Source organism: Mizuhopecten yessoensis, unplaced genomic scaffold, assembly GCF_002113885.1.
Source record: "Mizuhopecten yessoensis strain PY_sf001 unplaced genomic scaffold, ASM211388v2 scaffold716333, whole genome shotgun sequence".
NCBI classification, from domain to species: domain Eukaryota; kingdom Metazoa; phylum Mollusca; class Bivalvia; order Pectinida; family Pectinidae; genus Mizuhopecten; species Mizuhopecten yessoensis.
Genome location: NW_018480064.1, coordinates 568,018 through 633,240, shown reverse-complemented (window position 1 = coordinate 633,240; position 65,223 = coordinate 568,018). Strand labels below are relative to the sequence as shown.

General features: G+C 36.6%; 3 protein-coding genes across 6 annotated transcripts; 2 read left to right on the top strand and 1 right to left on the bottom strand.

The window, feature by feature from the left end:
- Positions 1-4,681: 4,681 nt before the first annotated feature.
- On the bottom strand, positions 4,682-33,940 carry LOC110443227 (protein Jumonji-like). 4 transcript variants are annotated; one of them, XM_021487308.1, is made up of 22 exons: positions 33,897-33,940; positions 30,888-31,055; positions 30,207-30,565; positions 29,394-29,575; positions 28,727-28,908; positions 26,962-27,438; positions 17,394-18,282; positions 16,786-16,997; positions 16,269-16,339; positions 15,589-15,667; positions 15,039-15,164; positions 13,597-13,755; positions 12,771-12,869; positions 12,223-12,344; positions 11,708-11,778; positions 11,236-11,350; positions 8,651-8,759; positions 7,761-7,943; positions 7,269-7,393; positions 6,368-6,536; positions 5,299-5,406; positions 4,682-4,848 (listed from the first exon to the last, which is right to left on the bottom strand). In XM_021487308.1, exons 2-22 carry the CDS (start codon positions 30,990-30,992, stop codon positions 4,714-4,716), a joined length of 4,077 nt encoding a protein of 1,358 aa, XP_021342983.1. In that variant the 5' UTR covers positions 30,993-31,055; positions 33,897-33,940; the 3' UTR covers positions 4,682-4,713. The 4 variants fall into 4 exon arrangements, with proteins under 4 accessions (XP_021342983.1, XP_021342984.1, XP_021342980.1 ...); XM_021487309.1 differs by having other exon boundaries at positions 27,040-27,438; XM_021487305.1 differs by lacking the exons at positions 4,682-4,848; positions 5,299-5,406; positions 6,368-6,536; ... (11 more) ...; positions 16,786-16,997; positions 17,394-18,282 and having other exon boundaries at positions 23,815-27,438.
- Positions 33,941-34,130: 190 nt separating this feature from the next.
- LOC110443238 (GPI transamidase component PIG-T-like) lies at positions 34,131-45,220 on the top strand. The gene is made up of 10 exons (XM_021487327.1): positions 34,131-34,336; positions 35,596-35,773; positions 36,008-36,260; positions 36,465-36,551; positions 38,911-38,998; positions 40,802-40,896; positions 41,774-41,981; positions 42,241-42,393; positions 42,695-42,941; positions 44,617-45,220. Exons 1-10 carry the CDS (start codon positions 34,132-34,134, stop codon positions 44,963-44,965), a joined length of 1,863 nt encoding a protein of 620 aa, XP_021343002.1. The 5' UTR covers position 34,131; the 3' UTR covers positions 44,966-45,220.
- Positions 45,221-60,379: 15,159 nt separating this feature from the next.
- On the top strand, positions 60,380-63,684 carry LOC110443243. The gene is made up of 3 exons (XM_021487331.1): positions 60,380-60,487; positions 61,643-61,933; positions 62,491-63,684. Exons 1-3 carry the CDS (start codon positions 60,415-60,417, stop codon positions 62,871-62,873), a joined length of 747 nt encoding a protein of 248 aa, XP_021343006.1. The 5' UTR covers positions 60,380-60,414; the 3' UTR covers positions 62,874-63,684.
- The last annotated feature ends 1,539 nt before the right edge of the window (positions 63,685-65,223 follow it).

Below are 65,223 nucleotides of genomic sequence, written 5' to 3'. Positions count from 1 at the left end.
GGGGGTAAGGGTGTAAGTGTGGATAATTTGTCCACATGTTAGGATTCATACTGTCATAATGTCTATATCATGTGTTACGTTGTAAAGCTGTCATTTAATGTACATCATATTTAAAGAAAAAAAACAAATTAAATAATTTCAATTCCTTTACTTGTTATGTTTTCATTTATTAATTCTCTTATCAGTGTCCCATCACTTCGGGTATCAACAAATGTCTTTTATCTCCCTTTGTGTTGACAGCCTCTTCCTCTCTCATTTACATTTATCAGTTATTTTTATCGCAATTTAATAAACTCTCATTTGTCTTTAGTTTGTATCAACTGTTGTTTCTATTTTGTTGGTCAACAACTGTTCCTCATTTGTATCCAACACCTTTCTGTATTGTTTATGTCAAAGGACGGTCATTGTATGTACACTTGTCATTTCTGCATTGTTTATGTCAAAGGACGGTCATTTCCCTCTCATTTGTATGTACACTTGTCATTTCTGTATTGTTTATGTCAAAGGACGGTCATTTCCCTCTCGTTTGTGTGAACACTTGTCATTTCTGCATTGTTTATGTCAAAGGACGGTCATTTCCCTCTCATTTGTGTGAACACTTGTCATTTCTGCATTGTTTATGTCAAAGGAAGGTCATTTCCCTCTCATTTGTGTGTACACTTGTCATTTCTGTATTGTTTATGTCAAAGGACGGTCATTTCCCCTCTCATTTGTGTGAACACTTGTCATTTCTGTATTGTTTATGTCAAAGGACGGTCATTTCCCTCTCATTTGTATGTACACTTGTCATTACTGTATTGTTTATGTCAAAGGACGGTCATTTCCCCTCTCATTTGTGTGAACACTTGTCATTTCTGTATTGTTTATGTCAAAGGACGGTCATTTCCCTCTCATTTGTATGTACACTTGTCCTTTTTTGTATTGTTTGTACACTTGTCATTTCTGTATTGTTTGTACACTTGTCATTTCTGTATTGTTTGTACACTTGTCATTTCTGTATTGTTTGTACACTTGTCATTTCTGTTTTGTTGCATCAATAACTGTCAATTCTCTCCTGTTTATGTAACCTCTCCATAGCCTCTCCCCGGTTTCCAGTCAAATGTTACCCCTTTTCATACTTTTGATGTTTGGTTGGCAATTTTTTTCAGACACGTGTCCATTGGTTTAACTTCTTGGCCATACTCTTTTTTAGGTCACCTAAGCTTTAGCTCAAGTGACCTATTGCTATCCGTCTTCGTCCGTCATCGTGCGTTAACATTTTTACATTTTCAACTTAAGCTGAAATACTGGCAAAGGGATTTCATTAATATTTCATGGGAAGGTTACTGACATCTCCCTGACCAAGTGTTGTTATTTTTCGGGTCGATCAGAAATCCAATATGGCCACCACAGCCGCCATTTTGAAAAACTATTTCAAACTTCAAGTCAAGTTTTGCTGGGCCAATTGAACTGAAACTTGGTAAGTGTTCGACTCATGGTCCAAACAAAGTGTTGTTATTTTTCGGGTCGATCAGATATCCAATATGGCCGCCACGGCCGCCATTTTGAAAAACTATTTCAAACTTAAAGTCAAGTTCTAATGGGACGATTAAACTGAAACTTTGTAGGAATGATCAGCTCATGGTCCTGACAAATGTTTTACTCAAATTGGTACATATTTCAACAACAAAATTAAATACTGTAGGACTCAGGTAACCGTTAAGGCCCATGGGCCTCTTGTTTTTTTGCTCCATGTTGTTGCTGATTTTCATTCAACTACAGCTGTACTAGCTTGTTGTCTTATCCAAGTGACAGAGTCAGCTTATGTTACAACAAACGTTTCCTTCCACCATGGGACACAATATCAACATTGTTCAAAAAAGGAAGAATGATCCATTTGTCTTATGATTAATTAGTTCCCCCACCAGTTTCCTGGGCAGAGTTCAGAGTGCAATAAGGTCACTCACTGTGACCTATGCTTCAACCTTTGACCTTAATTTTTGAAAGTTTGTCCAGAGCATACCTTATATACTATGTCACCTGGAGTAATCAGATTTGGTGTACAATGCCATCTTGGGATTGCGAAGTGCAAGAAGTAGGTCACTATGACCTCACTGTGACCTATATATGCTTCCTGATACATGTTTAAGTGTACTGTATGTTAAATATAGAAATCCTTATCATTGGGGGACTAAGGATTGCCTTGCAATACTCTGCCTTGTTATATCATCATTTCTGCTGAAGTCGGGGGTTCCGGTGTATAGTATTTGCATTGTCTGTGCATGCATAGGTCCTCCATTTATCTGTGCTGACTGTGGTTTCCAGAGCGTATCTCGGCCACTGATTCATGCATGGGCGTCAAAATTTGTGTATACCTAAATAGGTACATCATTGGGTTGGCAGTGTGTCGCATCCTAAAACAAAGTCACAGTGACCTCAATAATGGTTTCTAGAGCTTATCACAGCTGCTGGTTCATGAATGGGCATCAAACTTTCATAGGTAGGTACATCATGGGAAGGTGGTGTTTCACACCTAGTGAGGTCACAGTGACCTGGACTAGACCTTTGACCTTAATCTAAAGTGCTAATATAATGGTTTCCAGAGTGTATCTCATCAACTGGTTCATGAGTAGACATCAATCTTTATATAAAGGTACATTATGGAAAGCTGGTGTTTCACAATCTAAAGCTGAGGTTACTGTGACCTCAATTTTACATTTGACCTTGACCTCAACTATTAAAATAATGATTTCTGGAGCATACCTCAGCTGCTGTTTTATGAATAAGCATCACACTTTGTGTAAAGGTATATCATAGGAAGGTGGTGTCCTACATTCTAAAACGTGGTCACTGTGACCTCAATTTGACCTTTGCACTTAACCTGAAATACTAAAATATTTGTAGAGCATGTCTTGGCCACAGTTTCATGAATTGACATCAAAATTTGTATATAGGAAAATCATGCGAAAGTAGGGTCACACCATAAATAAGTTCACTGTGACCTCATTTGACCTCTGGTACTAAAATATAGTGTTATTCAGGGTTACTGTAGCATATCTCGACCATTGTTTCATGAATGGGTTTCAAACTTTGTAGATATGTGGGAACTGAGGGTATCCATGAAGACTACACTTGGGAGTTTAATCTACTTATTTGTTATGATGATTCTTAAACCATCGGTACCAGTGATTATGAGATAATGAATACAAATAACATTAACAGGTGAATGGCTCGTTTTTAAGGAACCTTGTACCACTGCCAGGAAATGTAAATCATCAATCAGAACAAGTATTTTCTGGCATTACTATAGTTTTGATAGGTTGATCTGGAAGAGAAACATTTTGTTTAATTCCAATCAGTGGGTCTTCAGAAGAGGTTCTTTAAAGAAATTGTTGATGGACGGACGGAAGATACATGCCACAAAAAAACCCACCATATTATTATTAAATATTTAATTCAACTAAACATTCATACAAATTTCTTTTCCATGCAAAAAATGTGTTAAAATACTGACAATCTGGTTCAAAATAATAATACATTTTTGTTATAAAAGAAAACTTTTTTACAATGAAAATAAAGATCATGAAAGTATGTAACGGCAGATTTGTTCATATGTAATTACATGTGAGAAGGGGGCAATCACATAAACCAACAATATCTCCATCGTAAAGACATAAACTGTCAAAATCTCTATCATAAAAATATGAACTGGTATCTCCATTATTAAGACATGAAAAATCGATTAGAAACTCCTGACTAACAATAATTCTATTTTTCAACCAATCTGTTCTCTTTTCAAATACCATCTTAAAGATATTGAAATTTATCTTTTGTGTTGAATTTTTAGTGGTACATATTGTATAATAAACTAATAACTGTAGTCTAAACTGATTTGTATTACACTCTCATTCCCCTACTTGCCCAACTGTTTTATTAATGTTTTAGAAAACACATAACAAGTGTCATCTTAAAAAGGACATTTTGATCACTGTAAGTGGAATAGAAACACTTTTTTTTAAATGTTTCGGTTCCTAAAGAAAGTGTTGAAGTATCTATGGTATTGATGGTAAGGATGGTCATATAATATATTCTTACTGATACATAACATATTGTATATGCTAGCTAATATGATACACACACATTCACAGATCTGTACAAAAAAATCATTTTTACAAAATATTAATCAATAAATTACACCACATTCAAACCCTGACCGTTTGTTCTAAACATGAAGTTAGTAGTGAAGAATTTCATTCCTTTGATAGGTGACAAATTGTATTAATTAATTGAATACAGTAAAATCTGTTCCAACAAACTCCTGAGATAAGTTGAAAATTTCTAGATACATAAACACATGTAATGGGACATTTCTAGATTATCTGCCATAATTTTTTTGACTAAATGAGGTGATAGAAGGGGTTGTTCTAGCCAAGCGGTTAAGGTATCCACCACCAAAACCTGGCATGTCCTTATATGGTCATAGCTGTCAATAGGACGTAAAAACAAAGGTGAGAGAGAACAGAAACCGTTATTATTGGTTATATATAACATGGCATAAGTTGAACTTTGTCTTTCTGTTATTCAAGAATGTAAGATTTTACCAATAATGGTTATCTGTTTTTGTAGACATTTTACAGAGTCCAGTGTCCAGACTAGATGTTCCACAGTATATAGTGATGATAATAACATTGCTGAACTGTTAATGATTAGTATCTTTCAGTCATTATCACGACATCAGCTTTTGGGTTCCCCCTTGCGTGGCTGTTTCCTGCGTGGTGAGCTTCCCTCGGATGATTCTGTCCCACCAGAGCTGTTGTATTGAGTACTGAGTCGTTCCTTCACATCTCGTAAAAGCTTCGTCAGTTCGTCCTACAAAACAAGCAGGAAAACATCTTATATCACTAACTTACAGGAAAACACCTTATATAACTAATTTACAGGAAAACACCTATAACTAATTTACAGGAAAACACCTTATATAACTAATTTACAGGAAAACACCTTATATAACTAATTTACACAGGTTATATTTTGTATAGATGTACTTCATTACAAAGCATTTTTATCAAACAGGCTGCAGCAACATGGCAAAATACATTTAATGTTGAAATGATCATCAAATGTTTCCACTGATATGCAATCCGTAGTATAGTGGTCATCTGATTTATCACTGACATACTGGCTAATACAGAAAACAAAATAGTATTTCTATTGAGCTATATGGGTGGCTTATTTCCAGGTAAGAGCTAACTGTCAAATAAATATGGTAAGCACCGAGGTAAAACGAGAAGCAAAACCACTGACAGTGACAAATCTCACCTCTGTATGACGGAACATGAGTTTACAAGATCGGATATTGCGTTTTTTCTGTATGTGAGCCAATCCATGTTCCAGTGAAAAGGCCAGGTCATCAACTTCATTTAACACCTTTCAAATAGAAAATATTGAAATATCAAACAAGTGTGAAAACCCTTCACTTGATAGAAGTAATAGCATAAGTAGATACAAGGTTCATAATAGATATTTAACTCATTCACCCCTTAAGTTTCATAATGAACTATTCCAACCTTTGAATTGGAAAGGTTCAAATGTGTCTTCAGGGATGAATGAGTTAAAATCTAATTTTAGGGTCTTTATAGGATCAGAAAGTTCAGTAATTTACTAATCATACAAATTGATATCTTTGCCAATTGGCACAAATTGTAAATCAATCTAATTAAAATTATATCTTCACATCGCTCCCGTTTACTGATATGTCGCGTTGAAGATCTAACAACATCCCATAGAGGGTCACGTCAGAGGTCAACATGAATGCATTATCGTATTTATAACAAGCCAATCAAAACGCGACATAACTCTTTCTTTCAACCAATCAGAAAGCAGGACCTGTAGCATTTAATGCAGACACCTCGTAGCCCAAAATCGACAACATCACCAGAAGAGGAAGTCTGTCTTATTTCAAAGCAAAATCCACAAATTGTACAAACGTTGTCTTGTAGATAGACACGGCGTGGTGTCATGGGCGCCACCATTTTCGATGCTCATTTGACACCTCTCGGTCTTTTAGTATAGCAAGTGTGTTCCGAAATCATTACATCATCACTTACAGAAATGCGAAAGCTCTCATCTGATTGGTTAATGCAAAGGTCGCCTGAACATGACCCTCTACGGGATGTTGTTAGATCTTCAACGCGACATATCAGTAAACAGGAGCGATTGAAAATTTAATTTTAATTAGATTGATTGTAAATATGAATATTTGCAACAACTGAGTGAAACATGCATAAAATTGTCACCATAATTAAATGAGCGAAAGCATTTCACACCGTACCATTACGTAAGTTACATTATTATATAATGCACACTACTGAAGGCTGCTGACACTTACCAATGACAGATAACAGATCTTCTTTGACACATCACACATGGTGATGATTTCCTCGACCTGACATGCCCCCCTCGAGGAGATGTGAGGCAGGTTACCACTGGTACACATGCGCTTTGATGACTTGAGTCCCGCCTCAAATAACACTTGTCGGCTCTCCAACTCCCGATCACTGTCAACATCAACAAGCAATGGTATTATGAAGTAGCTGGGTTTGGTTTGGTTTGTTTGTGTTTTACGTCCTATTAACAGCTATGATTATTTAAGGACGTGCCAGGTTTTGGTGGTGAAGGAAGGCCGAGTTCCCGAAAAACTACCAAACTACGGCCAGTACTTGGCGACTGCCCCACGTAGGTCTTGAACCTGTGACCAAGTGGTGGAGGGCTAGCGGTAGCAGAATGCTGGGTATATATGCAATATATCATACAAAAGAACTTCAGGTATTTGTTTTTTATTTATTGTAGAAGTACATATAACTAGGTAAGCAGTTATATTATTTTAATATTTTCGTATAAATCCTGAAAGCACTAACTAATGGACAGTGCTAAAATTCAGGCTTTCCACTGTATATTTGTGTATGCCTCCCCAAGGAGTCTTAACAAAGAAATACCTGCCAAATTTTAACAATACATTTCAAGATAAATGTAGGTGAGAATCAGATTTATGATAAACTATTTCATAAAATCTGCTAACATTAATAGCAGAACCTTGATCAGGTTACAGGTAATATTATAACAATATCCATCAGTTTTCTCACATTGACTCCAAGTCTCTGATGTGTTAATGCGCTAATTTATGACTGCATTGATAAGATATGCTTTTGAGTTAAACTTTGACAGTGACTTAGATTTTTGAAGCTGTATCGGTATATTAATTTCTGTATGTATAAGGAGTGCTTACTTACATGATTTTTTGTAGCCATGGTAACACTGCGGCCAGGACATCAATAGGAGTCGCTGGATCCTCTGCTATCCTCGTCAGCAACTCATCCATGGAAAACATTTCCGGTTCAAAGCTGTCATTCAAAGTCTGTAACATAGAAAACAATATTAATCCGCTTTCTGAAGGCATTGTTATACCATAGCACCATAGTTATACACAACGATATAAAATTGACAAATATTACTAACAGCCCAGTGTTGTTGTTAATGTAATATTATGTATTTTACAAGTTCTCTGTCAAATAGAGGCCTTCAGTTCAAACATAAAGTATTTAGCTCAGGAATGGTTGACCAAAGATCTATACAGTTCCTTTTTAGATTCTAATATAAGGATCAATATTTGTTGACCCGGACACCAAGAGATGAACCCATGACTACCACCAGCACATCAGGTTACAATGTTTAAAATCACTTCTGACATCTAAGTCAACTGAAGTCTTTTACAGATGTAGTACCTTTGTGGCGATCTGGCCAGCCTCCAGCCAACTGGGTGTTGCATAGTGGACAGACTCGGCCAGCGAATAACCGCAGCTGATTGTGGATGTGTAACAGCGTGGAAACACCACAACAAACTGACCAGGTCTCTGGACACACCTACTGACCGCTACACCATTAGCTGTAAGGTCATCTGGGGGTACCTGAATGAAATAAAGTCAGCAATCTGCTTTCAAACTATGCTTAAAAGGGGAAAAAAATCTTATCTTTGCACAGTATTTTTTTTTTTAGATCTGGGAAATGGAGTCAGTCGACACTAGTATACAGAGCACCAATATGGTATCAGGTTATATAAGGTTAGACTATGTACATTTCATATATGTTGTATATCTGATGAAGATTTCATATTCAGGCAAACAATGGGATTGCTCAATCACTCTTTTGTAATTCATTCACTCAACAAATGGTTATCAACAAATCTTTTCTCTGACCTTAATTATTAAGCACATTAAACCCCTAAACTGAACATCACTATAAACATAGGGTTTAATTTACATAAAAAATTCATACAATAGGACATATCTAAAGGCCTGGATCATTACAATCTTCACTAGATAATGATACATTATTGTCCATGACATGTTTATTTGTCAAATCTTCAAATATTTTTTTTTCAAATTCAAAAATGTGTATTTTGAGGACAGTTTTATAATATATCATCGATTCCAGTTTTACCTTCTCACATCGATCATTAAGCTTAATAATGCTTTTTATAACTCAATCTAGGTTTATAAAGATTTATATATTATAAAGGTTACAGTTTAAGTGGATAACACATAAAAACTTGTTATAAAAACAGTGAAAAATATTGTCTCATTTATTTGAAGAATTTTTTTTTGTGTATACTCACCATGACCGTGTCCTCTCGGAGCCAGTGCGGGCCATCACTCACTAACGTGGGTACGAGTGTGGTCATGGCCGACCTAAAATCCTCCTCCCTGTGTCCTGGCACAGAGTACCTGATCGAACAAGAAAGTACAAGTAAGCAAGGGCCATTTCCAACTACTGGGTAATTTTGTTCAATTGAAAATCTTATAGGCAATGTAAATATGTACAGGAATTTAAATACGTTTTCATGCAAAACAGACTAACGAGTGTACTTCAGGACAAGCTTCTTAAATCTCATAAGATTTGGAAACAATTTACAGACAATTTTTATCCAAGTACCAAGAATGTATGTAAATATTCAAGAAGAAAAAAAGAGTTTTCTCTGACAATCATCAGACTACCAAGTCACTATCCTGAGTTCATGCCTATTATAATGTTAAGTCAACTTAAGATCACAATGTAACTGTTTTAATCCTGATGTTACAATGGGTATACAGCATCGTAACAGGTTTACTGAGTATGGCATATCATGGAGCTATGTGACAATTCATACACTATTTCAAGCTTTGTTTCATTTTTTTCTTAACATTATTAGCATGTATCTCCCTCTACTGAGGTTTTAGTACGACTCACCAGACCGTGTCTGACTCTGAGTGATAGTACTGGTCGTATGGTGTTGGCAGAATAACAGGATTTTTGTACTACTCACCAGACCGTGTCTGACCCCGAGTAATAGTACTGGTCGTATGGTGTTGGCAGAATAACAAGTTTTATGTACGACTCACCAGACCGTGTCTGACCCCGAGTGATAAAACTGGTTGTATGGTGTTGACAGTATAACAAGTTTTTGTACGACTCACAAAACCATGCCCTACTCTGAGTGATAGTACTGGTTGTAAGGTAATGGCAGTATAACCAGGTTTTAGTATGACTCACCAAACCGTGTCTGACTCCGAGTGATAGTACTGGTTGTATGGTGTTGACAGTATAACAAGGTTTTTGTACGACTCACCAGACCGTGTCTGACTGTGAGTGATAGTACTGGTCGTATGGTGTTGACAGTATAACAAGGTCTTTGTACGACTCACCAGACCGTGTCTGACTGTGAGTGATAGTACTGGTCGTATGGTGTTGGCAGAATAACAGGTTTTTTGTACAACACACCAGACCGTGTCTGACCCCGAGTGATAGAACTGGTCGTATGGTGTTGACAGTATAACAAGGTTTTTGTACGACTCACCAGACCGTGTCTCGACTGTGAGTGATAGTACTGGTCGTATGGTGTTGGCAGAATAACAAGTTTTTGTACTACTCACCAGACCTTGTCCTACTCTGAGTGATAAAACTGGTTGTGTGGTGTTGACAGTATAACAAGGTTTTTGTACGACTCACCAGACCATGTCTGACTCTAAGTGATAGTACTGGTCGTAGGGTAATGGCAGTATAACAAGGTTTTTGTACGACTCCCCAGACCGTGTCTGACCCTGAGAGATAAAACTGGTTGTATGGTGTTGACAGTATAACCAGGTTATAGTACGACTCACCAGACCGTGTCTGACTCTAAGTGATAGTACTGATCGTATGGAGTTGGCAGTATAACCAGGTTATAGTATGACTCACCAGACCGTGTCTGACCCTGAGTGATAAAACTGGTTGTATGGTGTTGACAGTATAACAAGTTTTTGTACGACTCACAAAACCATGCCCTACTCTGAGTGATAGTACTGGTTGTAGGGTAATGGCAGTATAACCAGGTTTTAGTATGACTCACCAAACCGTGTCTGACTCCGAGTGATAGTACTGGTTGTATGGTGTTGACAGTATAACAAGGTTTTTGTACGACTCACCAGACCGTGTCTCGACTGTGAGTGATAGTACTGGTCGTATGGTGTTGGCAGAATAACAGGTTTTTTGTACAACACACCAGACCGTGTCTGACCCCGAGTGATAGTACTGGTCGTATGGTGATGACAGTATAACAAGGTTTTTGTAAGACTCACCAGACCGGGTCTGACTCTGAGTGATAGGACGGGTCGGATGGTGTTGGCAGTATAACCGGGTTATAGTATGACTCACCCGACCGTGTCTGACTCTGAGTGATAGGACGGGTCGGATGGTGTTGGCAGTATAACAAGGTTGTTGTATGACTCACCAGACCATGTCTGACCTGAGTGATAGTACTGGTGGTATGGTGTTGACGGTATAACAAGGTTTTTGTATGGCCCACCAGACCGTGTCTAACTCTGAGTGATAGTACTGGACGTATGGTGTTGGCAGTATAACCGGGTTATAGTATGACTCACCAGACCGTGGCTGACCCTGAGTGATAGTACTGGTCGTATGGTGTTGGCAGTATAACAAGGTTTTTGTACGACTCACCAGACCATGTCTGACCCTGAGTGATAGTACTGGTGGTATGGTGTTGACAGTATAACAAGGTTTTTGTATGACCCACCAGACCGTGTCTAACTCTGAGTGATAGTACTGGTCGTATGGTGTTGACAGTATAACCAGGTTATAGTATGACTCACCAGACCGTGTCTGACTCTGTGTGTAGGTACTGGTCGTATGGTGTTGGCAGTATAACCAGGTTATAGTATGACTCACCAGACCGTGTCGGACTCTGTGTGTAGGTACTGGACGTACGGAAGGCTGTGGATATCAGTTGACCAACAGGACGTGGTGAACGCCATCCCCATATGTAGTGTTGGTACGGTCACTCCTAGGGACAAACAAAGTTAGGTACAGTCTAAAATACAAATCATTTTTGACAATGTTTATGCTTTAATCTTCAGTTATATTATTCTACCAGGATTATTTAATGTACTGTACTCTACGGCACTTTGATTTCACAGGTAAAACATTCATTTCTTTGTTTCTGGAAGAAATTCACTGCATTTCAATTACGCAATTATTTTTTCACATAATGAATATGGCAAAAATAAATGTCTTTCAGAAATGTAAGATTTACAGAGGAAAGCAACTTATTACACATTCACATTCAAAGGTAAATATGACAAAACAGTTATAAGTACAGCCTACAGACTTAAATCACAATTGATACCTAGAGATTACATACCAGACACATGTCCGAGGTAGCGCAGCAGGGAGTCAGGACTATGGGGCAGATTGTTAAGATTCCATGGATGGCTGGGTTGAAAAAAAAAAGAATCATTCTACATTATTCTTGTTTGTAAATAATCCTCTTACCCCTCTACCTGTTTGTGACCCCATCCCTTCTACCTGAAGTAGTACACCCCCATTTCCAGGTCATGGTGACCTCACCTTTAGCAGTGACTCTACAGTCTCAAGCGGTAATTGTGCTAACACTTTACATGTAATGGTGACACACCTTCTTTACCTGTTACAATGCCCCCCACCCCCTACCATTAACCTGCAGTACTGACCCCTCCTTCTTTACCTGTTACAGTGCCTCCACCCCCTACCATTTACCTGTAGTACTGGCCCCTCCTTCTTTACCTGTTACAGTGCCTCCACCTCCTACCATTTACCTGTAGTACTCGCCGTGCCTTCTTCACCTGTTATAGTGGCCCAACCCCTTTACCTGTTTGTAAGTGATTCTACTGTCTTTACCTGTAGTAATGATTGTCCTTTTTAGAAGAAAATACAGTACAGTTGTGAGCTTGAGTATCAATATGGCCGCCATGTACAACCACATGGGATTTTCTCCCTTTCACTATGTTCCAGTACTCCTTCTGAAATAACATAACACAAAAGATTTTAATAAATGGAATAAAGCTTACAGTATTATTTCTACTAAACTGTGATGAAAAGATCAAATAACCGGTCCCCACACAAAGTTAGCATGAAACCACAGCAATAACAATGATTTCCCTTTAGATTTTAAATGAACATCATCATTACATTTTTTTTCAATTTTTCAATTTCCATGCAAGATAAAACATTCAATAATCTTTACATTCAGGCCATGTTGACCTCACTTTAGTTACTGAACTCAACCCAACTGTATAAAGCAATACTTGTAGGCTGTGAAGAACTCCCCCATAAAATAAAAGTCCTTCCTAAAAAGATTAAAACCAAACAAGGTTGGGAAAAAAATAATTAGTCATAATATTTGTAAATTGTGTTCCTAATCATGCTGATTGACCTTAAACACAAACCTCAGTATTTCCCGTTGTGTTGGATGAGGGGTCCCGGAGCCAGGCAGCGCCGATATTACGTGCAGCTCTATTGAACATGACCAAGGACATGTTCTTACCCTGTACCAATTGAGAATCAGATCATTTACTTCTCTTTTATCACTGACAAAGGAATATATCAAACAGATTTTGTATTTAACATACAAAAATGTCCGATAGATCCTTTCACTTTTAACTGTGAAACTGCAACAACGGTTGACAATATCAATACAATCAACATGATTTCATTTTGTGGTATCAATCATACTCACATTGTGGGTTTGCCACCCAATGTCACAGTCCTACAGTTTAACTCAAATGGTCCATTTAGACAAAGACAAGCAATAATAAGTTACAGAAAGATAAATAATGTCTTATCACTTATTTCAGAGCTCGTTATGAGACTCAACTGGGATTCAGACCTAAGCCTACCACCATATATGGCATGCATTGAACACACTAAAGGTGAATATCTATCTTAAAATTATTCATTTTAATTTACTCCAGGGAGATAACTCTAAACTGATATAGATGCAATGAAATATATAGGTATATACATAGTATACATTTACCTAGACATTGAACATAAAACTTTGACAAAAAGTCATGTGAGCAGAACAATGTTAAGTATAATTATTAGCATTTAATGAATTCTATTAAAGGCCATTATCAACTTCAAATTTACCTACAAAAGTACACATCCTATGAGAAGGTCCAAACAGTTACCTATGAGAAGGTCCAAACAGTTACCTATGAGAAGGTCCAAACAGGTCCAAACAGTTACCTATGAGAAGGTCCAAACAGTTACCTTTATGACACAGTCCTCTTCCTCGCCCTTTCCTTTCCTGTTTTTTCTCATCTCTGTTACCTCATCTTCAAGTTTGCGTTTCTTGTCTGCAGACAGCATATCGTAAGATACTAGGAATTTACAATAAGTATCGTACAGCTTGGTCCCCCGGTCCTGTGCCTACAACAACCACACATCTGTATATGTAACATCAGGAATTTATAGTAAGTATCATACAGCTTGATCCCCCCGTCCTGTGCCTACAACAACCACACATCTGTATATGTAACATCAGGAATTTATAGTAAGTATCATACAGCTTGATCCCCCCGTCCTGTGCCTACAACAACCACACATCTGTATATGTAACATCAGGAATTTATAGTAAGTATCATACAGCTTGATCCCCCCGTCCTGTGCCTACAACAACCACACATCTGTATATGTAACATCAGGAATTTATAGTAAGTATCATACAGCTTGATCCCCCCGTCCTGTGCCTACAACAACCACACATCTGTATATGTAACATCAGGAATTTATAGTAAGTATCATACAGCTTGATCCCCCCGTCCTGTGCCTACAACAACCACACATCTGTATATGTAACATCAGGAATTTATAGTAAGTATCATACAGCTTGATCCCCCCGTCCTGTGCCTACAACAACCACACATCTGTATATGTAACATCAGGAATTTATAGTAAGTATCATACAGCTTGATCCCCCCGTCCTGTGCCTACAACAACCACACATCTGTATATGTAACATCAGGAATTTATAGTAAGTATCATACAGCTTGATCCCCCCGTCCTGTGCCTACAACAACCACACATCTGTATATGTAACATCAGGAATTTACAGTACAAGGAAGCAAGATTAAGTTTATGCTAAGATTTTCTTAAACTCTGCAACTCCTGAAATTTGTTTCATCATTCACATTTCCTGCACTGTTTAAGGTTCAAGATGAAAAGTCTACATCCACCTACACGGAGGCTACAATACAACCCATAAACATACAGTATAAAGTATCGTACTGATTGGTTTTGATCGGTTTTCCTATCTAGGGCTTACTGTTTAACTATCACATAAGAATTGAATTTTATTGTTTAATTGCCATATTATTGGGAACACACAGGCTTAACAGTATATTCCTGGAAACAGGAAGTGATGTTCTATAGTTTTAAGCAAAAGAGTCAAGGTCACTACCAACTCAAATACACAGTAAATCTGTATTTATAGAATACACAGTAAATCTGTATTTATAGAACACACAGTAAATCTGTATTTATAGAACACAGTAAATCTGTTTTTATAGAACACACAGTAAATCTGTATTTATAGAACACACAGTAAATCTGTATTTATAGAACCATAGGTGGTATTTTGATCCAACAAACAGGCCATAAACAACAATTTGTGAATCAAAACAAATACACTGGGAAACATTTTAGTTCCTTACTGATTTAGGAATGCCTATGATGTCTGCAACTTTCAATAGTTTCTTCTTTTCAATGACGTTCTGCATTCCTCCAAGGTGTTCAATGACAGCTGAAAATTTACAGATGTCAACTTCAACACCTCCTATCTGAAAAGGGACAAATATGGTGGGTATATATATATGATTGTCTCCCTTTAAAGAAAATGAAAACACATTTTTCCTCCTAAAAGATAATCCATTCTAGAAAACATACCTAGAATGTTTATTTTCTCAAAGGAATTATCATCCTGTTAAAACAAAAAGTTCAATTCAAATTATGGTTATGAATCTTATGCATACATTATCTTATTACAATGTGCAATGTTGATCTAGCTGTAGCAAATATTGGTAACATTTATTTTTTTATATATGTATGGATTCTAGTTAGACACTCCATTTATTTCATCAAGTCATAAAAGCAATAATACACTGTTGTAAATTTTGATGAGGTTGTATTTGAGCTTGTAACTGTTTGAGACTGAATAATAGCACTAAGCTATGAGATGTTTGGATTTTGACGGAGAAGACTTACCACTGGGAATGGTTCAGACACTCCATGGGCGTCTAAGTGCTTCTGTAGACCTTTCAGCTGACAAACGTTGGGACCAAACCTGCAGATAGGCAACAAATTCATTCATTAAAACTAAGTCATTTGGCTGGACACATTTTATACTAAAATGTTGATATGTCGTGTGATTTTATGAATATTATGTGTTTGACAGGAAAATAAAAGACTTTGAACTTGAACTTGAACTCATATTTCAATTCTTTTTTCACAAAGCTGCTTACAATATTAAAACTTTAATTGATGTCACAAAGCCCTTGAAATCTGATATATCTTTAAATTGATACTGGAATGTAAAAAATATTACCACACACACAAGTTTTTCAGATAGGGGATACTTGTTTTAAATTTATATACATGTATATATATATATATTTTTTTATTTCAGATGTACAATGACAATGACGATCGACTTTACCCTTAATCTTTGGTTCCTGAAATATGAACTCATTTGAAGTATAATTGTACTTGACTTTTGTATAAAGTTTGATAAAAATCTGTAAGAAATAAAGTCACTACAGTAATGACAGTAAATCTGGCACGAGATGGGAAGAACATTCAAAAAATCGTGTGGAATGGGCATTGGTTTGAGATTATCTATGAATGATAAATATTTGTCTTTCTCAGTCTCTCTCTTTCATACATACCTATCATACAGCTTGTGGATGTACTGTTTCTGTGTGGTGAAACGCAATTCCTCACTTATTTTGTTATCGGGCTGAAATACACAGACACATTTATTATATAATGTAAAATAATTAAACATTTTATTAAAAGCTATATATTAGTGATAAAGTTGATATTTTTTGCAAGTTCTAAATAGTTGAACCATCAGATTATGATAAGTGTAAGCTGAAACGGTCAACGATACACAGAATAGGAGTGCCTCATGAAAACTATATACCAGGTAAGGAGGGTACCTGTCATCCTGTCACTGACACACAGAACATAACGGCACCAACACATTATATTAACAGTTCCAATTATCCAAACTCCAATTATTTGACCCCAATATCCAAACTCAAATTATCCTAACTTTCAATTATTCAAACATCACTTTATTACTGTATGACCAGTTATTTGTGAGTCACCCTTTGGGGTCAGATAATCAGTGTTCTACTGTGTACATTATTTACAGTAGAATCCGTTATGTAACACACAAACCTTCCAACTTGAAGGTGGAATTATCTTGCACATTCCATATGGCTCTGCTACCATGGTGACAGATTGTATGTATTTGATTGGATCAGAGAACTGCTCCTCGGATGGATAAAATGAGGGAGCATCCACAAGTCTGGCGGGCTCTCCTGGACCAGGGAAGGGTTCCTGCTTCACCTCCTTTTCTAAGGAAGGGACTTCCTTCAGCCTCTTCTTCACTGTTTTATTATGATTCATCAATTAATAACAATTATCAAAATCCTATCTGTAAATGCCATGGGGCCAGAAATGTTTTTACAATCAACAATTTATACAAGATATCTGATCTAATAAAAATTCAGTCAAAATTTTTGATAAAAACAATGTGAATACTGTAAGTTTACCGGTAGGTATGTAGGATTATAAGTATATTCACAGCAGACTACCTGTGATATTTTCATGATTTGGGCGTTGAGGTGAATCCATGTACTCAATAGTTATACAGTGAACATTTTTTTTTTAAGAGGGAGGACTTGACAATCTGGAAGCCACTGCTTATACTAATAAGCATGTTTCCTTATAAGCTAAAAAATAATAGAGTGCAATTCAAATCTGTTTACAACAAAAAGTCTTACCTGATGGTTTCCTCTTCTGCTTAACAGCATCAGATCCAGCATGTCTGGATCCTTGCTGGACTGACTCTGACATTGAAGTCTCTGTTTTAGTTCCTTTTTCTCTTTTCACCTTAATTTTTCTTTGTTTCTCAGTTGAAGATAATAATTTAAATCTATTTTTGTCCGATTTCTCTCTCAGTTCTTTTATATGTTTTTGTTTCATTGGGGATCGTTTCTTGCTGGACTCTAGAACTACTTTACTTGTGCCTGCAGTAGCTGTGTTAGTTTTACTTGTCCCAGTAGCAGCCATATTTGTTTTATTAGTCCCAGCAGGAGCCGTATTTGTATTGACATTTGATGGAAGGAGAGCAGGCTCTTCCCCACATCCCTCCACTCGTAACACAATGCCCGACCTTGTATGAACCCCAGATGAACTATCACATTCTACTGGGGTATTTTTCTGTCCTAAAACTTTCTCTGTCTTCACTTTTTTTTTCGTCTGACGTAATTTGATTTTTCCATGACTTTTTGCCTTTTCTGATTTTTTCACAATTTTTTTAAGTCTGGTTTTCTTTAAAGGTATATTAATGTCAGAACTAGAGGCTAAGTCTTCAGTGTCTAAATCTGCTTTATGTTTCCTACTGGTGTGTGGCTCAGGGGACTGTTTAAATACAAAGCTGACTTCATTGTCAAACTCATCATCCTCAAGGTAACAACTGTTCCAGCGAAGTTTAGCTTTCCTCTGGGGGAGTCTGTGGGCAATGAATTTAGTTGCTGGCTTGAACTTCTTTTTTTTCTTTACAACATTTGAGGAGTTAAGTCGTCTTCCCTGAGATGACTTTCGGCTCAGCTTTTCTGAATTTGCTTTTGATGTTCGTCTGTTCTTTTCTTTCTGTACTCTGGGCTTTATCTGCAGAAATCAAATATATATGAATCAATTATAAATGAAGTATACAAGTAATAAATTAATCATCCTAATCCTTCATTATTTTAAGAATGCACCTAAATGTGATAAATATGAGAAAAATATTATTTTCATCACATAATTAAAACAAAGAAAAATTTGTATAATGTTTAAGTTCCTAACACAGCAATTAAAAAGTTCAAGAATCTAAAATATATTTTGTTTGGAACTCAAATTATTTCACTTAATAATTAAAATATCTTCATATATTTTGCATTATATGCAATATATCTTAGTTATTAAAGGTCAATAGGTTACCTAGGTATATGCTATTAATCAACCATAATTAGTATGTTAGTTATAAATTATAATTAGTACATGCATGTTACTTTATCATTTATTAATGACATTAATTCTGTAAAACAAAAATGCACTGATTAGTATGGGGAAGTTAATAACATTAGAATTATAGGTAAAAAAAACCAAAAAACATTACAACATTCATTTTAACAATGTCATACATTCAATAGATTTTACTAAAACCATGCATGTATCAAATAACAGTTGGTTAGTTAAACACAAAAAATAACTTAAGATACCCATAATAAGCCTATATACATATTTATATATATGGTTTACATGGAACTCATTAACCCATTCACCCCTAAAGTCATATTTGAACCATACCAAATTAAAGACTGGGCAAGTCCAGTTTAAATATGAAGGGGTGAATACATTTTATATAATAAACAGACTGGGAAATGTTGCTCCCCTTGTTGAGTGACCATCCGTAACTTCAAAAATATCTAGAAGTTGAACATCTTGCAACAATAAAATTCACAAAAGTTTTAGTTTTCAACTTTATTTTATCAAAAAATAAAACTTGACAAAATATACCAGTATCAAATTCAAACAACATCTGGTGGAACTTTTTTCAGAGTTAATTAAGTGAGATTAACTGTTGCAGTAGAGCATATTCTTGTAGCTTCCTGAAATCACATATCAGCCCATGTTTGGTATTAAACCCAACTGTAGAATTGTAAATTGTACATAGGCCAATTAGGTAAATATTTTATTTCGAATATTTAAAACAACTCTGTCATAACATTTTTTTATTAGAAAACATTTAACCCAAATACCATGCTGAACTCAAAACAAAGATTAATGTAAATCACTTACATGTTGGGAGGTTTTCACAATATTTCATTAAGAGCTTCATTGGTGAATTCAAATAACTTATATGAGTGAATTCAATATAGGAACATCTATTTATAGACAATTAGTTATATGAAGCAATAATATTAGCAAACATTAAAGTCATTTGAATAGGGCTTATGACTCACGATAGTGAATTAAAATTATAAACAATTTACAACTGAGCTTCAAGTATCATCTATCCTCAATACAGGCAATGTTCCTGTAATATAGTGTTTTTTTCTATATCAGATATATGTGTAACGCGAAAGAGAGTACATGTGGTGGGCTTCCACCAGGAATCGACCAGCGACCCTAGACTACCTAGCGCGTGCTAGAAGGCAACCGTAATCCTAGGAACATTTAAAATCTGCCACATGTGTATGCTGTTCGACAAACAGCTTTCATCTACGGTAGATTGTTCGACTCCCACTGTACACTGTCGCTGAAGACAACATCTTTGTTGCATTCTTTGACAGGGAACTGTAACATAATTATTCCAGTCTATCTGGCTATACAAATTACAACATCAATTTGAGGGGAGGTAGCCTGTGAAATACTGCTGTCCTTTCAACCAGTCTGTAAATTCACTTCATGCTCTATAGTTTTGTCCGACTTTTTAAAATGAGTACAAAATGATCCACAGGTGTAACTTAACAAGGATTTTGTTATTTTTGTAACAGCATAAAGCAATACCTGATTTATTGATGAATGCACTTGCTTACTTTACATTTGACAGCACGACTGCATTAGCCATGTCATACTGTTTTTATCATTGTACATGTATGTAGTGTAATTATATTTTTACCATTGATATTCTCTTATTTACCTAGCTACCAACTGTACGATTATGTAGACATATCCAGGGTTTACAGATCTAGAGCAAGTAATTATTCATAGAAACTAGTTCAAAAGGTGAAAGGACAATAAAAGAATTAACAAGGGTAAAGATGTGAACAGTTTTTCTTTACATTTATATTGACTGTCTTTAAAAAGGACCTTCAATGAATTTTAAGATGCTGCTCTGGAACTTGTTTCTGTATTAAATTCTGGTCATGCATTTTGTGTTTTCTGTCAAATCAATTCCAAATGAAGCATTGTAAATCTACTGCAGTTTGTATAACTTGCAAGATATATTTTTTGTGAGATTTGTAACTTGTGAGATATATATTTTTATGTAAATTCATGATTCGAGGAAAATGCTTCTTCAAATTATTTTACCAGGATTTCAGATTATCAAATATCAACAACATATAAGTATATACGCAGAGTTCTAGCAAGATGTCTGAATTCATGTGGGAAATTCCTTGCGAATTAATATTGAAGTATATCTCTCACCCAGTAATAAATAGTTAAACCAACTAGAAGATTTTAATATTCCATTCTGTACAAGATTAGAAAGACAACTTTGTTTTGTAAGCATAACATTTATTACAATTGTGGGTTTCAAAAGTTCTCCAGAAAAAAATAATCAATATTGATTCATATTTTATTCTTATAATACCTGATTATAAGAAAATGGAATGTGACATGAAAAAAGAAGAAATAGCAAAAAGAATGTACAACATGAAAAAATAGAAAACTAGGCTACTGGCCATAGGTTCTATGTGTATAATATTGATAGCACATGTACAATTTAAAGGGATATTTATAATATGATAGCACTTATAGTTGGTATAATTACAATGTACATCTACTCCAATACTTTTACACTCAATAAGTACGTATACCCAGGGCACTTACAATTTAGGAAAATTAGAATAAATGCACAACTCTCCAAAAGTCTCAAAAAATACCGGTACCCATAAAGCACCTTTTTCCAAATAAGTTGGTAAATCATGCTTGAACCCAATAAATGATAAGGACACTGAAAACCAACTTCCTGGGGATTATTAGGTTTAATATGACACACTGATACATAAAGGTTCCCAAACGAGTGATGGTTGGCTACCATGTTTATCTAAATTGAGTTAGTTAATTTTCAAATTGTATAACGACACAAGGTTAATAGAGTGTCTTTTACAATTTGAAAACTAACAAATGAGAGTTAGATGAAGATGATAACCACAATCACAAGTTTGGGGACCTCTTCCTCCCTCAACGCTAAGATAATATATCTCGTAAAATGAAATGGTTTCCTTGAAAATGGAATATGTCTGTTTCTGATTGGGTAAACTATTGCCATAAATAATGACATCACAATTGAAGATGACGACGCAAAGCATTATTATGTGACGTCATAAGTTAAAGGTCGCCCAACAGAAGAATGTCCACAGAGTTACCTACAAGTAGGTAACCAAAACCAAAAAAAGTTTACCAACTCCTAGCAGGTTTATTTACTGAGTCAGGAGCAAGGAAACGTCTTGTGGTTGTGGGAGAAAGCTGGTTGTACAACCAGACTGGAGTCGTTACAACATGTTATATATACCACATTGTCAGCCTAGTGTATCATCCCAGATCTAGTTAACATATTACAACATGTTATATATACAACATTGTCAGCCTAGTGTATCATCACAGATCTAGTTAACCTATTACAACATGTTATATATACCACTTTATCAGTCTAGTGTATCATCACAGATCTAGTTAACCTATTACAACATGTTATATATACCACTTTATCAGTCTAGTGTATCATCACAGATCTAGTTAACCGATTACAACATGTTATATATACCACATTGTCAGTCTAGTGTATCATCGCAGATCTAGTTAACATATTACAACATGTTATATATACCACATTGTCGGTCTAGTGTATCATCACAGATCTAGTTAACATATTACAACATGTTATATATACCACATTGTCAGTCTAGTGTATCATCCCAGATCTAGTTAACATATTACAACATGTTATATATACACCACATTGTCAGTCTAGTGTATCATCACAGATCTAGTTAACATATTACAACAGTCAAGGAAAGAAACAGCCAAACAAAATCTTACAAACAAATATGTGAATTATGTAATCAAGTCCACACCAAAAGACCAAACAAAAAGGACAAATTAGCTACAGGACCATACAAATAAGTACAAGCCACCTATAAACATGTACAACGACAGATCCCAGACGGATCTTGGCACCCACCATCATAAGATCTTCTTTGGTGCTATGTAAGACTGATCTTTTGTCTTCTTTTCCCTTATTTTTTCTTATCTGTTTGATTGAGTAATGAAAACAGTAAATGCACTTTTCATGAAACCTTCATACTGATATGTATGGCATTATACTTCTAAAGTGAGATTGTTTACTAACAAAGTACTTATTGCGAAACAAGGGGAATCTACATGTGAAATTTGAGAAAGATCCCTCCTTTCCTTTTTCAGAAATACATGTAACACTAACAAATCTAACTCTTAAAATTCAAGATCAGTCCTATAATTTGATATTAACTAGGGACTGTAAGGAATCTTCATGTCAAGTTTGTGAAAGATCCTTCCTAAACTTTAGGAAAAATAGCATTTACAAACTTTAACTCTCAAATTCAAAATGGCTGACTGTCGGCCATCTTGACTTTCCTATCAGTATATATTTGAAGTTTGAGAAAGAGCAATAACAAACTTAACCTCAAATTTCAAGATAGCTGCCTGTTGGCCATGCTGGTTTTCCATCATTCCCGAAGTTTGATATGTACATCTATGAACAATGGCAAATTAAACCTACAGGTGAAGTTTGAGAAAGATACCTCCTGTACTTTTTTCTACTCTGAGATACAGAACTAACAATACTTGTTTAAGGACAGACATACCACGGACAAAAGGTGATTTGAACAGCCTTTCATCAGATGATGGTGGGCTAAAAAGAACAAGCAAGCTGTAAGACCGTACAAAGCACAACAAGTTAGCTACTGCATAAGACTGTACAAAGCATTACAAGCTAGCTATGCAACTGTGTGGTACAAGGTGTAAAAACAAAAGCACAAATCAGCTACAAGTCTGCATGAAATATTACACCTTAACTACAAGACTAAACCAAAAAGTACAATTATATATATAAATGAATATATCCCAAAAATGAAGCACTTTCAATTATATATTTCAAGATTATTCCAAATTAAACAACAAGGAAATTTCTTGTTCAATAACACATATCTAACCCCATGTCACTGACTTATATTAAATGTCTCCATTTAGAGAGCCAACCAACACTGAGCACTTGTCGGAGATTCATTAAATGTAAACAGATCAAATTCATCTCAACACTTGACATGTGTACCACTATAACATATCTTTTTTTCTTCTTCTGCAAATTGTTTTTAAAAGCTACCAGTTACTGGTAGTAATACCTGACAGCAAAGAGTGACAGAAGCAGGATACAATGCACATACNGGGGGGAGAGACTACACTGTGTACACACAAGCTGTATCCCCTATAGTTTTAAGCTTGGGTAAGGGAGGCTACTCTGTTTCTGTTCACAAATACTGTACCCCTGTAGCACAGGGTACACTATTCTGACACCAATTCTGTTTATTGAGGTATCCCTCTATAACAGAGGGTGGGGGGCGGAGGGAACAGTGTTCTGACAGAGGGTCGTAACCCATCACTTGGCTGTATCTCATTAGCACTAGACAGAATAGAAACCGCATCCAAGGACTTCATTGCCAGTTTCTGTTCACGAATTGAGGTTAGGACAGAGTAAGGTGGGGCAGGATGGGGCAAAATGGAGGCACTAGCTCTGATTGGACAATTATTGACCCTAGCATGAACCACAGACTTTCCACTGAACGAAGGTTCAGATACGGGTGAAGTTGTGAAGTTTGATGTGGGCGAGGCTATCATGTGGCAGGCAGGTGGAGCTATCACATTGGATGTGGGTGGGTCTATACGCATGATTTTTGATGTAGAAGAGGCTTTGACAGGAGATTTATGTAGAGTCTGAGCATGAGACTGAACCTTTGGTGAGGCTGACATTGGAGGGAGAAGAAACGAAACGAATGTTTCTTTTCTGGTTTTTGACTTTAAATACGGTGTTGAAGTTTTGTATTTATACTTGGCAAGGATTCCTTTATGTTTGGGAAGAGATTTAGGGAATGGTGATGTCAGCGTTGGGGAGTCTAAACAGCCGTCAATGAACCCACTGTCGTCAATATTGACAACACAACCTACAGACACTGGGGTGGTCATTTTTACGATCTGCTGGGGCAAAGTGACTACTTTCTTTATCTTATCTGCAGAAGGACTGTCATCTCCTAGACCTGCCAAGGCAGTGTCAGACATACTAGGCAAGGTGTCTGTCTCAGTTTGTGTTGATTTATCTGTATTTTCCAATGTCATTTCTGAATGGAATATGTTATCAGACGAAACTTTCAAACATGGTGAAAGATTGAAATGCATTTGGTTTTCGGATTCACTCTTCAAGAGTGTCTCACTAGCATGAATGTTAGGATTGCTGTCAAATACAGGTTGGGACTGGTAAGAATAAGGGATATCATGTTCGGAATTTTTCCTGACCTCTATATCTAAGTAGCGAGATTGGCACTCACTCTTCACAGACTCTGTATTGAATCTATCTTTAACAAAAGGGCCAAATGTTGAGAAAAGTGGCACATATGCTGGAAATGGCCTTGGGAGGGAGTCACTTGAATCAAGCAGTTTGGAAGAGCAGGGAATTATCTCCTCAGAAGATACAAGATGAGTTTGGGTAGAGTAGGGAATTACATCCTCAGTAGATATAGGATTGGTTTGGGTAGGGAAGGGAATGACATCCCAAGAAGATATAGGATTGGTTTGGGTAGAGTAGGGAATGACATCCTCAGGAGATATAGGATTGGTTTGGGTAGGGTAGGGAATGGCATCCGTGGCATATACAGGATGGGTTTGGGTAGGGTAGGGAATGACATCCCAAGTAGAAATAGGATTGGTTTGGGTAGGGCAGGGAACTACATCCTCAGTAGATACAGGATGGGTTTGGGTAGGGCAGGGAATGACATCCTCAGTAGATACAGGATGGGATTGGGTAGGGCCGGGAATGACATCCTCAGTATATATAGGATGGGTTTGGGTAGGGGAGGGAATGACATCCTCAGTAGATACAGGATGGGTTTGGGTAGGGTAGGGAATGACATCCTCAGTAGATACAGGATTGATTTGGGTAGGGTAGGGAACTACATCATCAATAGACAAAGGATTGGTTTGGGTAGGGCAGGGAACTACATCCTCAGTAGATACAGGATGGGTTTGGGTAGGGTAGGGAATGATATCCTCAGTAGATACAGGATTGGTTTGGGTAGGGCAGGGAATGACATCCTCAGTAGATACAGGATGGGTTTGGGTAGGGCAGGACACTACATCCTCAGTAGATACAGGATTGGTTTGGGTAGGGCAGGGAATGATATCCTCAGTAGATATAGGATTGGATTGGGTAGGGCAGGACACTACATCCTCAGTAGATACAGGATTGGTTTGGGTAGGGCAGGGAATGATATCCTCGATAGATAAAGGATTGGTTTGGGTAGGGTAGGGAATGATATCCTCAGTAGATACAGGATGGGTTTGGGTAGGGCAGGGAATGACATCCTCAGTAGATACAGGATTGGTTTGGGTAGGGCAGGGAACTATTTCCTCAGTAGATACAGGATGGGTTTGGGTAGGGCAGGGAATGACATCCTCAGTAGAAATAGGATTGGTTTGGGTAGGGCAGGGAATGATATCCTCAGTAGATACAGGATGGGTTTGGGTAGGGAAGGGAACTACATCCTCAGTAGATACAGGATGGGTTCGGGTAGGGTAGGGAATGACATCCTCAGTAGATACAGGATTGGTTTGGGTAGGGCAGGGAACGACATCCTCAGTATATATAGGATTGGTTTGGGTAGGGCAGGGAATGACATCCTCAGTAGAAATAGGATTGGTTTGGGTAGGGCAGGACACTACATCCTCAGTAGATATAGGATGGGTACGGGTAGGGTAGGGAATGTTATCCTCGATAGATAAAGGATGGGTTTGGGTAGAGTAGGAAACTACATCCTCAGTAGAACCAGGATGGGTTTGGGTCGGGTATGGAACTACGTCCTCAGAAGATACAGGATGGATTTTGGTAGGACAGAAAATCACGTCCTGGGTAGAATGGGTTTGTGTTGTAGGAGAGGGAACGGCACCTTCTGCAGATACAGAAAGGGTCTTTGTAGGATAGGGAATGGACTCCTCTACAGATATCGAAGGGGTTTCTGAAGGACAGGGAATAACCGCCTCTGTACAGGGAATAACCTCCTCTGAAGATAGAGAAGGGGTTTGGGTATGGCAGGAACAGAATTTATTTATGAGACTAGACTTCAATCCTGCAGGCAGTATCATACCCGATGAATATAGCTTTGATGTCTTACTGTCATCATCATCTGAACAAGTAGTAGGAGAGTTGGATGTACAACATGCTGTGGTAGACTTTGCTATGGGAGTGATAGAACATGCATACACTACATCAGCTATACTGGGACTAGACACTTCAGGCAGGTTAATGTCTACTACATTACAGGATCTACTAACCCCTTCACCGTTTCTGGCCTCTTGACCACAGCTGTTAGTAACGCTCACTACACTACTTGTGTCCGAATCACTGGTTACCTTGGTCTGGCGTTGTCTCCCTGGTTTTTCATCCATCTCTGACTGGTCAACAAAAAGAGACTTACGCCTGCTTTTTTTGTCAGGAGAAAGTTTTGAAGAGGTCAATGTCGCAATCGCCTTTCTCTTGATACACAGACGCTCTGCATCGGTCATCTTTCCAGGACTTGCTTTACCTCTAGTGCCTTTCATGGGGGAAGGCGTCCCATTCCTGTAGGACCGGGTCAACTTTGCAGGTGTTATAGCAGGTGATGTATAGCCTTGTCGTCTCTTGGAGGTGGCCTGTGACCTCTGACCTTGTCGGGAAGGAAAGCTTGCCAGCCCCCTTGCAGTCTCAGGAGTGCCAGCACATGCTCGGGCGGCCTTTCTGCTTGGTGTCACACGGCCGCTAGGTGGCATCACCTGTCCAGTTAAAAACATTAAAATTTAATTCTGTATTGTATACACTGTGTAACGTGAAATGGCTGTACTGTTCTTTACTGTATTTTAAATTATAAAACAAACTCTTTCGTTGGCACGAACTAACTATGCATGAATAAGTTTCAGTTAAGTTACATGTTATCACAATACATGTGCTATGACTTGTAGTTCGACTCTAGTTGTGAAAACCATGTACCTACCACACAGTTAAGTTCAAATTATACAGTAATCAGGATGGTTTGCAGTGCAGGGCATAACTGTTGTGTTCCTGCTTTTCATTCTCAAAAGGTGGGAATAGGTTGATAAAACTTCATCTTTTGAAAAATCTTTTAACAGCTCTTATATAAAGACAACATATCAAACTTAGCCTTGCTTATCTAAAATTAGTAAAAAATATCAGGGTGGGGACATTAAATCTAGGTAAGGAAAGTGAATCAGTTTTTGTTTTGGCCTAACAAAATTTTGTTATTATATTAAATAAATTCTGAAAAATGTGAAGAAACTACTGACAATTCCACTGCTGACATCAACCCAATGTTCAGAATTTTACAAACAATAACTCATTTTGCTTAGCTCATCAAACTTCACAATGAAAATGATGTTTGAATGAGACGGTTTTAGTACTTGAACTTTGTATTGGTTTTTCTTCCATGGCACTACACAGTAACTGGCTTTATCTTGCTAGCACCTGGCACCAGACAAAAGTTTTCAAATGTAAAACTTTAAGTCCATGAAGCTGGGGCCAGGTTATCTGAATTTGTTTGGGGCTAAATTTTTATCAAAGATCAGGTAGAATTGATAGCCTGAAATATTTTGCAAAAATATGTAGTGTGCACAAAGAAATATTCTCAGTTATAATTTGACCACCAGACTATCCTGAAATCCTCAGCAAATATGTAAATGCATAAAATATCTTTGTTCTGAAATTAGGAGTGTCTTAAATTTCAAGAAACACATGGTTGAGTTAAGTAAAATGGTAAATGATTTTTTTTCTTATGTTTAAAGCAGTAAGTCTTTCCAGGACAAAGGCTGAATAAACATCAACTGTGACTTCACAGAAATGATACAATAACTTCACAAAGGAGAAAAAAGTGAATCTTTCCTTTCAAATTAACAGTCACTTCCCTTCAGAGTTTGGGCATTCATTGAATTAGGAAAACTTGTGGCAATCTTTTAACAAGGTTTGAAAAAGTCACACTGGGAATGAGTAAAAATTTCGGCATCGTTTTTGCTATGTGGAAAATCTGTGGATACATATGCCATTACTTACCAAAGGTGCCGGTGAATCCGCCACCTCATCAGGTACGTTACTACAGCTAGTACTGCTGGAGGACGGGGAACTCTCGCGCACAAAAACACGACTTCGATTGGGAGGAGTTGGTGGCAGGCTAGTGTCGCCCTCATCTCGGGAGAAGTTAAAGAAGTCCAAATGTGGAGGAAGGACTGGTTTTCCTGTTAACAAGAAGAATTCATAAACTATAAAATCTGTGAATTAATGATAAATCAAAAGTTGAATTTCTGAATTTTAATGGTGAACCAATTGCAAGTGAACATTCATTATATACATATATATGTAGAATGTGACCACAAAAATTCTATGGCCTTCACATGTTATTAAGGCAGTGTCTTCCAAGAAATTTGAAAAAAATCATGACATCTTGACTTTTTATATCAAAGCAGCTTTCTAAGAGCAACATGTGGAATCCCATTTTATTAGCAACACGTGGAATCCCATTTTATTAGCAACATGTGGAATCCCATTTTATTATTGTTAAAGACTTTGGACAGGAATTATTCCATATCAAGATGGGAAGACAATGTAGGAGAATGGCACCACACTGGTAAAATCAGCCTGGACTGAACACAGGCCTGATTAACATAACCCAACACACAGACTCAACTAGGAATGGGTACAGAAATAATGAAATGTTGTGTACCAGGTTTACCTCTCAGACAGAGGAAAGTAAGGAAATCTTCTGTCTTGGCTCGTTTGGGAAAGACTTTGATGGGTGAAGAGGTCTTGCTGCTTTGTTTGACTGGCGTATGCTGTGAGGGCACCATTGTGTTACCATAGGCATGCATCTGAGCAAACTTCCTCTGAGCCCTAACCTTTGTCCTCCTGAAGGAACACACTCATGTTATTATAGAAAGACTGTTATCAAATTAGATAATCATATACAGATTTGAATCTCATTTGTGTTATTTTAAATAACAGTATGTAAATTTTTGTTGTTGACGATGCTGAACAGTTGAAATTAAAATTTTATAAGACAACATTAACTCATTCACCCCTGAAATTTCATAATGAACTATTCCAACCTTTGAATTGGAAGAGTTCAAATGTGTCTTCAGTGGTGAATGAGTTAAACTGATACGACATCAGTTTTATAATATCAAATTTACGCTGGATCTTAATGTGTATTTTTCTCTCACTCCAAAGTGGTTTTTGACATGGATACAAAATTAGAATTTTATAACCTTCCATATGCAGTATCTTTTTAACTCAATTTAGAAATGTTACAGATAATATTTTACTCCACAATTTTAATTAATACCTTCACCATAATTTATTAATCTTAAAAAATGTGTTTTAATATGACTATTTTTTTTTATAGAAAATAATTGTTTATTATGAACTTATTCATATATATATTCCACATTTGAACTGAAAAAAGATTTCATGAAAATTGATTTTTAGAAAACCTCTGTCGAAATTGATTTTGCCTGTAATAAATAAGTTAAGTTCATACCCTTTTAGGTCATCATTGGAACAGCTGGTGGTCGATGACCGCATCGAGTCCTGGCTACTCTCGTCTCCTCCGATGCTGTGCTGAGACTTAAGTCTTTTGTCTGAGGGTGGAGGCAGAGTGGGACTACGCATCGACATGTTGGACTTTACAGGTGCCACAGGCTTACTGGATCTGGGAGACTGACGCCTTGGCAAAACTCGGGCTAGAAGGTTCCGTCTTGGTATACTGTTTGAAGGTACCAATGGGGAGTCTAGATCTAGCTCTGATTTGAGGGTGAGTTTTTTAGTCTCTTGTAAAGAAGCATATAATGCCTTGTTTAATTCCCGCTCCTCGCGCCATGACAGACCTGCAGTCAAGTCCTGTAGAAAGACAAGGTTGGTAGTTGTTGTTCTTGGAATATACACAAATTCAAAGACAGTCAAAATATCATCTTTGATCAGCTTAGGATGAGATATTATCCAGATGCAGATTATACCTTTTGGAATGACTTGTATAATTGATTTTACCAACTTTGTATGACAGATATTTTGGTCCAATATTAATCAGAAGTAAGAAAGTAAAATGAAATAATGTTCTTATCAAATTACTTATAAGTGAGAAAGAATATAAAGTTCTACATACCGGTATACTGATCATAATAAAAAAAAAATAGTGATACATGTACACATATATTGTCCGTACCAAGTTTTTGGGTGAAATATTCCTTCGCAATCTCTGGGCCAGGGCAGGCTCTCCTGGAGTCTTCCTTGAGGAACAACCCGGTGTGGGTGGCTTTTTGCCAACCATGATGTTGGAACTCAAACCAAGTCACACTGAAGTCAGGATTAGCCAAATCCTAAGGAGTCCAATCTGTAAGAGAAGGGAAAACAGATAATCCTAGTTTGAAACTTTACTAAGGCCTATAAAACACATCTCTGTGTCCAGTAAATACTACCTACCTTAGATTTGGCCTTAACTCTGCAAATTTGAAGAAAGCAATGAGTCTATATATCATCGTGTTACAACAATGCTTAAAATTCTGAAACCGACCAGCTGGCTGAACTGACATACCGCATGTGATCAAACAGTCAGCTGATCTGAAAATTCGTCAAAAAACTACAGCAGACAGGAGCAACCATAGTTACTGGTAGGTGTATCACTATGGAACTTGAAAGGATGCACTCTAACTTTGAGAATCCCCCGAGCTCAGGCACATTTTGTGTACAGGTTAATAATATTTTAATACATAACTTGAGAAAATAGCCATCTCTCATTTATCAACATATATATAGGTCAGTCATAAACTACAATTCAAACATTGTCTCTGGTTTGTTCAAAATTTGATAAACTTCATACAACCTCTTTCTATCATGATCCCCATTCATTACAATGTAAAAGGAAAGATAAAGATGGGAATATTTTAAGGTAATAGGATTGTCGCCATTTCTCAGTAGAATTTATTCAAATTTTGTAGATATATTGCTTTGTAGTAAGGAAAGTTTTCTGCCACAAAAAAAATATAGGTTGTCAGAATTTTAAGGATTTTAAAAGGAAATTTATGTAAAAAGGAGTGAATTTTGAAAAAAAAATGAAACACAATTGTGTGCAAAATAATGTCAATAAAAATGATACTAACATAGATTAGTATTGCATTACTGTATATCAATTTCACAAATGCTGAAATTGTGTAAAATGAATTATCTATAAACAATTAAAGATTGACATTTTATAAAAAAACATATACACATAGTAATTGCATGCAAGAGTTATCGTTCTTGAAAAACTTCACAGTAGTGAAATAGGTAGCCGGTTTCTGAAGTACAGAAAAATGGACATATGTGACTCATTGATTAAAAAACAACTGAATTAATGCCTGGCTTGCTTTGCAATACTTTAATATTGAAAGAACACACTGTTCTGTCAATAATAAGCATACAATATACATCACTTTAATATTAAACATTAGATTATGCGGAAATTGTGATACTGTCTCCCTACATTGGATTTTCAACTAGGGATGTACTTCCTATTTCCGTTTAGCAATACACTCCTATGACCTAAGCTCAGATTCACTCACTAACATATGCATGATTTTAAATGGCTCAAACTGTAAACAGACTTCTGACAGCAGCAATCATGAATGTTGCATACCTCAGACAGTAAATGTGCCAATTTTATGTAGTTACTATTTGAGAATATATTTATGATTTATCTGTAGCTGTTCTACATGAATATGTGGGAGTAATTATGAAGCAGGACCCTCCAAGTGCTAGGTGGGGTTCATCCCAATATATCTTAACCTCCAAGCATCCGGTGATCTGTTCGTTTAGGTGTTAGGTTGTTTTGCCCTAAAAATATTTTTAAGATGATTTTTTTTAGTCCTATTCATTGTGTATATATAGTCTAATTTGAGGTTTCTAGGTCACCCTTAGCTTTCTGTGTTATAAGAATCCTTAGATTTGTATGTGGTCGACCAGACCTGCACATACAGAAATGTTTTCGACAAGACAATTGCTCGTGAAACCATCGACATAGATCTAATTCTGTGATGAAACATGATAATCTCTGCGGTTGGAGTCAGAATCTTTGTTGTGTGTCCCAAAATCTTGTACTGTGACCTACGGAAACAGATGCTTTGGGAGGGTTTCGGCTACGTTGTGGAATAGCTTACCATCTGCTATTAGGAAGTAAAATACCCTGGCCAAGTTCAAGAGGGACATAAAAACTCACCTCTTCTTGTCTGCATTTTAGAATCTTTGCAAAGATGTCATGTAAATACCACCCTTTTATTTGTTCAATTATGTGCACATTACTTGTTAAATGTATGAAAGTGATTGCAAGCCTTTGTTGTTTGTTTTCACAATTATAACCATTACTATTATCCATTAAAGCGCCTAAGAGTAATTTTACAAATTATATTGGGCGATATATAAATGTTGTATATTATTATTATAATAATAAGATTTTTTGAAATAATTAAAAACAACTTAACTGATATTCATAACTTTAAATTATATAATTATATTTTAGCGAAACAACCTTGTGCAAACTGGATTTAGGGCGAAACGACCCGTAGTGCGAACGGGATATAGGGCGAAAAGACCCGGACCCGTCCACTTATGACGATGACCAAGGCTACCGGGTTGTCTATGTTTTAAATGTAATATATTGGGGTGAAAATTAAAGGACCTACAATTGTTAATGTAAACATTGTAAGTCTTTCCCAAAGCTCTCCAGAAAGCAATACCAGATATCTAGGTTCGTCCCCATTTCATAAACGAACAACTCTTGTCCAACCGTTTGGAACGCAATAAACGAAAACGGCCATTTAACGTACTGATCTGATGTAGACCAAGTAATCAGATATCTCCCTCTATACCTAAGCTGTCTGCCTCTGCTGATTTTTTTCTATAGATTTTTAATGGGAGCCTTCCAACAAATTATTACAACTTTTTAAAATGATGCGATTATGTCCTTTAAGGAGCAAACACAATCTGAAAAGTTTTAGAAGCCATGCATGCTAAACGTCACGACACCCCCTGCCGGTATTCACTTTCTCAAAACTGCATCAAAACCCTAAGATAATTGGTGCACGTATGCACCCATTACATATCAGTATTTATGCATACTAACATTGTGATCCTGGTTGCCTATTTTGAGAGTTAATATGTAATGAAATGCAAAGACATACCAGTGAAATGTACAACTTACCATCAACACTCTTTGTTCCTGTTGTTTACAATTTGCATGTGTTTCCGGTTTAAGGAAGCGAATAACATTTTCATAAAAAAAACCAATACATTTCATGTTTCATTTTTAGTCCCTTTGACGATTCATTTTATATTTTTGTCCTTATGATACAAAGTGTGATACTATTTTTGTCAAGATATGGAATACAAGTTATTGTTTTTCGGTAGTTTGCGTCATTTCTGCAGCACTATCCAAGATGGTGGAGAGAAGTCGATCGATGCCGGCTTTGAGGAAGATGATGTGGATTTTGTGGTTGCCTTTGCTTGGATACATTGTCCAAGCGAAACAGAACGACGAGTTTAATGAAGAATTGTTCATCAAACCATTTGGGAGTGGTCATGTCATGTTTCATTTCCAATTCACAACAAAATGGAATGTCAGCATCGCTGATGAAACTGCATGTATGTTAGCTGGTTTTTTGTTGGTTATAAATCTACTTCTTTCTACATGATTCCGTCCATCAGCGATGATGATCGGAATGATTTGAATGCACAGATGCGTGGGATGAGTCTAAACAGCCAATAGATCGACACTTTGAAAGTAAAAGTTGTATTATAATGTTAGTGTTGAACAGGTCCAGAAGAGTTAGGTGACCAGTTTCTGTGCCCTAACGGCCTAAGGCGGAAATGCAGAATAACAATGTTGTTTGCGTTGTTTACTATCAATTATCAATCTTTACTCTTACAAGGACAATTTTCTTGCAACCGCTTTCTTTAACTCCTCCACAGGTCCAGTATCGTGCAAATTCAGCTATTAATTATCTACAAGGACCTCTCATAGCTAATCCTATAAAATATCCACTTAATCTCGTATGATTTAGGCCTATAGCTGCATTGAGACTTTGAAAGTAAAAGTCCAACTTGAGGCATACGTTTACTAAGATTTCAGTTTTATTAAAAATAAAGCAATGTGTCATAAATCATACAGTGAAAAATCCTTTTACCTTTTCACCATAACAATGCCATTTTCCTTTAAATGCCAATATGGGACATTCTGTTTATTACTTTAAGAAAGACACTTGAAAATGATTTCAAAAGTGCCAATTCTGAATGTTTGTCAACAGTGATTTTTTTGCAGTTTTACTACCAAATACAGGCTGGTTCCACTAGCTAAAAAGTGCCTTATTTTCAAAATATTGCCAAAAACTGAGGAATATATTACCAATTCTAATACAAATAATGCTATATATATTTCCCCTATTCATAAAGGAACAGGCTGTTGTAAAATTAAGGTAGCAAAAACAGTAGTCAATACAATGTACATGTACAGCTATTACCAGCATATGCTTTTATTATAACTCAATCGGCACTGGACCTTTACAATTGTAAAGGAAATGGACTGGGTCGATCAACCAGTTAGCTTCATTGATTAGAATGTCCTTCTAGAGCTTGGCGGTCCGTAGTTTGAATCCCGTTCTAGCCATTGCATTTTCCCTTACCTGTTCAGTTACACAATAACAACTAAAGGGTTGTGGCCAAGAGTGTTGGGGGGGGGGGGGGGGGGGGAGGAGAATGTTCACAAAATTTGTTTTTCATTTTTCAGTTTTCTGTGTCATAAAAATGATGCCTCCTATTCGATTTGCATCAAATTACAAGATTTTTTTTCTCCATCTTTCCTATCATTCTGATATATAACCAGCCCTTTAAATGTTCATTTACAGTCACCCATTACCGCCTCTTCCCCAAGTCTCTGGGAGAGGTGATGTCCACCTATGGGGTCCAGGAACTGCACCTTAGTCAGACACAGGGTCTGTGGAGGTACAGAAACTGGGGCTACCCTCCCGAAGATGCCCCACCGGGAGCCGAACTTTGGACATGGTTCCAATCTAACAGAAACAGGTGATTGTTGTCAGGGTAAATTAAGTGAAATCTAAATCAGTAATTCTGGGACTTTGACTCAAGTTATTTTGGAAGTCTTCAATTTCACATTACATTTACTAACATTCCTTTTTTTAATATTACAATAATTGTCAATATGATACTTAGTCGTGTATCCATATTCCATGTATTCTATAATACCTGAACAGATAAGCTGTAAATCACATTTTAATCTAATTATTTTTTGTGTAACAGATCAGATCAAGCTACTCGTGACAAGTTATGGTCAAACTACGTAAACGCTCTGTCAGGACTCTTTTGTTCCTCCCTGAACTTCATGGACAGCAAAGCAACGGTCAGTCCACGATGGACATTCCGGCCACAGGGAATATCCTCAGAGTATTACTCAATGGACTCGAGAAACCTCAAGTACTCGGCTCTGCCCAGAGAGATTGTTTGTACAGAGAACCTTACACCCTGGAAGAAGCTCCTACCATGTGATTCAAAGGTATCAACCATTTAACAATGTGATAAGCAATCAAACGATTCTTAGAGCCATATTTTATATCATCTTCTCCTTGTGGTTGCAAGAGAGTGTAGTACAAAATGTTCAACTTACTAGTATGTACAATATTATTGATCAAAATAGAAAAAGGAGTCATCTATAACTTCTACTTCAAAAAGCTGTTAAATGACTGTTTACTGTTAACAGGTTGGACTTTCAACATTGTTCAATGCCATCAAGTTACACGATTCATCATACCAGTCCATAGGGTTACATGTGAGGCCTATCTGTAGGGTAAGTTATAGCTGTAATATAGTACATGTGAGGCCTATCTGTAGGGTAAGTTATAGCTGTTATACAGTACATGTGAGTCCTATCTGTAGGGTAAGTTATAGCTGTTACACAGTACATGTGAGGCCTATCTGTAGGGTTAGTTATAACTGTTATACAGTACATGTGAGGCCTATCTGTAGTGTAAGTTATAACAGTTATACAGTACATGTGAGGCCTATCTGTAGTGTAAGTTATAACAGTTATACAGTCCATGTGAGGCCTATCTGTAGGGTAAGTTAAAGCTGTTATACAGTACATGTGAGGCCTATATGTAGGGTTAGTTATAACAGTTATACAGTACATGTGCGGCCTATCTGTAGGGTCAGTTATAGCTGTTATACAGTACATGTGAGGCATATCTGTAGGGTAAGTTATAACAGTTATAAAGTACATGTGAGGCCTATCTGTAGGGTAATTTATAGCTGTTATACAGTACATGTAAGGCCTATCTGTAGTGTAAGTTATAGCTGTTATACAGTACATGTTAGGCCTATCTGTAGGGTAAGTTATAGCTGTAATATAGTACATGTGAGGACTATCTGTAGGGTAAGTTATAGCTGTTATACAGTATATGTGAGGCCTATCTGTAGGGTAAGTTATGGCTGTTATACAGTACATGTGAGGCCTATCTGGAGGGTAAGTTATAGCTGTTATACAGTACATTTGAGGCCTATCTGTAGGGTAAGTTATAGCTGTAATATAGTACATGTGAGGACTATCTGTAGGGTAAGTTATAGCTGTTATACAGTACATGTGAGGCCTATCTTTAGGGTAAGTTATAGCTATTATACAGTACATGTGAGGCCTATCTGTAGGGTAAGTTATAGCTGTTATACAGTACATGTGAGGCCTATCTGTAGGGTAAGTTATAGCTGTTATACAGTACATGTGAGGCCTATCTGTAGGGTAAGTTATAGCTGTTATACAGTACATGTGAGGCCTATCTGTAGGGTAAGTTATAGCTGTTATACAGTACATGTGAGGCCTATCTGTAGGGTAAGTTATAGCTGTTATACAGTACATGTGAGGCCTATCTGTAGGGTAAGTTATAGCTGTTATACAGTACATGTGAGGCCTATCTGTAGGGTAAGTTATAGCTGTTATACAGTACATGTGAGGCCTATCTGTAGGGTAAGTTATAGCTGTTATACAGTACATGTGAGGCCTATCTGTAGGGTAAGTTATAGCTGTTATACAGTACATGTGAGGCCTATCTGTAGGGTAAGTTATAGCTGTTATACAGTACATGTGAGGCCTATCTGTAGGGTAAGTTATAGCTGTTATACAGTACATGTGAGGCCTATCTGTAGGGTAAGTTATAGCTGTTATACAGTACATGTGAGGCCTATCTGTAGGGTAAGTTATAGCTGTTATACAGTACATGTGAGGCCTATCTGTAGGGTAAGTTATAGCTGTTATACAGTACATGTGAGGCCTATCTGTAGGGTAAGTTATAGCTGTTATACAGTACATGTGAGGCCTATCTGTAGGGTAAGTTATAGCTGTTATACAGTACATGTGAGGCCTATCTGTAGGGTAAGTTAAAGCTGTTATACAGTACATGTGAGGCCTATATGTAGGGTAAGTTATAACAGTTTTACAAAGGTCAGTGTTCTAGTTAATAATAATTTATACAACATTTGATATAGTGCCCTATCTAGCTAACATAAACCACTCTAAAGCGCTTTACTGTACATAGATATACAATACATACAATTAGCATACATTAATCAAAACAATTTTGAGGAATTGCAGGAGCTGCCTTATCAGGCTCTAATTACTAGTCCTTTGCCACCTGGCTAATATCTCCCTATGAGTGTATGCATGTGTGTGTGCTGGAGATGTGATGTGTTCTGTTTGTCACTACAGACCGTGCTTCCAACGGTATCATGTATAGTGCCACCTCACTTATATTCTACAATACAGATACCGCAACATTCAACCCAGACCAATTTATACTCCACCTTGGTTGTTGGAATTGTGTGGGCACATTCTCTGAATATCTATGCGTACAACAACTTTGGGGATAGAACCTAGGCCGTCTGTGTGGAAGGCCAATCTGCCCATATAGTTGTTATACAATTCTATGTACCTGGTAGCAAAAGCTCTTACAACTTCATATCATGTAAGAAAAACTTTTTAAAACATTTTGCAATTCAACTACACCAGACCATTAGGTTGCGCTGTATCTTTGTGTATATTAATCGGCTGTAATTCATCAGTTGTCTGCTGTGAATAAAAAATATCGTTTGTATAGTTTGTTTGGATTAGGCTTTATCTAGTATACAGGTAATCTCTCATAATCATTGAACTGTTCCAGGATACAGCGTGTACCCTTTCATCAGTGGAGCTGAAGCAAACACTGACTGTGGTGTTTGACCCTACTACTGGCAAACTGGGACAACAGAGTAAGTAATGTATGATAGTTTGTAGGTTTATATCTATATATAAGTATTGTGTTTGACCCCACACTGGCAGACTGTGACAACAGAGGAAGCAATGTATGATAGTTTGTAGGTTTATATCTATATATCGGTAAGTATGGTGTTTGACCCCACTACGGGCAGACTGTGACAACAGAGTAAGCAATGTATGATAGTTTGCAGGTTTATATCTATATATAAGTATGGTGTTTGACCCCAGTACTGGCAGACTGGGACAACAGAGTAAGTAACACATGATCTTTGTAGGTTTATATGTATATAAAATTCTGGTTTTTACCCCAGTATGTAGATTGACAGAGTAAGTAACATATGATAGTACATGAATCTATATATACATGTACAATGTAAATGTTGTATTTTTAGGTCACCTGAGCTTTGCTCAAGTGACCTACATGTATTCTAATCGCTTTCCGTCCGTCGTCGTCCGTCGTGCGTAAACTTTTTACATTTTCAACTTCTTCTCAAGAACCAGTGGATGGATTTTTTTATCAAACTTGGTCAGAATCATCCTTGGTAGATGAGGCTACAAAATTGTAAAATTGGAATTCTTACCCCAAACCCTGGGGCCAGGGCGTGGCCCCAAAGGGAAAATTAACCAATATTTCAAAAATCTTCTTCTCCAGACTCAGAGGTACTACAGTCATTTTCTCTGCATGGAAAGAAAGATCATCAGGGGCTTAACTTAAATTGTAAATTTAAGGACCCCCGAGCTATTCGTTCTCCCTTGGGGAGGGGGTTAAGTTTACCATAGTTTATATAGGGAAATAACACTTTTGGGTATATTTTGACAACTTTCTGTAGGAAATTATTTTTACTTGGTGAGAATTATCCTAGGAGGAAGATGGTTTCAAATTGTAAAATTGAAATTCCTACCCCAACCCTAGGGGCCAGGGCGGGGCCCCAAAGGGAAAATTAACCAATATTTCCAACATTTTCTCTTCCAGACTCAGAGGTTCTCCATTCATTTTCTCAGCATGGAAAGAAAATCATCAGGTGCTTTATTTAAATCGTAAATTTCAGGACCCCCGAGCTATCCGTTCTCCCTTGGGGAGGGGGTAAAGTTTACTATAGTTTATATAGGGAAATAACACTTTTGGGTATATTTTATCCATTTTTAGCAGAAAATTACTCAAACTTAGTCAGAATCATCTTTGGTGAATGAGAGTATTACTTTGTAAAATTGGGATTCCTGCCCCCTCCCCAGGGGCTAGGGCTGGGCCCCAAAGGGAACATTTACCAATATTTTCAAATTCTTATCCTTTGATGACATGACAAGTATTGTATTGCACTTAGTTTACATGCTGATTTCCACATCACATCTAAACAATAAAATAAAGCTACCAGTACCTATGATATAACTCAGGTGACCGCTAAGGCCCTTGGGCCTCTTGTTAATCTTTTATACAGATAATTATCTTGTTGCATGTTTATACTATAGAAAATCAAAGACCCTGTGGAATTATGATATCATTACTGATGACACTTACAAAAAAGACAATAATGGTAAAAGTTTGAACTCTGATGTGCTGGTACACACAAGTCAGAACTCTGGGTTTAGGGTAGTGAGATCATTACAGTACTTGTTTATCTTCGTGGTGGAATCATCACTTGTTAACTTGACAGAATTGATACTTTATATGAGTACGTAATTTACATGTAAAGTGTACAAATAAAAATCCACATAAAGTGTTGAACTTGTTGAAATGAGATAAAGTTTTTGAAAAATGAGAAAGAAAATGTTTCACATATTCTTTCGATACTCTACAGCGTGGAGTCTGAGCAGCATGTTTGGTAAACCGTTACGTTCCCAGTGTCCTCTGGCCTCCAGGAGTCATGTATATGTGGACATCACAGACAAGGATGTAAGTGATACATGTAGTGTGTGGTTTCCTGGCTGCTTTTTAAAGTGTATGTCATGAAATTTAGAAGATTGGAATTTGTCATATAATTGGTGTTCATGTAAATTAGTGATTTGAAACACTGACAAAATTTGTCAAAAATAATATGAAAAATAAAGTGATATGCATTACTGTAAAAATGGAAATGCTTGTGTTTTTTCTGTTGGATAAATTAGCATGAAAATATCCACACATGAAAGTATATTTATACATCATATTTGTTATAGAGTACAATTATACATCATATTTGTTATAGAGTATATTTATACATCATATTTGTTATAGAGTACATTTATACATCATATTTGTTATAGAGTATATTTATACTTCATATTTGTTATAGAGTACATTTATACATCATATTTGTTATAGAGTACATTTATACATCATATTTGTTATAAAGTACATTTATACATCATTTTTATTATAGAGTACATTTATACATCATATTTGTTATAGAGTATATTTATTTCGTAACCATTGCCAACACAATACTTTCCACACTCAGTTCATGAAGTCACAATGCAAACATTTCCACATGCAAGAATTTCCACTTTTACAACGTTATACATACCACTTGAAAATTCATACACTGTTTAACTTTCTGTTCGACATTTTTTTGAATGGTTTAGTATGGTTGTCATCATTCCATGGTAAAATTCACAATTTATAAAAATAGAATTGCGCAGAAAATGGTTTATGATCACTGTAACAGCGGTATTTCTTGCCTTGGACATACCAGTAACAAGTGTGATTATGTTCCTTGTCCATTTCACCATTAAAGCAGGGGATGGCAGGAATTTTGAGCCTTGCTCACATCCTCACCTTCTCTTTGTTACAGATCCCGGAGTCAAAGTTCACACTGCGTCAACAGCCCACTGAGGTGTTACCTATCATAAGGGGTAGCGACAGGAGGACGTACGCCGTATTTGATGTCGGGGACTTTCTAGAGCAGGACGGATTCTTAGATCTCATGGCTGACTATGAAGAGAAGGCAGCTTATAGACAGGGTTCAGAACCTTCATTGTATGCCCACAGATTTGTCACAGGTATGTAGGCCAGACTGGTACAGTGTATAGTTAACATTGTTTGTCAGACAAAGTTGTAATATTAATTACTTTAAATTAAACCATAATTTTCTGTGAATATAAAAAATGAAGCATACTGTTTAAAGTGTATGTCAAGTATGCAATTTTCAACGAAACGAAATTTGACATTTAGTTACTTCACATAAATCTTGAAATCTTATAAACATATGTGGAAGAACTTGTCCTACATTTAGTTGTTTCTACTGGTCTCTATTTCCAGGATTTGGTTTAGAGAGGGGAGGGATCACCTGTCAGATCTACAACAACCTGCATCAGAACCTCACAATTCTTTATATGGAGACCATCCCCTGGTACTTCAGGATCTACTACAACTCCCTCAGCATACAGAACCAGGGCGAAGTCATCAAACCCTGTAAGTCAGAATCACTACTTACCATAAACTTACTGTATTCATCCTAATAAATGAACCCTCCCTTTTTCTTCTTGTTCTCCATACTACGCTCATAAAATTAAATCCTGTAGGAAATTTCCTTCTGTGTCCCGTATTATAAACCACTGTATTTCTTCCAGTAATAGCAATCCAGCCTTACATATCATGAAAATAAACATAAATTGGGCCCTTTTGTTTTCTGTTTCATTTTCATTTAAGTCTAATGATCTCCAAACTACACCATTATCTAATAATGTAAGACAGTGTTTGTTGTTTTTGACAGTTAAGGTCCATTTTGTGCCAGGAAAGGATAGATTGCGACCATACCATCTTGAGGTCGTGTTCCGTCTACGGGCAAACTCTGTAACACGGATCAACCTGGCATTTGACCGTGCTTTCCTCAAGTGGACGGAGTATCCTCCAGATGCCAACCATGGTTTCTACGCCAACGCGGCAGTAATTACCACAGTGTTGCCGTACGCTCATTCCTACATTGCTGTCCAACAGAATGCCTCCTTGTTCAGAGAAAGGTAATGAAAAACAGGGAGTTTATGTGACTTTAGCCAATTTCTGGTTATCATTCATTAAAATATGTTTTTTAGGTGGTTTTTTTTACCAGTTCTTATGATGTTGCTGTTAATTACAGATAGAAATAGAAAGATATTGTGATTTGCTGGGTAAAAATATTATATGTGATAGTATTTAATAATCTTATATTTGCCATGGTGCGGCGTCCGCCGTCTGTCAATCGTCCTTCTGTCCGTCGTCCCCCCGTTTGCCGTCCATCTGTCTGGCATCAACTTTTTACTTTAAACAACTTTGTCTCAGAAACAAAAGGCCTAGGATTGTTCAAATGAGTGACCTTCATCCATTTTCAAGGTCACAGGGGTCAAATATGTTAAAACCTTTAAAACAACTTCTTCTGAATAACCAAAAGGCCTTGGGTGATGATATTTGGCCAGTAACATGCTGCGATGAAGGGCTACCAAACTTGTTCAAACGAATGACCTTGACTTTAATCCAAGGTCACCGGGATCAAATATGTTTAAGACGTTCAAAACAACTTCTTCTGAATAACCAAGAGGCATTGGGTGATGATATTTGGCCAGAAACATGCTTGGATGAATGACTACCAAGTTTGTTTGAATGAATGACCTTAACCTATATTTAAGGTCACAAGGGTCAAATATGTTTAAAACCTTTAAAAACTTCTCCTGAATACCAAGAGGCCTAGGATAATGATATTTGGCCTGTAACATTCTGCGATGAAGGGCTACCAAGTTTATTTAAATGGATTACCTTGATTAATATTCAAAGTCACAGGGGTCAAATATGTTAAAACCTTTAAAATAATTTCTTCTTGATAACCAGCAGACCTCGGATGATGATATTTGGCCAGTAACATGCTGGGATAAAGGGCTACCAAATTTGTTCAATTGAACGACCTTGACTTATATTCCAGGTCACAGGGATCAAATATGTTTAATTCCTTTAAACAACTTCTTCTGAATAACTGAAAGGCCTAGGGTGATGATATTTGGCCAGTAACATGCTGGGATGAATGGCTACCTAGTTTGTTCAAATGAATGACCTTGACTTATATTCAAGGTCACAGGGGTCAAAACCTTTAAACAACTTCTGAATAACCAAGAGGCCTAGGATGATGATATTTAGCCAGTAACATGTTGAGATTGAGGGCTACTAAGTTTGTTCAAATGAATGACCTTAACCTATATTCAAGGTCATAGGGGTCAAATTTGTTGAAAACTGTAAACAACATCTTTTTTATAACCAAAAGGACCAGGGTGATGATATTTGGCCAGTAACATACTGGGATGAAGGGTTACCAAGTTTGTTTAAATGAATTACCTTCACCCATTTGCAAGGTCACATGGGTCAAATAAGTTGAAATCTTTAAAAAGCTTCCGAATAATCTAAAGGTCCAGGGTAAAGATATTTGGCCAGAAGCATGCTCAACGTAATGTCCGTGTATTCTTTTGAATCAAACACTGATATTTTGCCTTTAGCTGTATTTTAGTCCACTTTTAAGATTACAAGTTTAAGAATAATACCAGGTGAGCGATATAGGCCCATTGGGCTTCTTGTTCTTTTTCAGCGATGTTCTTAGATATCTGTTTCAGTGATGTTGTCAAGCCTTATTTTACTTTTGACAAATTCTCTTAATTACTTATTTTGTTTTAACAGTTTCAATGACATCTCTAACCAGTTTTTCCTGCGAATCCACACAGAGAGTTTACTGATCTCCCTGCCGACACCTGACTTCAGCATGCCCTACAATGTCATCTGTCTAGCTTGCACTGTCGTAGCTATTGCCTTCGGATCCATACACAATCTCACCACCCGAATATTCAAAACTATTGATCCAAAGAAGTCCAAAAGTATCAAAGAAAAAGTGAAAGCTTTCTTCAGCAGAAAGAAAGCTGTTAAGGGAGAAGAAAATGAAACTGATGAAAAGAAATCAGAGGAAAATGATACAGACACTAAATCAGATAAAGAAACTTGTAAGACTGTGAGTGATGAGAAAGTATCATAGAGTTTGTGTAATCTAATAGAAACAAAAGCATGTGCTTATCTGAATAACTAACCAGGGAGATTTCTTGCTCATAAGCATTTATCATACTTTATTTTCTATGATAAGGAGGCATGGTAGTCCAGTGGTAGGACGCCGGGCTCATGACCGAAGGGTTGCGGGTTCGCGCCATGGCAAGGCAATATGTTGTATCTGTGAGCAAAATACTTTACTCCGCTGGTTCCAGTCTACTCAGCTGTAAATTAGTACGTGGTTGGGCAGTGCTAGAATTGTTGAATGCTAGCTGTTAACGCCGAAATGGCAGCACCGGCTGTATGCTCCCCAGGGAGTTGAGAAAGGTGTTGGCTGGTTGCAAAGGCCCTATAACCACGGATAATAATTTATGAACCGCTTTGAGATGACCTACCAACTAGGTTGTGATAAAGCAGTATATAAGAACCTGTAAGTTATTATTATTAATGTGACCGTTTCAGATTTGGTTTTTAACATTTGACACACTCCTTTGTCCACACTGTCGCTACTACTTCCTTACTAATATACCTCTGTTCCTCATGTATGTAGCATTGTGAAATTCCTTTAACTTTGTCTCAGAAACTATTATCAAATTTGTATGGTTATCTCCCACGGGATATATACCACAAAACCATGGCATCTAAGGAGAACTAATTTAGACTTAAAGATTACTGAAAGGAGGGAAATATGTCAAAAGAAAGTTTTTATCATAAAAACTGCATCAAATGAGGTACATAGCGTATTATACAAAGTTTTACCTAGAACATATAAAGATTACATCATGTGAAGAGCAATCTAGAGTAGAACTCTTACAAACGGTCATTTACTGGTGACCATTGTCAAAATGTTAAAGGCTGGAAACAATAAGAAAGATATTTCTCACCAAACATTTTTAGTGAGCCTGATTTACTAAGTGGATGACACCAAGTTCACCACAAAGTGAACTCACATAACGATGTCTGGAATCATGATTAAGGAGAAGAAAGCTTTTGAGGTAATGCAGTTAAGCACTGGATGTTGTTTTTGTTGGGTTATTCCGTCTTTACGTATTGCAGAGTTATCTTCTCTTGTGAGCAGGTATTGATTGTTATGTCATTGGTTTGTGTGAGAAAATTACGTCGTTTTCTCAAAAATTGATGACGTTCCTCTCACAAACAAATGATGTAACAATCCATACCTGCTCACAAGTGCAGATAACTCTGCAATACGAAAAGACGGAATAAGTCTGGTACATTGACAAAACATTAAGTGGACCTTGCTGTTAAATTCGGCATTAGATTTCTTGATGTCCTTCAGCTACAAGACAACAAAATTTGACTGTATAGATAGTGCAATTGAAGTTTAAATGTTTACCTGATGTTACAGGTTACATCACAAAGATGTTAGTGCTAGTGTCTGTATGTGTGTGATTATAGTCAGAATTTTATACACATTTAATATTTTTGTAAAATTGTGTTATGCTTGAAAATGTTAAAGAGAATGTCCCAGACATTTTGTTAACTGACACGGCGACACCCAGACATGAGAGAGAAGCATGTTATCTAGAAATGGCTTTCCTTGTTTTTTACAAGGTTTTGTTTTATGAAGCCAGAAACCATTAATCTGGACCCGTGTCTACCTAACTACCGGTCAATTCATGAAGCACTTTTTTCTTCATTTCATGAATAAATGTAAGGATGCTGTAGTTTTTTCTGCATCATGTACATGCGTCTAATTTTTTGACATTTAGTCTAAATTTATGTGTGTGTTTTTTTCTAAAAAAAGCTGACTTGATGGATTTCATGATACTTTCATAATGTTTTTCATTTTATTTCATATGTCAACAGTTGAGAAAGGGTTTATTTCTAATTAAGTGAAGAGGAGAGATGTTCAACATTCATTGTATTTAATGTTCTTTGTTAAGTAATAGACACAAATGCAAGGTATGATGTATTTTGTATTACTCCATGTGATGATTTTAAATAATGAGATGATAAAACATAATCATTGATAAATGAACATTTTATTGCAAAGAACAATCAGTAAAATAACAATTACTTTATCAGGGAGCTTCGGAAATCCTTTCTATACCAGACAACAGGGATGGTAGTTTCAAATGTCTTGTCCAGGGTACTAGACAACAGGGAAGAGAGTACCCAAAATTTTGTTCAGTATACTAGACAACAGGGAAGGGAGTACCCAAAATCTTGTTCCGTATACTAGACAACAGGGAAAAGATTACCCAAAATCTTGTTTAGTATACTAGACAACAGGGAAGGGAGTACCCAAAATCTTGTTCAGTATACAAGACAACAGGAAATGGAGTACCCAAAACCTTGTCCAGTATACTAGACAACATGGAAGGGAGTACCCAAAATCTTGTCCAGTATACTAGACAACAGGGAAGGGAGTACCCAAAATCTTGTTCAGTATACTAGACAACAGGGAAGGGAGTACCCAAAATCTTGTTAGTATACAAGACAACAGGGAAGGGAGTACCCAAAATCTTGTCCAGTATACTAGACAACAGGGAAGGGAGTACCCAAAATATTGTTCTGTATACTAGACAACAGGGAAGGGAGTACCCAAAATCTTGTCCAGTATACTAGACAACAGGGAAGGGAGTACCCAAAATCTTGTTCAGTATACTAGACAACAGGGAAGGGAGTACCCAAAATCTTGTTCAGTATACTAGACAACAGGGAAGGGAGTACCCAAAATCTTGTTCAGTATACTAGACAACAGGGAAGGGAGTACCCAAAATCTTGTTCAGTATACTAGACAACAGGGAAGGGAGTACCCAAAATCTTGTTCAGTATACTAGACAACAGGGAAGGGAGTACCCAAAATCTTGTTCAGTATACTAGACAACAGGGAAGGGAGTACCCAAAATCTTGTTCAGTATACTAGACAACAGGGAAGGGAGTACCCAAAATCTTGTTCAGTATACTAGACAACAGGGAAGGGAGTACCCAAAATCTTGTTCAGTATACTAGACAACAGGGAAGGGAGTACCCAAAATCTTGTTCAGTATACTAGACAACAGGGAAGGGAGTACCCAAAATCTTGTTCAGTATACTAGACAACAGGGAAGGGAGTACCCAAAATCTTGTTCAGTATACTAGACAACAGGGAAGGGAGTACCCAAAATCTTGTTCAGTATACTAGACAACAGGGAAGGGAGTACCCAAAATCTTGTTCAGTATACTAGACAACAGGGAAGGGAGTACCCAAAATCTTGTTCAGTATACTAGACAACAGGGAAGGGAGTACCCAAAATCTTGTTCAGTATACTAGACAACAGGGAAGGGAGTACCCAAAATCTTGTTCAGTATACTAGACAACAGGGAAGGGAGTACCCAAAATCTTGTCCAGTATACTAGACAACAGGGAAGGGAGTACCCAAAATCTTGTTCAGTATACTAGACAACAGGGAAGGGAGTACCCAAAATCTTGTTCAGTATACTAGACAACAGGGAAGGGAGTACCCAAAATCTTGTCCAGTATACTAGACAACAGGGAAGGGAGTACCCAAAATCTTGTTCAGTATACTAGACAACAGGGAAGGGAGTACCCAAAATCTTGTTCAGTATACTAGACAACAGGGAAGGGAGTACCCAAAATCTTGTCCAGTATACTAGACAACAGGGAAGGGAGTACCCAAAATCTTGTTCAGTATACTAGACAACAGGGAAGGGAGTACCCAAAATCTTGTTCAGTATACTAGACAACAGGGAAGGGAGTACCCAAAATCTTGTCCAGTATACTAGACAACAGGGAAGGGAGTACCCAAAATCTTGTCCAGTATACTAGACAACAGGGAAGGGAGTACCCAAAATCTTGTCCAGTATACTAGACAACAGGGAAGGGAGTACCCAAAATCTTGTCCAGTATACTAGACAACAGGGAAGGGAGTACCCAAAATCTTGTTCAGTATACTAGACAACAGGGAAGGGAGTACCCAAAATCTTGTTCAGTATACTAGACAACAGGGAAGGGAGTACCCAAAATCTTGTTCAGTATACTAGACAACAGGGAAGGGAGTACCCAAAATCTTGTTCAGTATACTAGACAACAGGGAAGGGAGTACCCAAAATCTTGTTCAGTATACTAGACAACAGGGAAGGGAGTACCCAAAATCTTGTTCAGTATACTAGACAACAGGGAAGGGAGTACCCAAAATCTTGTTCAGTATACTAGACAACAGGGAAGGGAGTACCCAAAATCTTGTTCAGTATACTAGACAACAGGGAAGGGAGTACCCAAAATCTTGTTCAGTATACTAGACAACAGGGAAGGGAGTACCCAAAATCTTGTTCAGTATACTAGACAACAGGGAAGGGAGTACCCAAAATCTTGTTCAGTATACTAGACAACAGGGAAGGGAGTACCCAAAATCTTGTTCCGTATACTAGACAACAGGGAAGGGAGTACCCAAAATCTTGTTCAGTATACTAGACAACAGGGAAGGGAGTACCCAAAATCTTGTCCAGTATACTAGACAACAGGGAAGGGAGTACCCAAAATCTTGTTCAGTATACTAGACAACAGGGAAGGGAGTACCCAAAATCTTGTCCAGTATACTAGACAACAGGGAAGGGAGTACCCAAAATCTTGTTCAGTATACTAGACAACAGGGAAGGGAGTACCCAAAATCTTGTCCAGTATACTAGACAACAGGGAAGGGAGTACCCAAAATCTTGTCCAGTATACTAGACAACAGGGAAGGGAGTACCCAAAATCTTGTCCAGTATACTAGACAACAGGGAAGGGAGTACCCAAAATCTTGTCCAGTATACTAGACAACAGGGAAGGGAGTACCCAAAATCTTGTCCAGTATACTAGACAACAGGGAAGGGAGTACCCAAAATCTTGTTCAGTATACTAGACAACAGGGAAGGGAGTACCCAAAATCTTGTTCAGTATACTAGACAACAGGGAAGGGAGTACCCAAAATCTTGTCCACTATACTAGACAACAGGGAAGGGAGTACCCAAAATCTTGTCTAGTGTATTAAACTTGTTTGTAGAGAAAGATCAGTTATGTTTCCTTGTTTTATTGTAAGATAAAAGGTCAGTATCTATTACATCACTGTCCTGAACGTGTTTTATGTGTGTTAATGCCTACAGTCATAACCACTGAACTGACTTTCTTTTTGAGAAGGAAAATCGCCAACTATTTTCACAATTCTAACCTCATTAGGGGGGTATTGTAGTGGACTTTTACAAGTTAGTTTTAGTTGGATTGCACTGTAGAAACACTTTTACTAGTCATAGATAGGAAAGAAATTTTCAAATGTAAATTTTGTATGAAATTTGTTTGTGTGTTTCTAGGATGACTCAGTGAGCAAATTAAAATGATGTACGGCTTGAGAATATTGATGAATATATCGCTGAGTGGATGGACAATACTTTGTGCCACTTACACAGAGGAGCTGGCATATCTATATAATCAGAGATAACTAATCATGACAAATTGTTCATGCCAAACTGGTAACATTCCTTTATGTATTAGCAAAAACATATCTGTCTGTCAATACACTCAATGGATGGGATTGTGAGTGTTTTTAGCAATTTTTTCTCTTTATACAACCATCTATGACAGGATATATTGTGGTATGACATTGTATGGCTGGCTAGCTTTGCTAAAATCTGCTATAACTTTGTATACCGGGGGTAGTGTGAAGGCACCGTGTTGTACACCAAAGTCTCCGGCATTGCTGTATACAGAGTTACGTCCCTTTTGTTCATGTTTGATTTCCTTGCTACTCTAATGTTAATATACTTTCGTATCTTGTGGTGGTGGAATGTCGCATACTGAAAAAGTGTCTCCTGTCCAACTATATACACACAGTCATGGTACTTTGTTCGTGAAGAAACATAGTTTTGTTTTAACACAATTTGGAATTAAGGGAGACAATCCCTACACACATTATTTTGAAAATAAGGTAAGGACAAATAGGAGCACCTTCTTGTATTCCTTGTATTCCTTGTATTCCTTGTATTCCCTTGCTGGTTATGAGCAACATATTTATTCTTGTTATATTGATACATTTTGTTACAAAAACTTTCACAATGAGTCTTAATGAATGCTTCATGGTGTGTGACGATGTTTATATATTGTTCTGCCGAGAGGTACTTTTGTTTCTCGTTTTGCTTGCCTTACTCAGTCTGTGTGATAAAGTAAGTGGCCAACTCCACAGATGAGTGTTTTGTGTATATTGGGACACAGAACACAGAGTTTTGAGGCTTATCGGAGGGGTTCATAATTACATGTGTTTTACTGTATTGTTACAGAGCTCACTTCCCATTATCACCGTCACAGAGAGTCGGCTCTTAGCCGTTACATCCATCACATTGAGTTTGTCTAAACCTAAGTTTGAATGAAGTTTCTATATGGGAAATAAGGCTTTAGTTTGAGACAAATTTAAACAATTGGTGATTTTTGAGCTTGATAAGTTCTGCTTTGAACAAGATATAATACACTAAAACATTTCACATTCACACATGACCCAGACACTGGTTGTCTGCCTGGAAAGTCAATGGCAGATTCTCTTCACTGAGCATCTGTCTGCCTGTTATCTTTTGTTGAGGATGAGAACAGGTCAGATGACCTACTGTTTTAAATAAACATATAACATGTAATTTATAGTTGTTTACTGTAGCTCATGAACACAAATGTTAAGTTATAAAGGCACACAATTATTATTGCTTTTTTATCCTTGTTGATTACTTGGTCTTGTGCAATTTTGGGTGGTGCAAATTAATTTCTAACTCATGGGAAATGACTTACATATTTTCTTCTTTTTTATTTTTCATACATTGTAGTAATACATCCTTTTATTTGTGACTTGAAAGACGCTCAGGGGGGCCTTGTCCTCAGACAGGAGGTAATGCCATTACCGGACTATTCCTGAATCTGAACGTATGTACAGGAAGAAGTGACCCTCCTGTAAAATAGGTTTTATGTTTAGGTGGGATTAGTGAAAGCAGGGGTTTAGTTATTACTAGCAAAATACAACAGCAAAAAATACGACTTTGAATTCTGAGAAATTTCAAGGTTAGGCTATATTATATTGTCCGCATTTACCTGGCAAAGGACATTTTCAAGAATTCGAAGTATTTTTTGATAGGAAAGGTTATTTGGATATTGATTAATGGGTTGTTACATGAACATAGATGAGAAAGGAAAGGAAAATAGTTAATGAATTCCTAAACAATAAGTTCACATTTTAAATATTTAAATTTGCTCTGCATCCTTTCATTGCAATGCATTAAGAAAGCAAATGTTGTTATGACACTATAACAACATTTGCTATTGTAATTTGTATCGTCATTAATTTAATTGTTGTCGACACTTAATTTGCCGTTCAAAGAACTGGGCCCAGTTGTTCAAAAGGCGATTAGCTTAGTCAGTGATTAGTGCAAATTTCAGTTTATGTGTATCTTTGAAACACAACTATTGACTGAGGTAAAAGTTTCCAGAAATCAAGTATTTGGTAGAGGAAATGTACGTGTACAATATCGAGTTTTTACCTTGTATATTAAAGAAATTATTAAAGGTTGAAAAATGTCGTTAAACAGTGATTAAGCTAATCGTCTTTTGAACAACAGGAAATAAAGCGTAACTATTCAATCAAAATGTATATAAATAATGAATATTTTAGCAAATATGTTGATGGTCCTATAACACACATTTCTATTGCGGACAAACTTACATAAAAAAACTGCCAGGCTTTATTAAGTTTGTGAGCAATAGCAATGTGTGTTATAGGACCATAACAACATTCGCTAAGACATTCATTGCTTAATTATTCACACCTAGACAATAAGTACACATCTATAAGATTGATCACAGTTGGATGGCAAGTTCAATGGTAGTTGTTTGCTGCGCAAAAAGTTAATTATAAACATATTGTGAGTTTATGTTCACTTTGCTAATTCAAATCTGTCTTAATAAGTCCTTGGAATCTTGACCGCTAAAATAAGTATTGATGAAAATAAAGGGATTTGTAGTAAAAAGCTAGTCATGTGTTAAGCAAAGTCATTACAACCATCTAATTTCAGTCATGTCATGTGCATACAAAATACAATTAGTCCAACTTTTTATCATACAGAAAATAAAACACTTCTGCCATATGTGAGTGAGCAAGCAGCTTGATACATCTTATACACATTTTGTATGTACTATAGAAAACACAATTTGTTTGTACTATAGAAAACACATTTTGAATGTACTATAGTTAGTATTTTTCACAAATGAAAATATTTCTAAGATAAACAAAATGATACATGTCATTGTAACTACAGGTTTTGAAAACAGTATTTGCTGATAGACATATTTTTTTTCAATTAAATGAAATAGGAATTAATTGGTTATCTTAGATATATGTTCATTGGTAAATTTACTTATTGTCTGCATTTTTCTTTAAAATAACAAAACTGTTTGCTCAGTTGTTTACTGGTCTAAAGTAACTGTGTAGTCCTTTATTATTACATACCTTGTTAGTATTTTATCAAAAAGGTACAAGGTACCTTCTGAACTGGGATACATCCTGATATCATATATGCAAAATCAATTTCACAAATCATGTGTCTGGTATGTTTTGTAACGTTTTCCCACATTTTGTATATCTTATTGAGAGCATTTTCTTATTATTTTCTATATTAAATTAAAATTTAAAAAGATTCTTGTGGATTGTGGTTTTGCTGAATTTGTTTTTAATATGATGCCGTTAGAAATTGTAGTGTGGTAGATTAACTGAGGTAAAGTTTCTGTTGTTTATTACATTAAGTTATGTATAACTCACCTAGCACACAGTACCTGTGAGCTTGTGTTGTAGTAGGTCGTTAATCAGAATCTTCAACTTTTCCCTTTAAACTATTTAAGAACCATTAGGCTTAGGTTCATGTTGTCTTTGATAACATTGGCCTTCATTCAATTGCAAATGACTACTAATAACTTCTTCTCAGGAAGTGAGAGCCTTGGATTCACAATATTTGCTCTGTGACTTGCCTATTAAAGAGATTTCGAATGTGTTCAAATATCTGACCTTGGACCACATTTATTGTGACAGGAGTCAACTAGTTAACATCTTCAAATGACTTCTACTAATGAACATTACTTGTTGAAAAATGATATTTGGTCAGTAGCTTTGATTGGATGATAATGTTTATCGATATAAAAAAATAACCTTTGACGTTGTTCAAGGTCAAATCATTTAAGTTTAAATGGCAACCATAAGCGAGAAAACAAATGGAGAATTAAAAATTAATTAGTGCTGATGATGTTAAATATTATTGCATGCTATATGCAGGCCTTCTTCATTGAAAACGAATGGCATCCGAAACACAGAGTGAGTTCTTCCTTCCTTGATGACTTAACTAACGTTGGTGCACATCAGTTCTCTGTGCTACAGGAGACCTCGGTCTAGTGCAATATGTGAAGGTGATTTTAAGTGAATCGTCGTGATCATCTTGTGGTTCATACCGAACTTAACTGTGTCTAGAAGGTAATCTACATCCAATGTTAAATGTTAGGGTGGTGTGGAAGTCCTTATTCAAAACTTAATCCGATATAGAAACCCTGGTTGACAAACACGCACCATTACAGAGGAAGGGTTACACTATGCTGTGAGGCCAAATGCCCGCTGTTACATATACTAGCTTTGAGAGAACAATATAAACTGAGAAACAGTGGACCAACACTTAATTAACAAATCACCTGCAGATATACATGTATAAGGAACAATATGTCGGCAGGTTAGTTCGCGGGTCATACAGTACGAGAATAAATACTTCTCATACAAGATTGAGGAATGCGGTCGATACACAACCTTTCATGCTCACTAAAGTCCTATTGGGCATATTTGGATTCCTTCATCAAAACACACTTGGAACAAGCATTGGTGTTGCGAACTCCGTGACAGACAATGATCCCCTTATAATGATTGCTGAAGTAAAATTCGACGATGAACTGTTGACACCACACGCCAACAACTCGAGACGCGGTACGCTTCTTCTGAAGCAACGTCTAGAAGCACATCTGCCATTGATTACCTTTGACATAAACATATCATTTGCTGGGATAAACATATCATTGGCTGGGATAAAGACTCAATTTTGATTCAAGCTTATGCTAGACCACTGATTGACAAAACTTGGGCCGGATAGGGAGCTGTTGATATACTGTTCGGTATCAGACTTTCAATTGCTATCTTGACATTTTAGAAGAGATTGTTCCCAAGAGTCTGGTGTTACTTCTTAACGTACACAGTGTTCTATATAATCTGCAATCGGCCTAGAGCATGGGACATGGTGTTACTTCTTAACGTACACTGGGATCTATATAATCTGCAATCGGCCTAGAGCATGGGACATACCACTGAGACGACCATTTTAGTTGTACAAAACTTAAAGTGCTGTAGCTTTCATAAAAAAAAATGTTCGGCAGTTCTGTTATACTGAATTTGTCCGTCACGTTTGATGTTATCGACCATAGAATACTTTAAAAACGTCCAGAACATTTTTACAGAGTTGTTGGTGATGCTCTCAACTGGTACAGTCCTGTTTGAGGAACGATGTGTGGCCATAGGGTAATCTACGCCCAATGATGTCCTCGGTTTTCAGGTTTCTCATGGTCGCTACATGTGACCACGCAAATACTGCCCGTATTCGAAACTGATCGGTAATATTTGCCGTCGACATTATCGTTAGTGACATTTTTGTGTAGAAGACCACCTGTGGAGGACTCACAGATTTACAAGGTAACAATAACTTAGACTCCATACAAGACGTAACGCATCGTTTACACAGAAATCATCAAACGGTGCGGTTCAAGCCGTTACAAAATCTAGGGTATAATTTGACAGGCCTATTGAAGAAAGGGCGATACCTCCTCTTGATTTTGTCGTCAAAGGCTTAATGAACTGTCCTTACGAGTCACAAAGCGCTAACGTTGATATTTGAGAAAAAGGGAAATTATTTCTATCATTTTTCTGAAGTCCTTATGAATTCAGAAGATAATTCAGAAGATTTCTATGTATTAAACCGTTCAGCAAACTAATGGCCGTTGGCCCCCTATTTCAACCATAGTACAGCAAACAAGTGGTCATTTGTCTCCGGTTCATATAATTATCCAGCGAACTAGTGGTCAGTGGGTCTCTCTTTAAATCATAGTCAAACGAGGCTACGTATTTTGTTCAAAATTAAAAGAAAAAAGAATAAAATGTTTGGAACAAAGGGTTCTTTTGCTCACAGAGGACACCCGCCATATTAATCTAGATCTTAGTAATGTCATGTCCTCAAAGTGGGGACCAGGTTAGTGACAACAAAATCACGAAGACACATTGAGCATGATGAAAAACTTCGATCTTCATATCACATCAGGAAATAAGATATTTTACAATGAGATCTTGATGGAGACCCGTTACATTTTCCCATAGTCTTCATCAACCGGCATCTCTCGAAACCTTGTGGTGTAAACTTGTGTGTCAGCAGATTGTTTATTACGGACGCCGTTGTGTCGGAGCAAGCTTTCGGAAAACTTTATTTTATATGATTTACACCTTCTATGGGAGCCTATAATTGTGCTCTTGGACGGGAGTGGGGCGTTCACTAACAAATATCTATATCAATTAGTTGTCAATTTCATATATTGAAACCATCTTAGTTGAGATATCAGTCATTTTCACGGCGTTGTATTTTCTTTTGCAAAGGCACACTAACGTCACAAACTTTACCCATTCTATTTTATCACAGTCTGTTATAATGTCAGTTTTGCATTACCACACCGATGGACGTTAACTCGTCATAGATAAAATGCCAAAGATATATCACTTCAATAATTCAATAATGAAAACGTAGTTATTCAAAAAACTAAAACTAAAACATTTTTTTTCCGTTTACGATTGAAACTGTTTTGTTTTTTTACACATTCTCCATCACAAGTAAACATTACACAATTTTAGGATGTTATCTTCATACTATTATCATATAAGGAACGGCTAACACCTAAGCTATACGATAAATGAGACGATGTCCACTTTCTGATAGTGAACTTTCCCTTTTTTGATAGTAGCCTTCTCGCATTCCTACGTACGGTGTTTACATGGATCAGCTGATTCGGTAATCAAGAGCGTGATATCATGAGGATCATGACTTAGCTGACAGATGTCGACTGCGAACGGACATGCAGGTTGATGAAGATTAAGACAAGTTTTACGGTCGCCATCATGATATCAAACGGAAATACGCTGTTTCTTCGTGCTATATAAAGGCCGATGTTATTTCTATGCGTGTTTAACGCATACATCTCTGCAGTTCTATTTCATGATTAACGACATAAGAAAGGCATGGCTGCTTTCCACTAGTATATAATTATATTGTCTTTTTATTTTTATTTTGTTTTTATTCAGAGCAAATAAATGACAGCCTTATATTTATGAAGTACTGTATCCATTTAAAAATCGTTAAAGTCCTAGTAAATTCAATTATTCGCGACCTTGGAAGATAATGCCCTCATACAAAGAAAATGAAGGCGATACTTTTGGTTGGTTTAACGTATAACAGTATACAGAGTAGAACAGTTAAATGTTCTAGCTTGAATGAGTAACTAGCAGAGCTAGCGACACAGTTTTGGGTGTAAGGATTCTTATAAAGGTTTGGAACCCAGAGTAGTCTTATTATCAAAAAGTATTTGGAACGATTAGAAAAAAAGGAACATGACAATCTAATAAATTAATAAGGTTTAAGTATGGTTTTCTAAGTTATAAAAAAAACAATCTCTATTTGTAAATACAGCATGTAGTCTATGTATAAGTGTTTGCAGACAAGAGCGACAAATCAAGATGCAATGTTACCCGATCGCGACTCAACCAAATACTAATTCAGCATATTGTTGAGCAGGTTTGTTTGTTTACTTTTTTTATTTTATTTCAGTCTGCTTTGGCTGCTTTTTTACACATTAAAAGGCGTGCTTCATCGGCGCAGGAATTGCCCTCCTACTCCTTTTTCATGGCCAATTTCTAAAAATATATTATGAAATATAAATGAAGTACGTTATTTGGTGCTTTTAAGTGCATTTAAAATACAAATACATAACTTAATGGTTGAGCTGAAAGTAATAGGTATGTGGGTTTTTTTTCATTTCGAAATCATCTTGCTCTGCTACATAGTTATTTAGCAAAATAAATGGCTTCCTCCTAAGTCTTATCACTTAACATCAAAACTGTATATCACTATAGCCATCAAAGGGGACGGGGAGTTTGTATTTTATTTGAAATATTGTATTTTTATATATATATATAAAACACTATTTAACCCAATCTGAAGTGTATCGAATTCAGCATGTTCTCGTTCGGGCCAATGTCTTGTGTAGTCTTCGACCGAATCTGTCAGTAGTATCACGGCACTGTGTTGTATCTTTGAGCAAGATACTTTACTCCGTTTGTTCCAGTCTACTCAGCTGTAAATGAGTACGTGGTTCGGCAGTGCTAGATTTGTTGAATGCTAGGTGTGAGCGCCTATATGGCAGCACCGGCTGTATGCTCCCCGGGGAGTTGAGAAAGATATAAGCTGGTTGCGAAAACCCTATAACCACGGATAATAATTTGTGAACCGCTTTGAGACGACCTACGAACTAGGTTGTGATAAAGCGGTATATAATTAATAATATTATTTTAAACGATATTTACAACTTTAAACCGTTTATGAAAAGCTCTTGTAGCTTAACATAATGATAACTATTTAGATTGTTAGTTACAACGCGCCGAGCTTGATGATATGTTAGCGATACAGACCAAGAACGTTCTGAAAGACGGTTTATTCTACGGTAATTGAAATTCAGCTGACGTAGCTGTTTGAACTCCCTTTCAAAATATGGATGTGACATAAGGGTGAGGACATCTAATCACTGATGCAGGGCTGAGGCCGAAAGCCTGGACGTGGAGTGACCGTTGTTATTTCTAATAGCTGTTGTAGCGTTTGCATGTTGTTAAAAACCTTGGAGGAAATTGATGTAAGATAACTCCAGAAAATTAATGTTTAAAAGTGTTCATGTTCACTAATGTTAATGATCACTGATGTTAATGTTCACTGATGTTAATGTTCACTGATGTTAATGTTCAACGATGTTAATGTTCAATGATGTTAATGCTCGCTAGTGTTAATGTTCACAAGTGTTCATGTTCGCTGATGTTAATGTTCACTAGTATTCATGTTCACTAGTGATAATGTTCACTGATGATAATGTTCACTGATGTTAATGTTCACTGATGTTAATGTTCACTGATGTTAATGTTCAATGATGATCATGTTCACTGATGTTAATGTTCACTGATGTTAATGTTCACTGATGTTAATGTTCACAAGTGTTCATGTTCACTGATGTTAATGTTCACTGATGTTAATGTTCACTGATGTTAATGCTCGCTAGTGTTAATGTTCACAAGTGTTCATGTTCGCTGATGTTAATGTTCACTATTATTCATGTTCACTAGTGATAATGTTCACTGATGATAATGTTCCCAATGTGCATGTTCACTAGATTTAATGTTCATAAGTGTTCACAAATGTTCATGTTCACTTCGTGTTCATCGCAAATAATTTCCACTTGTGTATGTATTCACCAAATTAGATGTTCACTAATTCTGTTGAAGCCTTTACTTATGGGGGTTTTCAATTAGTGTGTAGATTCATCACTGTCTATGTTCATTGATCCTAATTTTCATCAATGTTCACAAATAGTCCTACACAGTATCTGTTTTCTGGCAAACACGAGTCCCAACCTATAAATGGCTTTGCAGTATGACAAATTCGTTATACAGGTCTTTGGCAGGGTACATGGTCTCATGTTCTCTGTCAGTACCTTATGTACCCTTCGCCTTCCTGCCAAAGACCTGTATAACTAATAATGTACACTCTTTACATGCATATGAACATAATGTCATTGAATACAGGTACAGATTAACATATTCTAAAAGTAAAAATATAGCTTACTTTCATTCGGTTACAATCTTTCTACTTGTTGTTATTGATGTTTTAAACAGGAAACTGGCAATGCATGTCAGAAATTGACCCTCACGTCCATGTAGATTTACCTTATCAAAATGTCATATTTGACTGTATTTGAATTATAAATCGGTGTACGAAGTTACACTGACAAATTCCCATTTACCTGTTTAATCTTTACGCGTATTGAACACGTTCTGTATGGTACGAACGTATTTCAGAACTAAACCCTGTAAGAGACTTAGATGTTATGTTCATAAACCTGTTATATTTATCCACTGAGACGGCTTTTGTTTACGTCATCAGGTCATTCAACCTTACACCGCTATTCAGTGAGTTTTGTATACAAACATTTTGTTTTGTCAAGACGAGGATTAGACTTTCGATAACTTGTAATGCATTGATCCAACATAAGATTTATTATGTGGACACATATTGTACAGTTTCAGACGTATGCTACCTGTGAGCGAGAATCGTATGGAGAATATTGTAGTTATTGCTGTTTTTCTTTCATACTTTTTATGTGGTAAGTCATTTAGTCTTTTTTATTATTTTTTGTTATCATTTTTCTCTTAATGTTGTGTTCTGTTGGTGTCTCTGTGCTCAGTGTAGGTCTGTCTCTGGTTTTTTTAAATTTCTTTTCTGTCTGTCTCCCTGTCTGTCTGTCTGTCTGTCTGTAACTATCATGATATTTGTGTCCGTGTGTGTATGTGTGAGAATGCGTGAATGTCCTGTTTATGTATATGTATATGTAATGAAAAAACTTGAAAAAATAAAACCATTACAAAAAAAAAAAAGAAGATATTTGTGTAGAAACATAGACTTACGCTGTGTTTCTTACCGATGCCCAATTTGGATTAATTAGTATTCTTCTTGTAGCAGAAATTGGTTACTTAAGTAAAATATACATTGACAAACACTAGATAAAAAGGGCTATTGTTATAAATACTGCACGTGGACATATTTCTCAGATGTTGTAGTTAGTCGATTGGGTGAGCTGCAAAATCAAGGTATTCCACAATTATGAAGTTTTAACAATTTATGTTTTTGTTTCTTCTCTATTATAGCTATCTCCTCGTAAGCTAGAAAACATAAAATACCAATTAATAATTCAATCTTCCTGGTAACAAGCAGTTTAATTGGCTTAAACATTATGTTATCAGCCCATAACGTAATAAATGACGTCGCCGTTTGTAACGTCGCTTTTGATTGGCTGATACAGAGGCGTAAGAATTTCTAAGAGAAAAGAGTCCATCAATAAAAGTGGATGATTAGGATCAGAACATATTCAGGAACCTTAACTATCTTGTTTTTCTAAAAGTTTCATTCTCAACCGTTTTAGATCGTTAAATGATGGAAATGTCCGACTGAAAATATGATGTCCAACTTAATTTATGATAACTTTCAGTTTCGGGTTTATCTACTTATTGTTTTCCCAACAATCGTTCAAAAGTTTACTCATTTTCTAATATTGATTAAGCAAAGCCTGTACGACCAATCAACACAAAGCTCACCCTGTAGCTTTGCTGGGAAACAAACGTGTAGTGAAAATCGTTTCTTTTATTTAATCATCTTTTATTGTGAAAATTGTAAGATTTCATGCTGTCATAAGCCGTTTTGCTTGTTTGTGTTTAAGTGATATAATTTTCAAATAAACGAAAAACATTTGTTCTGTTTTCAGAGGCTCTTGGTGGAGAGCAATGTGAAATAACGTCACAGAGCTTGACCGTTACCCAATACTGTGAGGTAGGCGGATGTTGCATCCCTGGTAACCTACAGAGGTTGACAAAAGAATCCGAACTCTGCTGCATGAGTTCTCTATTCCTCGTTCTCATCGGTGTCTTTGTTGGCATTCCGATCTTCCTCCTCATTGTGATTTTTCTGGTAATCGTCGTCAAAAGATGTGTTAAAAACCGCAAACCGACGACGCTTACATCGCTAAACGTCACCGAGACCGGTATGCCACAATATCGTGAGTATATCCAAACTTTTTATTTGATTTATTCCCATTATTGAGCTCGAAGATGAGTTCATTTAAGACCTTATATTCAATTTGTAGAATTTTGCTTTCAAAATTAACAATGAAGGAACATTTTTTTTCCATATCTACTCGCTTCTTCCCTTTTTCAGAGTTGCACTTCAGACCTTCGATTTGGAGTATTCTATTTACAACACAGACAATGAAGTAACTAAAAACAGTTTCTTCTTTTGAAAAGCGTTATTTTTGTATGCCTTTATTTCCTTTTTGTGTGTATAAATTTTGTTTTCGAATACTCGAGGATTCGAACAACTACATGAGCAATGCTGTTAGAGTATTTAAAGATGTGATTTACATGAACTAATTCTGTTGAAAATGGCAGAAATTATTTAAAACAATTTTAACTATAATAATTCAGTTAAATTTTAGGGAATTCTTAGCCTTGATATACAACAACCTTCTCTTTACTTGTCTCGAGATATTATGTTGACATCTTTGTTTTTACTTTTTTTAAATTGTATTTATTGTTATTTTTTCCTCGTTTGTATCAGAGCCTAAACCACCTGACTACACGCATGCGCATGTGGCTGCAAGATGTCCAGCCTACTCTCCATCCAGAACCTGGCAACAACGTCCGTCATTGGTACTTCCGGGAGCTATTAGCCAATCAACTGCGTCACAACACGTGCAACCAGTTCCATCAAGTTCACGTGATAATACAGACCAATCAAACTTACCCACGTCACCGCCTCCACCTTATTTCTCGCGTGCTAGCGGATGTGTGTCGCCGGTGGAAACTGCAGGGTCAAGTCTTTTGACGTCTTCCGTGTCGGCCCTGGAATTACATGGTAGATCCTCGTCTCCGATAGTGATGGAGGATTTAACAGATACAGGGAACGAGGAACAACAGAGCAATAACTTAGCGTTCATTTAGCTCGTATCTAGTTCCTTCCGTTCCTGTTTTTCTGTTTATGTTGTTTTAGCTTCTCTGGATCAATCAGAAGAAAGTTGACTTAAAAGTTTTCGTGCCAATTCTTGTATTTATTTTACAATTTACGTATAAACTGCTAATATGCTTGCTCCAAACACGATTGTGGATGCGTAATGGTTGTAAATTAAAGCGTCGGCAACAAGACTTGCAAAATTGTAGCGTGGTAATATGATTTCCATCCAGGATGAGAAATCGTGCTAGAGGTGAGACATCGAGGTTATTATAGATGATAGATGGATGTCCAATTAACTTTAATGTGTGATTTGACATACAATGGTAGCATATTAATCACTGTTAGCGTTTCTGTCAGCTGTTATATAGTAGTGTTTAATACATATTTATATCTGTCATGTTAACGTTTTATGTAAGTGTAACAATGACAAACAGGTATTCATTCGTTGGCAGGTAGGTTAAGCATTCTGTCTACAGAATTATTTTATGTAATATCAAAACCGGTAAAATAATTTTTAAGCTTGCCAATCATAGCCAATGCACAATTTCACATTATAATGATAAGATCATAAAGATTTGATTATCATTGTTTATTATTTGTTGTTTACATTTTCTGTTTTTGTATCATACCAAAACATTTCATTTTATTATACATGTTTTTAAGTTGTGTTAAGCAGTGAAAACTCCTACAAATATATAACCTGCAGAAGTAATCTTTCCTCTGGAGAACTACTTCGTGTTGAGAATATGTTATAGACAAATACATGCAGATATATAAAAAACAATAAAACAATTTCAATAATAAAACTAATATACACTTGATCATTATTTTATTTTGTCTTTTGCACATTCAATAAACAAAACATTAAGGAATATTACATTAGTTTAAATCTTTAACTTTAAACAAATAAAGCAAGGAAAGAAAACCTTGTCTGACTCCCAATACAAAAATGACATTTTAGCACATTTAATTTTGTGACCTTGAACGAAGGTAAAGATCACCAACGCTTACCTAACTTGTATCCATCCGCATGAACAACCTATTTGCCAAATATCAAGACCCATGGACTTTCTGATAGGAAGAAACACAATTTAAAGGAAAAGTGGAAAGAACGATTTGTCAAGGAAGGAAAATGGGATACGGACTTTGTTATGATATCCTACGGAAGCCTTAGTGTTTTGTTTAAATCATAGGTGTTATATGACACACCTACCGGTTTGGAAATCCTGACGTTGAAAAAATATCATTGGTAGCCAACTTTTAAGCAAGTATGAAAAATAGACTCGTTTCAGAACTATGTAAATCAACGTGTCGAAAATGGAAATTCTCTCATTAGTAATGAAATTTCACACACTTTTCTGCTTAAATCGTCAATAAAACAATACAATTCTTTCTTGAAAGAATGTTCTATTGGGTATCAAAATAATAGTTGGAACAGTTTGCACATGCTGAATTTAAATGCTCTAGGTGGAATTGTATTACTACACCTTTAACACCCACACAGGTGTAAGTCAATGAGGTCCCATTTGTCATAAAATGAATTCTGAAGCTAACTGTTTCTAATTTGAGCTTCCTATACTATACTTTATTTTATATTTATCTTGTTTTGAAATTCTAAGAGGGGGTCGACGGTAATGTTAAACTTCCATAGGTTTTGACCGTACCTTTAATGTAAATGTTCAGTAATATGGATAAACTAGCTGATATTATCAGACAAACAATATGTAAACACGAAGCAAAGCATATTTCCCTGCTCTGCTAGTTTTATTGACTCTGTATAGAGTGTGTATGGTGTAGTAATCATAGAAAACTTATTGATGCAGTCGCCAAAAACGGAGCATATTCAAAGATGTTGCACATGTGTGAACAATCTTCCGTCAGTGGATTCGTGTTGTAATCTTCCCATCAACATATCTGATTAACAATATATCAAGTTAAAGCCACTCATAAGGAAAGCGATAGGCCGCAGTGTTCGACATTTTTATCAATGGGATCATGATATGATGTAGACTTCTACATTTTCACCTGCAAGGTGAACCAATTCCGAGGAAACCGCGTTGTTCCGCTGAAAAGTTTTCAGGTTTTCAAGAAGATCTTGTAGTCTCTTATTTGTCCAAAAAGGAATAAGTCCAGCGTAAGCCATTCCTTCAGACACTGGTTCACCATGCGACGATTAACCTTCCTCTTCTCTTTCATCGACAGACTAGCTCAAGTAATGTGTTGTGATAGATGGACCTTCAATGGGATATTATCCAGCGATAACCTTTCTCATGGTATTTATTCTCCTGACGTGAACAGCAACACCTCCATCCATTCCATTGGACCGGAGGGAAAATATCT

Coding starts and splice junctions, on each gene's coding strand:
- LOC110443227 (XM_021487305.1), bottom strand. CDS start 30,992: ATGGTTGGCAAAAAGCCACCCACACCGGGTTGTTCCTCAAGGAAGACT. Junction 28,909..29,393: donor CTGTCTGAGAGGTAAACCTG/GTACACAACATT, acceptor TCTTGTTAACAG/GAAAACCAGTCCTTCCTCCA. Junction 27,439..28,726: donor CGGATTCACCGGCACCTTTG/GTAAGTAATGGC, acceptor TTAACTGGACAG/GTGATGCCACCTAGCGGCCG.
- LOC110443238 (XM_021487327.1), top strand. CDS start 34,132: ATGGTGGAGAGAAGTCGATCGATGCCGGCTTTGAGGAAGATGATGTGG. Junction 36,261..36,464: donor TCCTACCATGTGATTCAAAG/GTATCAACCATT, acceptor TACTGTTAACAG/GTTGGACTTTCAACATTGTT. Junction 36,552..38,910: donor ATGTGAGGCCTATCTGTAGG/GTAAGTTATAGC, acceptor GAACTGTTCCAG/GATACAGCGTGTACCCTTTC.
- LOC110443243 (XM_021487331.1), top strand. CDS start 60,415: ATGCTACCTGTGAGCGAGAATCGTATGGAGAATATTGTAGTTATTGCT. Junction 60,488..61,642: donor TCTTTCATACTTTTTATGTG/GTAAGTCATTTA, acceptor TTCTGTTTTCAG/AGGCTCTTGGTGGAGAGCAA. Junction 61,934..62,490: donor GACCGGTATGCCACAATATC/GTGAGTATATCC, acceptor CGTTTGTATCAG/AGCCTAAACCACCTGACTAC.